Source organism: Rutidosis leptorrhynchoides, chromosome 3 (genome assembly GCF_046630445.1).
Source record: "Rutidosis leptorrhynchoides isolate AG116_Rl617_1_P2 chromosome 3, CSIRO_AGI_Rlap_v1, whole genome shotgun sequence".
Lineage (NCBI taxonomy): Eukaryota > Viridiplantae > Streptophyta > Magnoliopsida > Asterales > Asteraceae > Rutidosis > Rutidosis leptorrhynchoides.
Window position 1 is genome coordinate 404,911,362 of NC_092335.1, and position 72,089 is coordinate 404,983,450.

The 72,089-nt window shown below is 32.5% G+C and overlaps 1 protein-coding gene across 1 annotated transcript; it reads left to right on the forward strand.

Annotated features, from left to right (window-relative positions):
* The first annotated feature begins 24,144 nt into the window (after window positions 1-24,144).
* LOC139901375 (uncharacterized) lies at window positions 24,145-25,346 on the forward strand. Its single transcript, XM_071884095.1, has 2 exons — window positions 24,145-24,271; window positions 24,523-25,346. The coding sequence occupies exons 1-2, from the start codon at window positions 24,145-24,147 to the stop codon at window positions 25,344-25,346; spliced, it is 951 nt and encodes a 316-aa protein (XP_071740196.1).
* The last annotated feature ends 46,743 nt before the right edge of the window (window positions 25,347-72,089 follow it).

Sequence of the window (72,089 nt, forward strand, 5' to 3'; positions counted from 1 at the left end):
TATAATACTAAAATCCCATAAGTTACGGAGGAATCTACGGAAGCTGTCAGGCAAAGATAACAATAACATATATGCTAAGATATGAATTAGCAGATACGCTAAGATACGAATTTTGTCTATACACTATTCATGCAATCATTGCAGTAAGATGTGTCTAGACTAAGAATGATAAATAGGTAAATTCCTAAGGATGATAAACAGATGATTTCTGACTAGAAATGATAAGTAAAACTTTTGACATGCAGACACTGTCGAAGTCCAGACTCACTGATGCATCCTAACTACTTATCAGTTAGACACACTAATGCAGACCTGGTTCGCTATGACCTCTGCTCTGATACCAACTGAAAGGACCCGTCCTAATCCATCCGGACGAAGTCCATATCGATTATAAACGATTCACAACAGTTGATTACATCGCGAGGTACTTGACCTCTATATGATACATTTTACAAACATTGCATTCGTTTTTAAATGACAAACTTTCATTACAACGAATGTTGACAGGCATGCATACCATTTCATAATAAATCTAACTATAATTGACTTAATAATATTCTTGATGAACTCAACAACTCGAATGCAACGTCTTTTGAAATATGTCATGAATGACTCCAAGTAATATCCCTAAAATGAGCAAATGCACAGCGGAAGATTTCTTTCATACCTGAGAATAAACATGCTTTCAAGTGTCAACCAAAAGGTTGGTGAGTTCATTAGTTTAACATAAATTATCATTTCCATCATTTTAATAGACCACAAGATTTTCATATTTCAAATACACATCCCATACATAGAGATAAAAATCATTCATATGGATTGAACACCTGGTAACTGACATTCACAATATACATATAAGAATATCCCCATCATTCCGGGATCCTCCTTCGGACATGATATAAATTTCGAAGTACTAAAGCATCCGGTACTTTGGATGGGGCTTGTTAGGCCCGATAGATCTATCTTTAGAGTTCGCGTCAATTAGGGTGCCTGTTCCCTAATTCTTAGATTACCAGACTTAATAAAAAGGGGCATATTCGATTTCGATCATTCAACCATATAATATAGTTTTGATTACTTGTGTCTATTCCGTAAAACATTTATAAAAGCGCATGCATTCTCAGTCCCAAAAATGTAAAGAGTAAAAGGGATTCAAATGAAACTCACACTACTGCATTTTGTAGTAAAAATACATATGACGATATTGAACAACTGAACAATGCAGGGTTGGCCTCGGATTCACGAACCTATATCATTTGTGTATATATTAAAACATATTCTTGTAATCGAAAAAATATGTATATATTATTATTGATAATATAACTTTTATATTAATAACTTATATATATTTTATTATTATTATATATCCATTTTTATATATTAAATATAAATTTTGTTATGTTATGCGTGTTAAATATCTTATATATATATATATATATATATATATATATATATATATATATATATATATATATATATATATATATATATATATATATATATATATATATATATATATATATATATATATATATATATATATTTCTTTTATTTGTTAAAATAATAAATATAATAATACCAAATAATATGATTAGTGATTAAAATAACAATGATTGTAATACTAGTATTAATAATAATGATAATAATAGTAATTTTTAATAAAATGAAAAGTTTATTAGTAATGTTAATGAAAAAAATAACTTTTATATTAGTACATAATACTTAATAATAATGAATTTTAACAACAATTCTTATGTTAACCATAATCATAATCTTCATGTTTAATTTTTAAACTAATATCTAAAGCTATTATAATATCAATTCGTAATCCTAATCATATTTATAATGGTAATACTTATTTCAATAATAATCCTAATAATAACAATATTTAGTGATAATACTAGTACTAATAATAATAATGGTATTAATTATTAGTGATACTAACCATAATACTAAATAATAATACTTTGTAAGGGTGATAATATTAATAATATCAGTAATAATTATAATAATCCTACTTGTAATTATGATAATAATACTAAATGGGTAACTACGACTTTTATTAGTAAAAATATTAATACTAATACTTAACACTAACAATAATACTTAATGATATTTCTTAATAACAAAAATGCTAATAATATTAATCATAGTACTTGTGTTAACATTTTAATAATAATAATTAATGTTAATGATAACAATAATAATAATAATAATAATAATAATAATAATAATAATAATAATAATAACCATAATAATAATAATAATAATAATAATAATAATAATAATAATAATAATAATAATAATAATAATAATAATAATAATAATAATAATAATAATAATAGAAATTAAATTAAAAGTGTATACCCATTTAGATTCTTTTCTAAAAAGAATTGTCCTTGAGGAGAATCGAACCCGTGACCTCAAGGATACCCAACAACACACATAAACCAACAAGCCATGTCCGTTTTTCCTGCTTCTTATTACGTCCTAACATATATAATCCGACTTCCATATCTATCAGTTAAGGAACTGGGCTAAACGTAGCCTCATTGCTTCGGCCCAACAGTTAAACACTTGAAGCCCAAATTTAATCCATGAGTCCATCTTGCTAAATAAATAAAAAGAACGCAGCAGCTAGTTTCGAACCCAGGACCCTTCGTTTACACTCAGCATACCCAACCAATACGCTGTTGTTCCTTTTTCTATTATGATGACTAACTAAAATCTAATTAAGCTACTTAACTTTATGTAACCTTTATCTTCTTTTTCCCTAACATCGACAAAACTAACAACCAGTTTCCAATTTTTTTATTTTTATTTTTAACTTTGTAAATGACACAGGCATATTTCAGATAGTGTTTGGTTAAATAAAAAAAATAAAAAATAAAACCACTAGCTGCTGTTCGTGGCTATTAAGAAAAAAAAAATTTATTTTGATCTATAGAATATTTTGGACAAAGTTTATAACACGAATATGATTTGAAATCTATATTAGAAACTATAGGAATTGTTAATTGAAGTTGAAACATAAATACGAACCCGAATTTCTTCAAGAACAATTTCGTTGACTTTTTGAAAAATAATGTTGACTTCGAAATTCGATCTTGATAAAGAGATTTGGGATTTGAAACTTGGCAGAGAGTTTTCATATGGGATTTCTAACATAATTGCATTAGTAGATTTTTAAAATTCATACAAAATCGAGTTAAGAGTGATTTGAGCCAAGAACAGAGGTAATGGAGTAAACTTGATATTTCTGATTGATTTTTGAGTAGCATCCAATATTAACAGTTATAATAACGAATATAATGGGATTGAGCGAATAATTGATGCAGTAAAAATTTTGTTGTTATCCTCTGATAATGGTCGACAATTAAATCACGAGTACAACAGGAGATAGAAAAAAATAAATAAAAAATAAAACTGATTGAGATATATGACTAAATACGCGTAATTATTTGTCCTCCAGCATCTTTATTCAGTTAATATCAGTAATTAATAATCATATAAAAAAATAACGATAATACTATTATTATTAAAAGAAATACTAATTATAATAATAATAATTTGTAATGATAATGGTAAAAATAATAATACAAGTAATAATAACAATAATGTAACAATTTACATGCTTTAAATTTCATAACTATATATATATTATAAAAACAAAATAACAATCTTGATAATACTGATATTAATATACCTTTTAATATTACTATTAATATTAATAACAATAATAATGATATTAACTATAAAATGATGCAAATAATGTTATTAATGATAATAGACTGTATTTATTTTTATGATAACTAAAATAACCCTTTTTTTATTGATAATGTAATAACTTAACGAATCTTTAATCACATTTGGGAAAATAGAATGAAACTTTAAAAACAATAACATCCAATCAATTAGTGTCCAATCAGTTTGGCACAGTTTTAATATAATTCAATTAGCCACAGTTTATTATATCGCTAGATGTTTTAGGTTTAACGGTAGTATATTTTATAATGTTATATTAACATTACATTTTACAATCAAAATAAAATAGTAGACATCGAATGATAAACGAATGCTACAATCGTTTACTAAATGAATTCGAAACCATTTATTTTCGAATTACATTATATTTATTATGTTTTAATAGTAATTTAATCATTTCGTAGATCATAACTTAGTTTAAATTATTAGTTCATATAATACTTTATTTAATGTTTCTAATTATTACTTATATACTTATATACACATATACATATTTATTTGTAATTAATGTTCGTGAATCGTCGGCATAGTCAAAGGGTAATTGATTATATGAACACAGTTCAAAGTGTTTTTTTTTTTAGATTCAACATTACAGACTTTGCTTATCTTGTCGAAATCATATAAAGATTAAGTTTAAATTTGGTCGGAAATTCCCGGGTCATCACATTGATGATTTCTAACGCAATTGCATATTTAGATTTTGTTATTTGATTCGAATTTGCATTATGAAAAAAAAAAATGGAACGTACAGAGGAAAAACAGAAGAAGAAAAAAAATAAAAAAAAATTACGCTGTGTTCTTCAGCTGTTTGGGTTTTCTCCAATTTAAAATGCTGTGATCAATCATATACTCGATATCAATAATGGAAAACATTTGATTGATTGTTTTATTTTGATGATTGGGGTTTGATTCACTCACGGGCTAAATAGAAAAAAAAATATGACAGATAAGATAATGATATCTCTGATGGGTTTTATTTTATACATAATATAATAAGAAAACACATTAATTATAATTATATTAATAATAATAATACTAATTACTAATAAATATTTTAATAATACAGAATAATAATGATAAAAATAAAATAAAAGATGATATTAATAATAACAATGATGGTTTCATAAATTTAATAACAATCCATAATAATAATAAAAATGATAATAACAATAATACTATAACAATATAAATATATCAAATTTTATATCTATTTTTGACATAATAATATTAATAATATTTAATAATAGTAATGATATCATAATAACAAGGATTATAATTTATTTAATGATAATAATAACTAACAATTTATTTAAATCATAACTAATTTATAATTTCAATCTTTCTCATAATAATATTTATAATAAAAATCTTTATTATGATAACTCTAAAATTATTAGAATTTATTAATTACAAATAATATAATTAATACTAGTATTGATATTAGTATTAATAATAATAATGAAAATAATAATAATAATAATAATAATAATAATAATAATAATAATAATAATAATAATAATAATAATAATAATAATAATAATAATAATAATAATAATAATAATAATAATAATATGATACTATATCCTTAACTTGTAATTATGTCTCATAATCTAATTTTTCATATTATGTAATATTGAATAATTATATAATATTTATAACTTCTTTATATATCCTGATATACATCAAATAATTATGTATAGAATTCATATGTATCTATACATAGACTTATTTTAATAACAACTTTCTTATCTTGTATTTTATTTTACATATTGAGTTCAAATGATTATTTTATATTTTGTTAATCCAAGTTAATACATATACTTATATATATATATATATATATATATATATATATATATATATATATATATATATATATATATATATATATATATATATATATATATATATATATATATATATATATATATATATATTTTTAACAATTGTTCGTGAATCGTCGGAATTAGTCAAAGGTCAAATGTATATATGAAATAGTTTAAATTGTTTTGTGATTCAACATTACAGACTTTGCTTATCGTATCGAAATCATATAAAGATTAAGTTTAAATTTAGTCAGAAATTCCCGGGTCATCACACAACCCTCCCACTTTCGATGGAACCGGGGGACCGGTTGCTCTCACCCGATGGTTCGAACAAACGGAAGCTGTTTTTAGCATAAGCAGTTGTCGGGACCAAGATAAGGTCAAGTTTTCCACCCTCACTCTCACCGGTATTGCTCTCTCATGGTGGAACACGTATGTACAATCGGTGGGTATCGATGAAGCCCTTACACTCTCTTGGACCGAATTAAGAGAAAGAATGATCATCGAATACTTTCCGCGTGAAGAGACTCGAAGGCTTGAACAGGGGCCAAGAAATTTAAAAATAGCCCGAGATGACCTCAAAGCTTATAATCAACGGTTTGCCGAACTAACCTCAATTTGTCCAAACCTCCGGGCTCCCGGGCCCCAAGGAGTTGAGTTTTACATGGATGGCCTCCCTAAGAGTATTCCACACGAGGTAATGCCATCAAGACCCGCCGACCTACAAGAGGCTGTGATGATAGCCCGCCAATTTATAAAAACGGTGGACGAAATTGAAGCGCCGGCACCAACGGTCGAGGCCCAACCGGGCAACAACAAAAGAAAACGGGAAGCCTCTCCATCAAGAAACCACAACCACAATGACTCCACCAAGAAGCCTTTCACCCCCGGCGGCAGGAAAAGATATGCCGGAACTCAACCTTTTTGCAACAAGTTCCATAAACATCATTATGGTAAATGTGGCAAGCCATTTTGCATCAAGTGTCAAAGAAGTGGCCATGTAGCCCATGTTTGTGGAAGTACCGCCCCCGTCGCTCAAAAGGGGCCCAATGTACCGAAAACGGGTGTTTATTATAAATGTGGTCAACCGGGTCATTTTAGAAATGCATGCCCAAAGAATAAAGCTAAAACCAACGCACGCCGTTAAACTTTCAACATCAACACCTAGGATGCCCGGGATGACAACTAGCCACGGGTACGTTTCTTCTCAACAACTCTTATGTTTCATATTTATTCGATTCTGGTGTCGATAAACATTTCGTATCCAAGACTTTGGAGCCTACTCTTTGCACACCACCACTTTCCCTAGACCATACTTACGCCATTCAAGTGACCAAGGGAAAAGTATTGCGTACCGACAAATTTTATCGGAGGGTGTACGTTAAACTTTTGAGTAAGAAGTTAGAAACTGACTTGATGTCTATAGAATTAGGGAGCTCGAAATCTATTCGTTAGGAAGAAATGTTTCCCTACAATTTTGTATAGATTATTGTGAACTAAGTAATTTCCGGTCGAGAACCGATATCCTCTTCCCCATACCGATGACCTCTTGGTTAATTGCAAGGACCATGTGTATATTCCAAGTCAACCTCCATTCCGGTTATCATCAAATGAGGGTTAAGGGAGAAAATGTCTCCAAAACCACTTTCCGAACTCGTTGCGATAGTTATGAATTTCTTTTAGTAACCGTTCAGTTTATCTAAGGCTCCGTCCGTATTCATAGACCTCCTGAACCGCGTATGTAAACGTATCTAGACAAATCCGTTATCGTGTTTATAGATGATGTCTAAATCTATTCAATAATAAGAAAGAAAAGCGAACAACATCTCCGTCATACGCTCGAACTTTTGAGAAAGGAGCAACTTTATACCGAATTCTCCAAGTCAGAATTTTGGTTGAACGAAGTCCAATTTCTAGACCATGTTGTTAGTGGTCAAAGTATTACAATAAAATCTCGCAATCGAAGCCACACGTAATCGGGAAACCATCACAACTCTGACTTGTATTCGTAAAATCTTAGAACTCGCCAGTCATTACCATAGATTCATTTCCGACTTTTCTCGTGTTGCTCGTCCTTTAACCCCGTTAACTCACTGAGGAAAGAATTAAACCTCTCTGTGTCCGAACTTTGAACGTGATTTTTCACACCAACCTTGCTAAATTCGTGTAGCACTATATGGAAATCTTTCTACGCGGATGCCTGAAAGGCATACCCTCTTGAATCGAAATCAAGGAAACTAAAATTCGTTATTATGCCTGAAAAATTGAACACTTATGTATAGACCCCATCAATCTCCTCGTCATCACGTACCACGTTACATAACTCTGCTTTTTCACTATTACCGTTTGATATTACTGGGACCCAAGATAACACACGATCCAAGGATACCTCTTTCTTCCTTGACTTATCGTCCTTATGCTTCTGATAATTGGCCATCTACCACTCAACCCTGAACTATACGACTATGTGTGCTGTCTTGTCTCCCACCAAGTCTCAACATTTGGCTACTAGATGCGCGATATGGCTACCTTAAGGTATAAAACTCATCCTATTCTAAGTTCTCAATTCACTCCTATCTTTTCGCTCGTACTTCTGTACAAGGAAATCTTTTATATAATTTCTCAATTGAGAGAGACTCTTCACGTATTACTAGTGCTCGCCACGAGGGCGAATATCCCTGACGAACGTTTTCAGAAGACGATAAGAAACTTGTACCAACAAACACTTTTGAGCCCTAACTAATTTGTTCAAACATATCTTAAAGGATTCTATTCCAGCCCGGTGTACATTTATCAATTATCCTGGATCGAAATACTCGTTACACATCTAGGAACACATTTAGATGTGAGTATCGCGTATCATCCAGAACCCAACAGACCAACCCAACGCGCGATTCAAATCTTGGAAAGACATGTTACAAACTTGTATTATTGTCCTTAGTTGATTCCTCTTACAATGGTAGTTACCACTCGTATATTAACACCGCACTTTTCGAAACTTTTTATAACCACAAATGTCATTCTCCTATTCGATGGACCGAAGTAGGTGACAAGCAATTCACAGGATCCGAACTTATTCAAGAGATAACCATTGAGATAGTTCAAGTCCGAGAAGGACCCAAGACGGCCCGTAGTTGCCAAAAGGACTATGCCGATGTTAGGCGTAAACCTTCCGAAATTCAAAGTCAGTAATCGGGTAATATTGAAAACCCGCACCTTGGAGAGGTGTAATCCGTTTCGGGAAATTGAGAAAAGTTATATCCGCAATATTGATCCTTTTAAAATCTTGGGGTGTATTGGAACAACTTCCTACCGTTTAGAACTTCCGACTCAAATAAGTTTCCGTTTACCTTACGTTCCATGTAACAAACTTAGAGACGTGTCCTGCGGAATAGGAACGTGCTATCCTTCTAGATAAACTTACTATTGATGATAAACTCCTCTTCGTAGAAAGACCGGTTGAAATTGTGGATCGTAAAACCAAGCCTTAATACAATGTAAACCCCGACTATCCAGAATTGTGGAAATGCCCAAGGACGTATCTTCACTTATTCGTAGATTGGACAACACAAGGTCCCGAGTAAGAGACATCGACTATTACTTCCAACTAAATTTCGGGACGAAATTTATTTTAAGGTGTGGGTAATGTAACATCCCGCATTTTTTCGTTAAATTATTTTAACGCCCGTCTTTTTTTTAAATAATATCCTTCGTATCTAGATTCGTACCCTCCGTTAGCTAACATTCTTAATATTTTCATTATCAGATTATCACATCTCCCGTACTCTCGTGTAATTCAAAATAATTCGTTCGATTAATTCCCGCCCCCGACTACAAACTTGAGGGACCAATGTTGCCAAATGACCAAAATATTAACTAGGTCAAATGGTCAACATTCACCATTCATCACTCATCTCTCTCTTTCTCTCTTCCTCATATTTACACTTTTCTCTCAACTTTCAAATCCTTAATTCATCATCTAAATTCGATTTTGGAAGCTAACATCAAAACAAATTACATATTTGGAATCCTCACTTTATCCTCTACAACTTGATATCAATTTCATCTCATTTGGGTAACTTTCTAAAATCACTAGATTTCTTGTTCTTGGTGTTATTAACTTATAAAAGTGTTAATTAGTGTCTATGGCTCAAGTCTAACATAAATATATGATTTGTATGCTCGATCTTGTTATTTTGAAGTAACTAGCATGAACTTAAATTTTGGTGTGTTGTTTTTGAGATTTAGTTGCTTAAAAGTTGTTAGATGTTAAAAGTTCATGTTTTAATTGTGTTACTAGTATCACTAGCTTCATTTTGATGTGTAGGTTGCTTTAGAAAACTTCATAAACTTGATTATTGATTTCGTGAACTTTGGGTTAGGGTTTGATGAACTTAAAATGAACCTTTGATGCCTTAAATGACATGAGATGTTGTTAGTAAGTGTTTAGTTGTATTGCATGTTTAATTATCTTCGAAACGGCATATCATATGTGTAACTTGGATCACCGAAACATGAAATGAGATTTATGAACTTGAATGTGATAAATGATGAACATTAAATGCGGTTTTGGTTTTTGTAAGTGGTAGATTGATTAATGAAATATGCTTAGTTATTTTCCTCGTCAAAATACCTTCTCGATGATATAAGATACATGTTTTGGTTATTTGCGGGTCATAAATTGGGATTGTTTTAGTTTTGGTTCGTGCATTTGTTTGTTGCAGTAAAACAGGGTCTGCCTACAGATCTAGACGCCGTCCAGATTATTGGACGCCGTCCAGGCCTTTAATGCTGGACGCCTCCAGCAAATCTGGACGCCATCCAGATGCACTGCCAGTGACTGTTTTGGTTTTCCATTTTACGAAAAATGTTTGCTATGCTACGCACCTCCGATTCACATGTAACTTGTTCTAACATGCTCATATATGATTAAAAACCTCAGAAAAATAGTTCGAGACCCGACCAGAACATGTTGACTTTTTCGTTGACTTTGACCCGACCAAATTTGACTTTTAGCCAAACTTAACCGAATACTTATGCAATTTTTCTAACTTGCTTCTATACTTGTATCTTGCATGAAACTTGAGAATTTGATTCACATGCTACATAATCGAGTCGTAACGAGCCATAGGACTAATTGAACAACTTTGATCAACCGTGTTTACCGTTATTGATACAACTTACTTGTTTAGGTCAAGACTAGCATTTGTTCTTTGCACGTTACTTGTTGAAGTATCTTTTTACTCTTGCACTCGAGGTGAGATCATAGTCCCACCTTTTCAACAACTTTTATCTCTTTTAAATCGTGGGCTAAGAAACATATATCTTGTTACATCTTGTACTACTTACTTTTATGTTTTGAACACAAGTTCAATGAAACAAACATTCCACATCGAGTTTAGAATAAAATCCTCAATTCGATTATCATTAGTTACACTTGCCGGGTGTAAGCGAGAACTTATGTTGTATGGATCCATATGGGTTTGACAAACCCTCATTCAGACGGTTCGCTACCGTCTACGAATGAAATATATTTTTGAGAAACAGTGTATGTTCTAACACTATTGTGATGGGGTTCTATGGAAGGAATGTTAAGCATTGATAATTGGGTGCTCGTGAAACAAATTTTGGAATGGTTAACTATTATTTCGATGTTGCAAATCTTGTGGTTCAATTTACTTATTTACTCACTTACTTAAACCTTTGATTTCACCAACGTTTTCGTCGACAGATTTCTATGTTTTTCTCAGGTTTTTGAACGATATGTGATACATGCTTCCGCTCATTATTTTGATACTTGCATTGGATGTCAAGTATATGTGCATACATGGAGCATCTTTTGACTTTATTTAAAACTGTGTCGCATAGGTTTCATTTGTACTCATAACCTTGTAACGTAACTTTTAGTTGAACAATTCTTGTAAACTTGGAAACAATCTTTACTTTTGAAATGAAGGCGACATATTTTGGTCAAACATTATTTTAAAGACTTGTGACCACGTAACGGGACCTAAGTAGTCGGTGTCGTCAATGACGATTTTGTCGGGTCGCTACATATATACCAATAGTATAAACATCTAGAAGCTGTGTATTGTACGAGTACGAATACGGGTGCATACGAATAGAATTGTTGATGAAAATGAATGAGGATGTAATTGTAAGCATTTTTGTTAAGTAGAAGTACTTTGATATGTGTCTTGAAGTCTTTCAAAAGTGTACTAATACATCTAAATACACTACATGTATATACATTTTAACTGAGTCGTTAAGTCATAGTTAGTCGTAACATGTAAGTGTTGTTTTGAAACCTTTAAGTTAACGATCTTGTTAAATGTAATTAATTCATTGATATTATACTTAAATGAGATGTTAAATTGTTATGTTAACATGATAACATGGTGTATGAATATATCTTAACATCATATATATATGTTAAAATACTATTACAACGATAATCGTTACGTATATATATTGTTTCGAAATTCTTAAGTTAGTAGTCTTGATTTACATATGTAGTTCATTGTTAATAAACTTAATGATATATATAATTATCATTTTATCATTTTAAACATAGTGTAACAATATCTTAATATGATACATATGTATTTAGTAAGACGTTGTTATAACGATAATCGTTATATATATCATTTCGAGTTTCTTAACTTAGTAGTCTCATTTTTATGTATATAACTCATTGTTAATATACCTAGTGATATACTTACTTATCATAATATCATGTTAACTATATATATATATATATATATATATATATATATATATATATATATATATATATATATATATATATATATATATATATATATATATATATCATCATATAGTTTTTACAAGTTTTAACGTTCGTGAATCGCCCGTCAACTTGGGTGGTCAACTGTCTACATGACACTCATTTCAAATAATCAAGTCTTAACAAGTTTGATTGCTTAACATGTTGGAAACATTTAATCATGTAAATATCAATTTCATTTATTATACATAAACATGGAAAAGATCGGGTCACTATAGTACCTACCCGTTAAATAAATTTCGTCCCGAAATTTTAAGCTGTAGAAGGTGTTGATGAATCTTCTGGAAATAGGTGCGGGTATTTTTTCTTCATCTGATCTTCATGCTCCCAGGTGAACTCGGGTCCTCTACGAGCATTCCATCGAACCTTAACAATTGATATCTTATTTTGCTTAAGTCTTTTAACCTCACGATCCATTATTTCGACGGGTTCTTCAATAAATTGAAGTTTTTAGTTGATTTGGATTTCGTCTAATGGAATAGCGAGATATTCTTTAGCTAAACATTTCTTCAAATTCGAGACGTGGAAAGTGTTATGTACAGCCACGAGTTGTTGAGGTAACTCAAGTTGGTAAGCTACTGGTCTGACACGATCTATAATCTTGAATGGTCCAATGTACCTTGGATTTAGTTTCCCCCGTTTACCAAATCGAACAACGCCTTTCCAAGGTGAAACCTTAAGCATGACCATCTCTCCAATCTCAAATTCTATATCTTTTCTTTTACTGTCCGCGTAGCTCTTTTGTCGACTCTGGGCGGTTTTCAATCATTGTTGAATTTGGATGATTTTCTCGGTAGTTTCTTGTATTATCTCCGGACCCGTAATCTGTCTATCCCCCACTTCACTCCAACAAATTGGAGACCTGCACTTTCTACCATAAAGTACTTCAAATGGCGCCAACGGTAGGTGTCGATCCCAACTATTTTTGAAATCGATAACACATGCTCGTAGCATGTCTTCAAGGGTCTGTATCATCCTTTCACTTTGCACATCAGTTTGTGGATGATAAGCAGTACTCATGTCTAGACGGGTCCCCAATGCTTGTTGCAGTGTCTGCCAAAACCTTGAAACAAATATGCCATCCCTATCAGAGATAATAGAGATTGGTATTCCATGTCTGGAGACAACTTCCTTTAAATATAATCGCGCCAACTTCTCCATTTTATCATCTTCTCTCATTGGCAGAAAGTGTGCTGATTTGGTAAGACGATCGACTATTACCCAAATAGTATCATAACCACTTGCAGTTCTTGGCAATTTAGTAATGAAATCCATGGTAATATTTTCACATTTCCATTCTGGGATTTCAGGTTGTTGAAGTAGACCTGATGGTTTCTGATGTTCAGCTTTAACCTTAGAATACGTCACACATTCTCCTACATATCTCGCAATATCGGCTTTCATACTCGGCCACCAAAAAAGTTTCTTGAGGTCCTTGTACATCTTTCCCGCTCCGGGATGTATTGAGTATCTGGTTTTATTTGCTTCCCTAAGTACCATTTTTCTCACATCTCCAAACTTTGGTACCCAAATTCTTTCGGCTCTATACCGGGTTCCATCTTCTCGAATATTAAGGTGTTTCTCCGATCCTTTGGGTATTTCATTCTTCAAATTCCCTTCTTTTATGACACCCTGATGCGCCTCCTTTATTTGAGTAGTAAGGTTAGTACGAATAATTATATTCATAGCTTTTACCCACATAGGTTCTCTGTCCTTTCTACTCAAAGCGTCTGCTACCACATCCGCCTTCCCCGGATGGTAACGAATCTCGAAATCGTAATCATTCAATAACTCAATCCACCTACGCTGCCTCATGTTTAGTTGTTTCTGATTAAATATGTGTTGGAGACTTTTGTGATCGGTATATATAATACTTTTGACCCCATATAAGTAGTGAATCCAAGTCTTTAATGCAAAAACAACCGCGCCTAATTCCAAATCATGCGTCGTATAATTCTGCTCGTGAATCTTCAATTGTCTAGACGCATAAGAAATTACCTTTGGTCGTTGCATTAATACACAACCGAGACCTTGCTTTGAGGTGTCACAATACATCACAAAATCATCATTCCCTTCAGGCAATGACAATATAGGTGCCGTAGTTAACTTTTTCTTCAACAATTGAAGCGCTTTTTCTTGTTCATCCTTCCATTCAAATTTCTTCCCTTTATGCGTTAATGCAGTCAAGGGTTTTGCTATTTTGGAAAAATCTTGGATGAATCTTCTGTAGTAACCAGCTAATCCTAAAAATTGACGTATGTGTTTCAGAATTTTCGGGGTTTTCCATTTTTCAACGGTTTCAATCTTTGCCGGATCCACCTAAATACCTTCTTTGTTCACTATTTGACCGAGGAATTGAACTTTTTTCAACCAAAATGCACACTTTGAAAACTTAGCGTACAGTTTTTCTTTCCTCAACAACTCTAGCACTTTTCTCAAATGTTCATCGTGCTCTTGATCATTGTTTGAGTAGATAAGTATGTCATCGATGAAAACAATGACAAACTTGTCAAGATATGGTCCACACACTCGGTTCATAAGGTCCGTGAACACAGCTGTTGTGTTAGTCATACCAAATGGCATAACCATAAATTCGTAATGATCGTAACGCGTCCTAAAAGCTGTTTTCGGAATGTCATCATCCTTCACCCGCATTTGATGATATCCAGAACGTAAATCAATCTTCGAATAAACTGACGAACCTTGTAGTTGATCAAATAAGTCGTCGATTCTCGGTAGTGGGTAACGGTTCTTGATGGTAAGTTTGTTCAACTCTCGGTAGTCGATACACAACCTGAATGTACCATCTTTCTTCCTGATAAACAAAACAGGAGCTCCCCATGGTGATGTGCTTGGTCGAATGAAACCACACTCTAAGAGTTCTTGTAATTGGCTTTGGAGTTCCTTCATTTTGCTGGGTGCGAGTCTGTATGGAGCACGAGCTATTGGTGCAGCTCCTGGTACGATATCTATTTGAAATTCAACAGATCCGTGTGGAGGTAGTCCCGGTAATTCTTTCAGAAATACATCGGGAAATTCTTTTGCGACGGGAACATCATTGATGTTCTTTTCTTCGGGTTTGACTTCTTCGATGTGTGCTAGAACGGCATAGCAACCTTTTCTTATTAGTTTTTGCGCCTTCAAATTACTAATAAGATTTAGCTTCGTGTTGCTCTTTCCTCCGTCCACCATTAAGGGTTTTCCTTTTTCTCTTACAATGTGAATCGCATTTTTGTAACATACGATTTCTGCTCTCTCCTTTTTCAAAAAGTGCATGCCGATTATCACATCAAAACTCCCTAACTCTACTGGTATCAAATCAATCTTAAATGTTTCGCTAACCAGTTTAATTTCTCGATTCTGACATATCTTATCTGCTGTAATTAATTTACCGTTTGCTAATTCGAGTAAAAATTTATTATCCAAAGGCGTCAATGGACAACTTATTTTAGTACAAAAATCCTTACTCATATAGCTTCTATCCGCACCCGAATCAAATAAAACATAAGCAGATGTATTGTCAATAAGAAACGTACCCGTAACAAGCTTTGGGTCTTCATGCGCTTCAACCGCATTAATGTTGAAGACTGTTCCTCGGCCTTGCCCATTATTATCCCCCTTATTTGGACACGCATTTTTGTAACGGCCCTTCTTCCCGCATCCAAAATAGGTAATGTCAGCATAACTTGTTCCGGCATTATTTGTTCCCTTAGTCATTGATCCGTAGATTTCACACTTTGTTGCACCATGGCCCTTTCTTTTACACTTAGTACACACTACCGTACAGAGCCCAGTCGGATGGTATCCTTCACACCTCTGACATGGTTTTTGCCTCTTGTTGTTATTGTTGAGATTGTTGTTGTTGCGGTTGTTATTGTTGTTGAAGCGGTTGTTGTAGTTGTTGTTGGGGTGGTTGTTGTTGTTGCATTTGTTGTTGCGAAAATTGGTGCGATTGTAGTTGTGATTGTTGTGTTGATTGTTAAAATTGTGACCCTTGTCACTAGTTTCTTCCCACTTTCTCTTGATTTGTTTCGTGTTGGCTTCTTCGGCTGCCTTCTCTTTAATTCTTTCCTCAATTTGATTTATGAGTTTATGAGCCATTCGAATTGGCTTTTGTATGGAGGCGGGCTCGTGTGAACTTATATCTTCTTGGATCCTTTCTGGTAACCCTTTTACAAATGCGTCAATTTTCTCCTCTTCATCTTCGAACGCTCTTGGGCACAATAAACACAACTCCGTGAATCGTCGTTCGTATGTGGTAATGTCAAAACCTTGTGTTCGTAATCCTTTAAGTTCTACTTTGAGCTTATTGACCTCATTTCTAGGACGATACTGCTCATTCATCAGATGTTTGAATGCTGACCACGGTAGTGCGTACGCATCATCTTCTCCCACTTGCTCTAGGTAGGTATTCCACCATGTTAACGCAGTACCTATGAAGGTATGCGTAGAGTACTTTACTTTGTCTTCTTCAGTACACTTACTTATGGCAAACACCGATTCAACCTTTTCGGTCCACCGTTTCAATCCAATTGGACCCTCGGTTCCATCGAATTCCAAAGGTTTACAGGCAATGAATTCTTTGTGGGAGCATCCTACACGATTTCTTGTAGCGTTATTTGTATTGCTAGATTTAGAGTTATTGTTTTTGTTTTTGCATTGCAGCCTGTACCACGGCTATGTTTGCTGCAAGGAAAACACGAAAGTCTTCCTCGCTCATGTTCAAATTCTGACGAGTCGTCGGTGCCATTTCCTTCAAAAATAGCTCAAAAGAATTAAGTTAATCATATAGAATATTAAGAGTAGTCAATAGTATTTCGTAGCATAATATGAACTCATTTATAAAAGCTTTTTCTTCATATTAGCGTTTTATAGTTTTAATTCGGGTAGTACCTACCCGTTAAGTTCATACTTAGTAGCTAATATACAATTCAACTACTACAATTCTATATGAAAAACTGATTATAATAATATTTCGCGTTTAAACTTTTATACAATATTTTACAAACTTACAATACCGCTATTATACATATAGTATGAAATATAGCACACAATAACTTTGATACAAAACAGTTGTGACAACAATCCTAGTTAATATGCAAGTCGTTCAGTAAAGGCAATAAAAACACGTAATTCATAAGTCCAGAAACAAGTCATGCATTCTGGTTTTACTAAGACTACTTCCCATCCTTGGTCTTGTGGAACATAACCGTTGTGGCCGTTGACAAGACAGCATGTTGTAACGTCGTCAAATGGACGAGGGTTTCGTAATGTCCAACAACACCGTAATAATCTAAAAACCTTGTTTCTCACCCCAACTACTGAATCCGTCACTTGTGGGAAGGTTTTATTTAAAAGTTGTAATCCGATGTTCTTTTTCTCACTTTGGTGAGAAACGAACATCACTAACCCGTAAGCATAACATGCTTCTTTATGTTGCATGTTAGAAGCTCTTTCTAACTCACGAAGTCCTATGTTGGGATATGTTGAGTCAAAATAGGTTCTTAACCCGTAGCGTAAAATTGCATTTCGGTTCCCCGCATTTAACGCATTAAAGAAAATACGGCGTAACTTACGGTGTCCCCAATGTGATATACCCCATCTTTCAAATGAAAGCCTTTTATAAACTAAGGCATGCGTGGAACGTTCATCAAATGTTCTACACAATAATTTCACCATAAATAATTGTGTCGATGAATTCTGAACGACTTTAGACAAGATTTCATCAATCATGTCCCCGGGTAGGTCTTCTAAAATTTTTGGTTGTCTATCCTTAACATCCATTTTTGTTTTAATACTGTAAAAATAGACGAGGGTTAGATTCGTAAAAGATAATTATCAAATAATACAAGAAATTTTCACATACAACAAGAAAAGTACAAGCACACTTATTTTACATATTTTACACCTCATGATTACAACTCTTTATTCCGACTCACTAGTTTCTTCCTCTTTGGACCTGTTTCGTTTTTCTAATTTTCTAAGGATATATGATGTTCCTCTAATACGAGCCGTTGTTTTCACAAATGGTTTAGGAAAACCTGGTGGCTTAGAGGTTCCCGGGTTATTATTACAACTTAAGAAATACGGGTGTTGACAATACATATAAAGTTCATCGGGGTTGGAATCAGGTTTTTCTATTTTGATGCCCTTTCCCTTATTATTTTCTTTTGCATTTTCAAATTAGGTCGAGGTAATTTCTATAACATCATCGGAATCCTCATCGGGATCCGATTCATCGAAAAATTGGTAATCTTCCCTATATTTTTCTTCCTCGGCGGAAACACCATTGACCATTTTTACCTTTGGTCCATTGTTTGAGGATTTTCTTTTATTTATCTGTTTTTCTATGGTTCCTAATATTTCCTCCTCCGGAACCTCTTCTTTCGGTTCCTCTTCTTCCGGTTCCTCCTCTTCCGGTTCCTCCTCTTCCGGTTCCTCCTCGGGAATTTGTGAATCATCCCAAACTGTATTCGACTCTTCATTATTATTAGGTGAGTTGATGGCATTTGTACTAGAGGTAGACATCTAACACACAATATCAAACACGTTAAGAGATTAATATATCACATAATATTTACATGTTAACAATATATAGTTTCCAACAAAAATGTTAAGCAATCGTTTTTCAAGTAAACACGATCGAAGTCCAGACTCACTAATGCATCCTAACGAACTCGATAAGACACACTAATGCAAATTTCTGGTTCTCTAAGACCAACGCTCGGATACCAACTGAAATGTCCCGTTCATATTGATTATAAACTTTCCATATTAATTGATTTCGTCGCGAGGTTTTGACCTCTATATGAGACGTTTTTCAAAGACGACATTCATTTTTAAAACAACCATAACCTTAATTTTATCGATAAAGGCTTAAAAAGCATTACGTAGATTATCAAATAATGATAATCTAAAATATACCGTTTACACACGACCATTACATAATGGTTTACAATAAGAATATATTACATCAAAAATAAGTTTCTTGAATGTAGTTTTTACACAATATCATACAAGCATGGACTCCAAATCTTGTCCTTATTTTAGTATGCAACAGCGGAAGCTCTTAATAATCACCTAAGAATAAACATGCTTAAAATGTCAACAAAAATGCTGGTGAGTTATAGGTTTAACCTATATATTATCAAATCATAATAATAGACCACAAGATTTCATTTTTATAAACGCATCTCATATCAGGCATTTCGCAAACTTCATAGAAATAAAAATCATTCATATGTTGAACAACTGGTAACCGTTGTTAACTTAATGCATAGAATATCCCCAAAATAGAACCTCTCGTCTGTATAATAATCTCGAAGTACTAGACCATCCATAACCTGAATGGGGGTTGTTAAGCCCAATAGATCTATCTTTAGGATTCGCATCAATTAGGGGTCATTTGCCTAATTCTTAGGTTACTAGACTTGAAGGGCGATATTCGGTTTAATAATCCAACCATAGAATGTAGTTTCGCATACTTGTGTCTATTTTGTAAAACATTTATAAAACTGCATGTATTCTCATCCCAAAAATATTAGATTTTAAAAATGGGACTATAACTCACTTTCACGGATTTTTACTTTGCCGGAAGTAAGACTTGGCCACTGGTCGATTCACGAACTTATAACAAATGTGTACGTATATATCAAAGTATGATCGAAATATATTCACAACATTTTATATTACTTTTTTATGATTTAAGTTTGTTAAGTTAGCAGTCCTCGTTAGTAACCTACAACTAGTTGTTCACAGTTAAAAGTACAGAAATAAATCAATATATATTATCTTTAATCAATCCACGACCCAGTATATACACGTCTCAGGCTAGATTACAACTCAAAGTATATATATTTTTGGAATCAACATCAACCATGTATAGCTAACTCAAATATTACTGTATATAGAGTGTCTATGGTTGTTCCAAATAATATATATAGATGGGTCGATATAATATGTCAAAACATTGTATACATGTCTATGGTATCCCAAGATTACATAATATGTATAATACAATATAAATTAGTTATGATATGTTTAGTCTAGATTTGTTACAAAATTTTCGTAGCTAAAACTAGCAAGTTTATCCAATTTTGTTTTACCCGTCATTTCTTCGTTTCAAATCCGTTTTGAGTGATTCAAGTTGCTATGGTTTCATAATGAACTAAAATTTATGAAACTAAACAGAAAAAGTATAAGTTTATAGTCGGAAATATAGGTTACAAGTCATTTTTTAAAGAGGTAGTCATTTCCGTCGAAAAAACGACATCTTGATGACCATTTTGAAAAACATACTTCCACTTTGTGTTTAACCATGATTTTTGGATATAGTATCATGTTCATATGTAATGTCATTTTTCCAGAAAAAAAAACTTCCAATTCAAAGATTAAGATACTTTTTATTTTATTTTTTAACCCAAAACAGCCCCCGATTTCAGTACGACGGCGTATGTCCGGTTTTACGGTGTTCTTCGTGTTTCCAGATTTTAAATCATTAAGTTAGCATATCATATAGATATAGAACATGTGTTTAGTTGATTTTAAAAGTCAAGTTAGAATGATTAACTTTATTTGCGAACAAGTTTAGAATTAACTAAACTATGTTCTAGTGATTACAAGTTTAAATCTTCGAATAAGATAGTTTTATATGTATGAATCGAATGATGTTATGAACATCATTACTACCTTAAGTTTGGTAGGTAAACCTACTGGAAGTGACAAGAAATGATATACCTTCAAAAGATTCTTGGATAGCTTGAAAGTTCTTGAAGTAGAATCATGATACGAAAACAAGTTCAAGTAAGATTTCTGCTCGAATTAAGATTGTTATAGTTATAGAAATTGAATCAAAGTTTGAATATGAGTATTACCTTGAATTAGAGAGATAACCTACTGTAAGTAACAAAGGTTTCTTGATCTTAGATGATTACTTGGAATGGATTAGAAAGCTTGGAAGTAATCTTGCAAACTTGAAAGTGTTCTTTGGTTTTATGAAACTAGAACTTATAGAATATACGAAGAGCACTTAGAACTTGGAGATAGAACTTGAGAGAGATCAATTAGATGAAGAAAATTGAAGAATGAAAGTGTTTTTAGGTATTTTTGGTCGTTGGTATATGGATTAGATATAAAGGATGTGTAAGTTTGTTTTCATGTAAATAATTCATGAATGATTTATAATATTTTTTGTAATTTTGTGAGATATTTCATGATAGTTGCCAAATGATGGTTCCCACATGTTTAATGACTCACATGGGCTGCTAAGGAGCTAATCATTGAAGTTTATATACCAATAGTATATACATATAGAAGCTGTGTATTGTACGAGTACGAATACGGGTGCATACGAGTAGAATTGTTGATGAAAATGAATGAGGATGTAATTGTAAGCATATTTGTTAAGTAGAAGTACTTTGATATGTGTCTTAAAGTCTTTCAAAAGTGTACTAATACATCTAAATACACTACATGTATATACATTTTAACTGAGTCGTTAAGTCATAGTTAGTCGTTACATGTAAGTGTTGTTTTGAAACCTTTAAGTTAACGATCTTGTTAAATGTAATTAATTCATTGTTATTATACTTAAATGAGATGTTAAATTGTTATGTTAACATGATAACATGATAACATGGTGTATGAATATATCTTAACATCATATATATATGTTAAAATACAATTACAATGATAATCGTTACGTATATATATTGTTTCGAAATTCTTAAGTTAGTAGTCTTGTTTTACATATGTAGTTCATTGTTAATATACTTAATGATATATATAATTATCATTTTATCATGTTAAACATAGTGTAACAATATCTTAATATGATACATATGTATTTAGTAAGACGTTGTTATAACGATAATCGTTATATATATCATTTCGAGTTTCTTAAATTAGTAGTCTCATTTTTATGTATATAACTCATTGTTAATATACCTAGTGATATACTTACTTATCATAATATCATGTTAACTATATATATATATATATATATATATATATATATATATATATATATATATATATATACATATATATATCATCATATAGTTTTTACAAGTTTTAACATTCGTGAATCGCCGGTCAACTTGGGTGGTCAATTGTCTACATGACACTCATTTCAAATAATCAAGTCTTAACAAGTTTGATTGTTTAACATGTTGGAAACATTTAATCATGTATATATCAATTTCATTTAATATATATAAACATGAAAAAGTTCGGGTCACTACAACCGAAAGAGACGGTTTTATTCGTGCAGTGTCGTTAGGTCGCAAGGCGTCAGAATCAGCTGGTCAGAGTACGAACAATGGTTTATTATTATATTTTTGCGGAGCCTAAATTTACTTTTAACTTTCTAAGGTAGAAGGTGTAAGTTAACCTAGGGTCGTACTTTTGAATGGTTTAATGAATTGAAGATCAAGTGGATAATTTTCTTTGGTTAAATTACCTAGATAAAGGATAGTAGTTGGTTTTAAGCTAATAGTCCTAAGTACGGAAAAGTAAAGAAGGTGGAAGGATATCCGGAGTACGCAGATCAGGGAAATGTTGACCAAGTGTTGGTTTGGGCTAGGGAAAGGTAATTATGTTAATGTTAAAGCTAAGATTGGAATGGTGTAGATCTGGTTGGATGAGCCAATTACACATACCTACTTATCTCTAGACTCTCTGAGTTCTCGTTGAGTAGTGAAAAGCATGTCACTTAGTTGTATAATTGAAATGTAACTATACCTCGGAGGTTATCCTTAGTAAAGCACTAGGTTTATTAGTTAGTTGAGGTCTAATCCTAACCCTCGTTATCAGTTTAGTTAACTGAATAACAACATGTCATGTTGATTGAACACTAATCACAAACGGAAGGAGTCCGTCGGGTTAAGTTGACAAAACCTTAAATGAAAACTAGCAACCATTTCATCATACTAATGAGTCATACCAATCCAAACATTATACGACATTACAGTTGATATACTGAAAGTAAAGCAGATACAAACCTGATAGATACCTAAACATTTAATATGACTTAATCCTAGAGCAACAATCAAACAAGAACATGCAATAGGTGTGGGTCATACAGTTAAGGTACTAACTAGATCTTAACAGCTCCTAAGAGGTCTCTTCGGAACAGTCAATAGGCATACTAGGTCATTCATGTCTCAATTCCTAGGTTCCGTGTCCTAAAAGCACATTAGATGCCTCTCGGGAACTCCTGCCATACCGAGTTCATAGAATCTTCAGATATAGTATAACCATGGGTCTTAATCCTATGAAGTAGCTAATTTCATAAAGGTGGACAAGTCTTTATCACAACCTAGGTTGGTCAATCCTTAAGATGCTAGCATACAAATCTATCGGAATCACAAGTTCAGCATAACAACGAAAACCGTACTAATTTAACATAACTACACTAACCCAAACTTCTATCATGGAAACATAAAGTAATTAAGCTAACATGGTAATATCGGAACGCATTATTAAACATAAATGGTAACAATACATGTTTAATTAAGAAGACAAGCATTTTGGATAAAAACCTAAAAAGGCTGAAGAAATCTGCCCGAGATCGCAGGGACTCGCCGGGATATCCTCCTGAAAATAAAAGCTAAGCTAGATACTACTAAAAACTAACTAAAAAACTTGAAAATATAAAGTGAAGTACAAATTGAGTGTGTGTTGAAATGAATGGAATAGACCCTTTAAATAGACTTGGATTCAGCTGCCATACGGCTGGCAAGCCGTATGGCAGGCCGTTTTTGCTGCCCGTTTGCTTTGGTCAGCCGTTTTGCCAGGCCGTTTGACTTGGCCGTATGGCAGGCCATTTTTCACACTAGCAGGCCGTATGGTAGGCCATATGGCAGGCAGTATGGCAAGCCGTATGGCCTGCCCTGGTCAGCTTGTTTCCTGGATCGTAACTTGATTTCCTTGGTCGTAATGTCTTTCACCATTTTCGCTCAAGATTCTTCGTTTTAGCTCCATTTTACTTGATTCTTTTTGCATCGCCTTTGTAATTAATTTATCAACAAAATTAACCGAAAAAACAATTATTTTGGTGAAAAATTTTGGAACTTTATGGATTCAGGGCTCAATATCAGGGGTAAAAACTTGACTTTTTGGCAGATATCAGGGATGATACTTGGTTCATGGGCAAACCGCTAAAGGAGGATTTCAAAAGATTAGTGCGACTTGATCCGAACCCCAATGTAAAGGTGGCGGATCGAGTTTCATGGATTGATCTAAAGCCGATTTTGAAGTGGGATTGGTCACGAGTGGTTACGGGTCGAACAAAAGGCGAGTTAGACGATTTGGAGACATTATTAGCATCAATGTCAATGGATCCGGGAAAAGAAGACTCTTGTTTTTTGAAGTTAAGTGGATGCGGTAAATTCTCTACTCAAAAGTTAACCAAAAATATTATGGCGAAAAATTATCCTTCAAATGCGAATTGTTTGGCGACTATGAAAAATAATCTTGAACCAAAAAAAGTGGGCGTTTTCGTATGGAGGGCAAAGCGGGAAAGATTACCCGTTTTGGTCGAACTTGACAAATGGGGTATAGATCTTCACTCCGTTCGTTGTCCTCTTTGCGATGATGATGTTGAATCGGTCAAACATTCATTACTTGAATGCAAGTATGTTAGTGTCATTTGGGAAAAAATTCTAGTTTGGTGGGGTTTCGATTCTGTCAATCTATCTTTTGGGAACCTTCTACGCGGTTTTTGTCCTCTTCAATGTTCCGAATTGGGTAACAAAATATGGCAAGCGGTTGAATGGACGAGTTGCTATCTCATTTGGAAAAATAGAAACCAAAAGGTTTTCAAGAAGACAAATTGCTCACCTCCGATTGTGCTTAGTGAGATACAAGTCAAGAGTTATAAATCGGCATCTTTACGTTTTGTATACCGTACGAACACTATTGTATTGTTGAGATTTCTCGAGTTATAATATATTTAGCTTTTAAAAAAAAAAAACCATAGTTGGTTACCAGTTTTTAGGGGATGGTAGTGACAATAAAAAGTATTTAGAGAAGTTTAGTATATTTAAAAGTATTTATAATATCGACTTTTTCTTTTATGGGTTTTGCTAATAACAGCCCTTAGGGCTGTCGTTACCGTGCTTTAAGGAGTTGTAAATAGTGGTTAACGTTGACTTTTATGAGGCGGTTACAGAATTGTACAAGTATTTTATGTACGTTAACGAAACCCTTTAAGACTGTCATTAGCAAAATCCTTCTTTTATTTATATTTAAAAAGGTCTCAAATCATACGTAAACTGTTGGTCGAAACTAATTAAGATATACATATGTATCTTATGACAACAATTTAACAAAATATCGCAATCAATCACACCACCATCAATAATTATTAGGAATTCGTGAGGACCCTAACCAAGAAATACGATCTACCACGATCACATACGCATATAGACAAACAAATAATTAAAGCATAACTATAAATAAAGATAAACGATACGGAATTTAGGATGGTTATATCTCAACTCCAAATACAGAGAAGGGTTTACTAGGCACAACCTAGAAATATTCTACTCTAAATTTCGCGCACATGGTTACAGTTTACAAGGGATATATTTATCGAGATACGAACGAGGAATCCCAGTCGCGTACAAATTCTGACCGACACGGTCTCGCGATCCGCGAGAAATGTTTCGTTATCCACAAGCCATCTAAAATATGCCTCGCAACCTGAGATCCTTGCCTCGCTCTCAGCGAGAGCTCTCGGTCTGTTTCAGTACATCCTCGTGCCCTACGAGCTTATGCTCGCAATCCACGAGAATGCTAACGACCAGAACTTGATTTTTTGACATCATATCTTGATTAATCCTCACCCATAACAATCTCCCACTCAAAGATTGATAAACCCAATCTCGTCAACCCATCAACTATGTTTATTTAAACCCACAATAACTCTAGATTAGCTGATTAGTAACTCCTTTAGATACTGCCGGATAAGATACCCGAATCGCCACATTCCCATCACTATCCTACAATGGAATGAAGTCGGTCGACACCAATAACACAGTAGAGTGACAATCCAATCTTTTTGTTACTAACTTGGGCCGTCTCAGTTTCTTGTACCAATTGAAGTATGTGACTCTTCAATAATAGAATTCTTTCATGAGAAAAAATCATCTCACATATCGATTTAGACACGATAGTCCTGAACTCACATGTCAATGATCACTAGTACAAACTATCCCATCTATATATGATTTCCTAAGTTTAAAGAACTTAATTTAGGCGTATGAATCTAGTCAAGACATATGTCCACAATGTTCGGGGTGCACAAAAGTGACGATCCAACACTTAGAGTTGATAATATTTGGACAAAGCTTCTAAGCATATTTGGGGCTGGAATCCCACACTTGGTGATAAATTGGGGATATATCATAGTTTATTTATAACTTAGAAATAATGAAAAAAATAGGTTAGACAGATACTCCCTGATGATACGCATAATGATCCGTCTCAAAAGGGCACACTATTAGTAGTATCCCGGCTAGAGTATACCCGGCATGAACCATCTCGGGTAAGGAACGTCTTCCCTGCCTCACCTTAGTAACTTGATCAGAAGGTTACTTATGCGTGCATCCGGGAGAGAACATACCTAACAAACGCTTACCGGAATGCTACATAAAGTTCCAACCCGGACGAATGAACGTCGAGCATCTGACAACCTTTACAAAAGTTACTTATAAACCGACAACGGTCCTGCCTGGCCATAACAATACTGAGAAGAAATACTTGGAATAAACATTAGGCAAAACCTTCCTGCCTGAACATGGCATCCATCCGTAGCAACCTAGAAGGACCTATCACACTGTCGGAACTACCATGTCTTCCCGATTTAGGTGTCTTGTCCCAGAAAAAGCACACCATTCCGGAATAAGCACGCTGTCCCGGAACAAACACACTATCTCGGTACAAGTACACCATCCCGGAACAAGTACATGATCCCGGAGCAAGTACACAAACAAGCTGCATACCACGTCAGCCCACGAATCTAGGAAAGTTTGTTAGGATCTGCTTGTTATCCCCATGAAAGGGATAGGTGCCACGTCAACCCTCGGGATTAGAAAAGTTTGTTGTAACCATGAAAGGGACATGTGCCACGTCACCATTCCCTCATAGCACCTATAAATACACGAACAAAGTCATTCATTCACTGGATGCATTAATGTTACTCTGCCAAAATTAATTACAGTAACATCTCTCCAGCAGATAATACAATTCCGATAAAGATTCTGATTGATATCGGAGTTAATCTCTACCCTAAGATATTAAATTATTCTATCCCAATCGAATAAGGTTAATCACATCGATTGTTTTACGCCCTTGAAAACCAAATTCAAATCGGGGTTTGGATAATTATTGGAGTTAAAACATTCGTTCCGCTCTTTTTCACAAATCAAGCACTCAAATCCGAAATCTATTTAACTATAACGATTTTGGTTTGATCAAATGGCTCCACCTAAAGGTACGAACAATACAGTGAAACCAGGCAGAGAAACGGCAAGCAAGAAAGGAACGTCTGACGACGTTCCACTAACTTTGAACAAAGAAAGCTCGCCAACGGTGGAACCACCTCAACCTCAGAAGCAATCAATCGCTCACATTCACTCCGACAACACTTCAGATGACGAGATGAATGTTTTCGATGGCGACAAAGACACACGGGAGAAATCACCAACTGGCGGGAGAAGATTGAATCTCGGCATCTCTGGTCCCAAAACCGGGGGTTCGAGCGGAATCGGATCATCTCATGATGACACCGAAATGATCATCAAGATGATCTCAGCCGACGTCGAAGAACAAGTAATCGAAAAATTGAAGGCCATGTTGAGCGATGGTACCAATCTAGCAGGAAGGCAACAGCTGCAAAACTTCGACATCCTGAAGACCAGTCCTCTGCCAAACATTGGCACAGGAAGTGACGACGCTACCAAAGCTGCCGCCAATGCATGTCTAACTGAGCTCCTCGTGCAGGCTGCACCACCGGCGTACAAACATTCTCTGTTACAACCTGCTGTCCAGGGTACCGCACTTGAGAATCTATTTTCCCTAAACACTGGTAATAAATCAAAGCGGCCGGTTAAGATGTTGGCTACCATCCAGAAGCTTTGTGAACGAATTTCCAGCTGCATTCTTCCCGCTAACATCGTCATACCGGTCACTTTGGGGGGTGTACAATAGCACTGCTGACCCGGATGATTTCCTGCAAATCTTTGAGGGCGCCATGAAAACCTAACATTGGAGTGATGATGTGACATACCATCTCTTTCCAACTGTCCTGCAGTCTGCCGCCAGAGAATGGTCCGCTAAACTGCCACTAAACGGCATCACATGCTTCGCAGACCTACGAGAGAAGTTTCTCAAGCAATATCAAAATCTTCACCGGCACATGTTCACACACCTGTATGCCCACGAAATATCAATGTATCAAGGGGAGAAAATTGAAAGCTTCATTACAAGGTACATGTTGGAGTGCCAAAAAATCCCAGGGCTCCCGGAAACACAGCATATTTCCGGGTTCATAACTTGCCTAGACAAAGAAGCACACACGTCGCTTGTCGCTAAACTTCAGTGGAACATCCCGAGTACATTCAGGGACGTTGTGACTATAACAAGGCAATACCAGTATTCCGGGCGATAAAGGCAAGCCGGGTACCACCGAGATGAGAAGCAGCGAGACGATGAAAGAAGAAGTGATAGCAGGCACCGTCATGACGGTAGCCGATGCAGTGATAGCTATCATAGAAGCCATAAAAGCCACGACAAAAGCCATGACAGTCACAAACATGACAAAAGCAACCTAAGGCCATATGATAAGGGATCTTTAATCGACAGCCTGACTAAAACCCCAAGAGAGATACTGCTAACGGAGCCGGTGAAAGCCAAATTCACTCGCTCGACACCATTGGAAAAATGGGAAGGTCAGAAATCAGATAAATATTGTGAATTCCACGAAGATAACGGCCACGATACTGACGAATGTAAAGCGTTAATGCGTGAGATCATTGCAAAAATAAAGGCTGGCAAACTCAATCACTTGCTGCAAGGCCGGAAGTTCAAAAAAGCTGATCCAAACAAAACACTCAGCTGACAAAAGGAAGACGGCAAGAAGTGTGAGAAAGCAAATGACAAGGTCATCATCAATATGATTAGCATTGAAAAAGATGAGCTCGTTTCACGTAGCTCCTGGAAAGATGCCGCAATCACATTCCCAAAACTACCGGCACGATACTCTCGGGAGGCACCGGTAGTGATTGACGGTTTGATAGACGGTTTTTGAGTCAACGAAATGTACACTGACACGGGGAGTGAGGTTGATGTCTTGTATGCCCATTGCCTTTCCCAACTCCCAAAATGTGTTGGAAGAAAAATGAGGCATTCTAACGCTATCATCTCCGGGATCACGGGTTCTACAGAAGAACTCATGGGCAAACTCAAGGCAACGATCATGGTAGGCGCCCAACCCTACCTCCGTAGTGAGATCATTGACTTTTATGTCATTAAATTCGTGACTACCACAAATGTGATATTGGGAAGAAAGTTCTTCAGGAAGTTTGGTGCAATAGCTTCCACTGCTCACGGTTTGCTTAAATTTCCAACCCGGCAAGGCGTGGCAACGGTCGAATCTACCCGACACCCACTCCCGGGAGAAGAAAGCACTCAAGCTAGGCGAAACGCTGAAACGAAGAAGGCACTGCACATCCTAGAAGAAAAATGTGTGTCCGTTTTTAAAAGGCTAACTTACTTCTCTCCACCGACACACTCTACTAAAAAAGCTCGATTAATACCTACGAGATTGGGCAAGAGAGTGCCGGATGGCATCGTCAGCCAGAATGGGAGGAACAATTTAACGGTATGTATGAAGCAACTGAACCCTTCAATCCGGTACTTAAACATTCCAGACTAGAAAGCTGCGAGATCTCCAACCTAGATGGGACGCCAGTTAAAGAAAACAAAAGTGGCTAGATGCCACACTGAAGTTTAGATACATATCATGGTTGAAACTGATCACTTCAATCATAGTTATCTTAATATTTATGTTTTTCTTTTCCAATAAAAAATCTATGTATGCCTTTACTTTTTAGGATGAATAGAAATCTTACCGTTTACAATAACTTAGTCATTATGTTATTTACAACGTTGTTCACATAATAATAACCGGCTAGTGGCAGGTGGATTCTGGCATCCAGATAAGCCCCATGCGAGTTATTTGTACCCCCTTAAGAGGTGATTGTCTAGCCCTCGTCAATATAAGTTTATACTAATAAACGGCCAATGAGTAGATGGCATAAACACATGTGACTGCGCAGTGTACACGCCAAAACTAATATAAATGTAGTCTAGACCTACATACGAAGACACGAACTAGTTCGACTAAAAGAAAAATCATCAAACGACATCCTACATTAAACAAAAAACATCATTACATTTACATAAGTGTTCATTACAGAATTCATCAAAATATATGCAACAACGTGCAGTACAAGATACTTATTCTCAAAATCTAACAACTGCTGCACAGTTGTAACTTCGGCGGCACAGAGATCCTCAACACTACCAAACCGGATCTCTGCCAACGCTTGTTGAGCAGCCTGCAACTCCTGAACAGCACCCGGGGACACTTTCCCGGCAATATCCGGGTGCAAGGAGGGGGTTCCTCCAACATGATGCTTTTGCATCAACCGAACGACATGAATGAAGTTGGCTGCCCCAAAACTCTGCAAATATGCCTCAAAAGGCGCCTTCACGGCCCTGGAATTGATGGCCTTCTTCAGAACAGAAGGCAGGGCGGCCTGCAACTGATTACACTCCGCCACAGCTGTATCCTTCACAAGGATGGCAGAGGATACCTCCTTGTTCTTTTCCTCCTTCTCCGCCATCACCCGAGCAAGCTCATCCTTGGCAGCCTTCAGCTGACTCTCCAAGTCATCCATAGCTTCCCGGGCCTTAAATTCCTCCTCATCACGGGTAAAGTTGTCCAGCAAAAAAGTGTTCCGCGTCGTGATTTCTCAAGCATGGGCAACCTTCGCATCATCAACATGGAGGGCAGAAACCGCCTGACGAAGGGTTGAGGAGGACCCATTCTCTAGGGCACTCATGCAACCATGATTCTCAATATCCAGCTGAGAGAAAGCACGAATAATGTCATCACCGACATGGACATTCAAGTGAATGTTATCAAAGCTTTCCATTGTATAGTGGTCACCCTCCTTGTTTCCCTCCAACTGAAGCAGAAGATTCGGTGACACCTGCAAGAATTAAGAAAGATAAGCACAAAACGCGTATCATAATAAGAGTAAGACTGGCATGTCAGAATAGGTAAGTTACCTTTGGTCTTCTTCGACCGAAGTTAAGGAAGCTCCTTAATCTTCCTCTTCACAATTGACTGCTCTTCAGTGACAGTCGAAGCAGGGAGGATTAAATCAGCCCCATCTCCGGTGTTCTGCTCCAAGTTTTGTGGAGTAATATCCAGCTCACCAGCCGGATTCACACGCACATTCTCAAATTCGATCTCCTCGAGATCACCAAATGCCATGGCAGTGCTAAACTCCATCTCTGTTGCATAAAATAAAAACAAGGTTAGTGTGCAAAAACCTAACTAAAGGACATAACAGTTGGCTAGGATCAGTCTCCACCTACTCCATTGTAACGAATGACGGGTTTGGTGTTCGGGTCCGACCATTGGTGACTAACTCCCCCTAACACAAGTATGGCCTCCGAGTATGACCGTTGGGGAAACTTAAACTCCTGGATGGCTAATATACATGCCTTCTCGGCATCATTCAACTTTGGAACCTTATTGGCTCCCTTCTTTACTTTGTTCGCCCATTCACAAGAATAAAAAAGAACGATTCTTGCCATTCCTTTATAGAGGAATCCATGTCACCGGTAAAATTAAAAAATCCTCTCCGTTTGATGGAGAACCAACCAATCTCAGACCTCGAGACGGTAAAGCAATACTGGAACATGCGAACAGTCGGAAGAATGTAGTAGTAGTTCAGATGCATCTCTCACATTACCAACTTTTGGTACGCGTGAGGGTGTAACTGGGTAGGCGCTATCCAATAGTGCGTAAAGAATTGATACATAAATTCAGAGTAGGGCAACCACAAGTTACCCACCATGATGGTTGCACCATACATGGTAACCATGTCGGTTGGAGGCTTATGTGCTCGGTGGGTGGCATCAAGAACCCTCAAGATGTAATTGGTTAAAAATGGGTACTTATTTACTAACTCATCGAGGTATTCATCACACACTCGACTCATTATATCATCAATATTCACAAAAGCCCTAGATGAAGATTCAACGACGTCTACGTTGGTTGATGTAGAAGACTGATCCACCATATATATATATATATATATATATATATATATATATATATATATATATATATATATATATATATATATATATACACACACACACGTAAATACAAAATTACAAACTGACAGGAAAAAGTTAGTAGAAGAAAAAAGGGGTACCTTTCTCGTGAAAAAAACTGTTGGTTTTTTGAAGAAGAAGCAATTGAAGATATAAAGGTTGTAAAAAGTGAGAAGAATGGAAAAAGGTGGCTATTTATAGGTTTCAAAGAAATCGATCCAACGGTTTAGATTAAAAGATGGATCCCTAAAGGTAATGATTAAAATTGCAAAAAGATGTTCCTAGAACGTCGTTCCAAAAAGTTGAAAAATGGAAAAAACACAAAAGGGGGCGTGTTTTTAGAAACTGTCTTTTCAAACTGTGAGGCATTTAATGCACATCCAATCGGGAACATGGGTTCATTTTCAAGTTGTAGAGACCCGTCCTAATCCATCCGGACGAAGTCCATATCGATTATAAACGATTCACAACAGTTGATTACATCGCGAGGTACTTGACCTCTATATGATACATTTTACAAACATTGCATTCGTTTTTGAAAATATCATCTTTTATTACATCAAAAGTTGACGATATGTATACCATTTCATAATATATCTAATTATAATTGACTTAATAATGATCTTGATGAACTCGATGACTCGAATGCAACATCTTTTGAAATATGTCATGAATGACTCCAAATAATGTCTCTAATATGAGCAAATGCACAGCGGAAGATTTCTTTCGCACCTGAGAATAAACATGCTTTGAAGTGTCAACCAAAAGGTTGGTGAGTTCATTAGTTTAACATAAATAATCATTTCCATCATTTTAATAGACCACAAGATTTTCATTTCTCATAAATATAGGTCCCATGCATAGAGACAAAAATAATTATTCATATGGATTGAACACCTGGTAACCGACATTAACAAGATGCATATAAGAATATCCCCTATCATTCCGGGAAATCCTTCGGACATGATATAAACGAATTCGAAGTACTAAAGCATCCAGTACTTTGGATGGGGTTCGTTAGGCCCAATAGATCTATCTTTAGGATTCGCGTCAATTAGGGTGTCTGTTCCCTAATTCTTAGATTAACAGACTTAATAAAAAGGGGCATATTCGATTTCGATAATTCAACCATAGAATGTAGTTCCACGTTCTTGTGTCTATTTTGTAAAACATTTATAAATATTGCGCATGTATTCTCAGCCCAAAAATATATAAAGGGTAAAAAGGCAAATGAAACTCACCATACTGTATTTCGTAGTAAAAATACATATAACGACATTTGAACAATGCAGGGTTGGCTTCGGATTCACGAACCAATATCATTCGTATATATATTAAAACATATACTCGTATTCGAATAAATCTATTTATTGTTAGTGATATAATTTTTATATTATTAATTTATATATTACTATAAAAATATAACTTTCGTTATGTTATATGTATCAAATATTTCAAATGTATATATTTCATTTGTTTGTTAAAATAGTAATTATATTAATACTAAAATAATATTAGTAGTGTTTAAAATAATGATAATGATAATACTAATGTTAATAATAATGATAATAATATTAATGATTTTTATTAATAAAAAAATTAATGATAGTTTTAATAATAAATCTTATAATAATGATAATGAAAATAATAATTTTGATAATAATACATAATACATAATAATAATTATTATTATGAAAATCTTATTTTAATGATAGTCTTAATAATAATACTTTTGTTAATAATAATAATTCTTATTATTTGTAAAATGATAATAATACTAATAATGATAGTAATAGTAATAATAATGATAATAATAATAGTCAAAAATTGAAATCTTCAATTGTGTCAATAATAATAAATGGTAACTTATATTAGTAATAATATTAATAATAACAATAATTTTAATACTAATCATAATAACAATAATAATAATCATCCTAACTATAATAATACTTATATCAATATTAACATAGATTATATTAAAGATATTAGTAGTTATTTTAATAATATTAATATAATAATAATAATAATAATAATAATAATAATAATAATAATAATAATAATAATAATAATAATAATAATAATAATAATAGTAATACTTATATTAATTTTAGTAATAATTATAATGATACTAGCAATCAACTTGTAATTTTTAATCATAACAATAATAAATAATAATTAATATTAATATTAGTAATAATAAGTATAATATTAGTCACAATAACAATTTCTAACAATAATAATAATAATAATAATAATAATAATAATAATAATAATAATAATAATAATAATAATAATAATAATAATAATAATAATAATAATAATAATAATAATTAATTAATGATAGAATAAGACTACCTCAACAAAATAGGCACAAAAATAATGTCGCAACCCGGGCTCGAACCCGAGACCTCTCGTTCACCCACAACACTCTAAACCATTGAACCAATTTCATTTTGTCTGATTAAATCTCACATTAATAAAAATATAATCCGTCTGTCTAACTCTCCCATCTTCTTCAACCAATTTGATCAAGTGATTACCATTCTAACAAGGATTAAAAAAGGGTTGGTTTTAGGATAAATCACAAAACAGAAAATAATTAATTAACATTTAAATGAGTTGGAAAAAAGAAATAAAAAAAAGGAGAAAAAAGGCTGCTGTGCAGCGACTGTAAACCAAAAAAAAAAAAAATAGTTTTCGATTTTGATAACGTTATTGAAAAAGGTTATAACACGAAATAGTTTAGAAAACATTCATGGAAACATTAAAAATCATAAATTTAACTTGAATCGAAACAGATAACACGAATTTGATTGATAAACAAAGTTTGACTTTTTATTTCAAAAATTTTGACTCGAAAATTCAAGTTTGATATAACGAATTGAAACATGAAATTTTGCAGATAGTTTGAGTATGTGAATCCTAACAAAATTGCATTATTACTTTTTTAAAATTTATTCAATTTTGAGCTATTGATAATTCTTGTCAAGAACACTAAGAACTCAAAATCGATTTTGCAATTTAAGACTGTTTTAGATAATAATTACAACATGAAATATGCTCTAAATCATTCCTAAAAACTTTTTGAATCCTCAAATGATCCAGAAACAACAAACAAGATTCGAATTTTTAAGATGAACAAAACGGTTGACTTTTTCAATTTAAGGCTTGACTTCCAAATTCGAAATTAATAGAATTAATTAGGGCTTGAAAACTTACAGATATTTAAACATGATCATTCCTAAAAGAACTGCAATATTACTTTTTGGATTTGTAATCGAATTCATGGTTTTGGGAAATACACTCAAGAACAGAGGAAAGCACGAACACTCTTAAGTATTTTTGTTTTTTTTATTCAAACGAATTTTGCAGTATAATCAGTATATAGCCAAAGATTTCCTGTTTTAAATTGTGATTGAGAAAGACTTGTAACTAAAATCGACATTTCCAAAAATTAATAACAGTGTAGAAAGATATGCATATCATATTCGTACCTTTTTTTTTATAAGTTATATAATTAATATTGATAATTAATAAATATTTTAGTAATTATAATAATACTGATTAATAATAATTATATTAATAATAATAATATTGCTAAAGATACTAATAATAATAATTGATAAAGATAATAATACTAATAATAATAAAAGTATTAAGACTAATGATAATAATAATTTTAAATAAAAATGTTAACTTTTATTAATTATAATAATTAAAATCATACTTTTCCTACTAATTATAATAACAATAATATTAGTGATAAAACAAATTAAATGTATAAATTCTTTTTTATATATCTATAAATTATATATTTAAACTAATAATATAACTAATACAGATATTAATATTAATATTAATAATAATAATGAAGGTAATAAGAATATTATTATAACAACTATATTTTTAACTTGTAATTACATATATTAACATTATATACTATTAATTATGTAGTATTTAATAATCATATATTATATTATATAATAACTTTTATTGAATCTTTATAATTTATAAAATATATATATATACACAATATACATATAATAATAATTACCTATAGAAATCATATATTTAACTATGAATTCATTTTAGGTACAACTCAATTATTTTATGCCTTATTTTACATATTTAATTTAAATGTTTAAATTATATTTAAAATTTGAAATTATTATATATATATATACTTACATTTATATATGTACAAAATTAGTTAGAAATAATTGTTCGTGAATCGTCAGGAATAGTCGAAGTCAAATGCATTCATGGAAATAGTTCAAACATTATGAGACTCAGTTTAATAGACTTTGCTTATCGTGTCGAAATCATATAAGATTAAGTTTAAATTTGGTCGGAAATTTCCGGGTCATCACAGTACCTACCCGTTAAAAAAATTCCGTCCCGAAATTTGAGTGAGGTGGTCATGGCTAATAATAAAAATGTTTTCATGACGAATATGAGTTGATAAATTGAGTTTTATCATCATTGAGTAATATGGATAAAAATAATTCGATTATTCGAAGAGTACGAATGAAGCTATCACCAAAGAGTGAAATAGGAAAGTAAAGATTCATCTTAACTTTTGACAGAGTCAGGGTTGAATTTAGAAAATAAGGTGTGTCTTAACTTTTGACGTCGTCTTGGTTGAATTCCGGAATTCAAGGGATTTAAAAAAAATCTTTGAAATCTAAAAGATTTGATTCTTAGGCGAGTAAGGAAATTAGGATCTCTATAAATGAATATGGTGATCTGCCTTGATTACTCTGTATGATATTTCCATTATAAATTTAACTCTTCCGTTCCATTATTCTCACCATTCCTATATTTTCTTTCTTAGTTCATACCTCCAAAGATTGTGAAAATTCTTAATTCAGTTCTAATCCTTGATATTTTCCTAATTATCATTTCTGTCATCCTTCTTTTCAATCTTCCATCAGAAAGATCAGTTTACTTCTACTATTACCTTGGGGTGATACTATTCTTAATTCTACCGTGTCTTTATGTTGCTATTCTTATTAATATCCACGGTTTGTAACCTCCGTGTTGTTATTGGGCTTAATATTTTCTCTTATATTTTGGAGCTCCTTGCCTTTTTATTATCCTCTCGACCTCTAGTAAAGCGAGCAACGGTCCAGAATTCATAGATATGAATTTCGAAATGAACATAGTTAATGTTCTAAGAAAGAAATGGTAATAGCACGATCTTGATTCGTCAAATTACCAGAATATCCGGGAAAGATAGAACTATCAAGAAAATATGTTCTTGATATGTTTATATATAAGATAAAATGTAAGAGTCATGTAACATGGCACACGATGACGTTATAATATGTGAATCATCATGTCTCATTTAGAAAACTCAGTATGACTTACTGTAATATAATCACGTTGATCAAGTGTCATTATATTATACTAAATCATGCTTCAGCTCCCAACACCACTTCAAAAACATTCATATTTTAAATTTAAAGATTCGCAAAATATAGAAACTAAAATAGTTTCCTTTTATGATATAATATGGATAGCGCATAGAGATAATTAATGTCAAATGAGAATATTTATGAAGATATCTTCAGAAATATTAAGGTATTAATAAAGAAACGTACGATGATATCTTAGGATTTCAGAATCAAATTGTGATGAAGAAATTCATTCACGATTATTTAGAGTGGTTAAGGAGTAGGGTATTCACTAAAGATTTCATCAGAAACAGAATCATCAGGATTCTTAATGTACAAGTTTAGTCCTTGTGAGTTGTTCAGAGACTCTTTCGTAGTTTGCTCAATCAGTTTTTCAGTTTCAAACTTTTTCTGAGCTTTGCCAACATACAGTTCTTTATCATCAACTTTTGGCTGCCGAGGTCGTTTATAGTTTTTGTTGCTTCATTCAACATTTTCAAAATTCAATGTAATAATTCGTAGGTTGGGTGCTTTTCAAAATTTCAGAATTGAAGATCGTAATTCTAGGTTATAATTGTTATATGTATACATATAACTATTAATGTAGAAATGCAACTAGATTCAGAATACTGATTGCTGATTCTCGATAATTGGTATGGAAATTCTCGTTACATGATGTGGATGAGTATATGAATAGGGTTTCAATGAATATAATGATTTTTTGAAAAATCCAAATTCATTGAAGTTGCTGGTAAGTTTTACTGCTAATGTGGTGGAATATAAACGGTTCCCCGGTAATGATGATGACAGGCAAACTTATATATCGAGGTTATAATAAGGCTAATTCGAATGGAAGTCGGAGTTGATTTGTTGAAGCTGTGACAAAATTGGCTAATTTGAAAAAGAGTTGCAATGTTATTTTCGGTAATAACAATGCCAAAGGAGCTAGCACAGATATGTGTTAAACGTTTACTCAGGTTCTGAGTGTTTTTAAGTGCATTACTATATGCATTAATCTTTTCTTCCGTAGATGAAATGTGGTTGGTTCATCCTCTCGATTGAGATGTTTTCAAGAATTATGAAAGGTTTGAACGCGGATTGTAATTGTCAAGATACAAATGAGGTTTAAGATGAAATCAAGTGGAAAACTTGAAGAATTGTTTAGTTTCATATGTTATAATCAATATTTTAATTCATTTTAATTGTCCAATGTCATTAGTCCACGGTCGATAATCCACAGTTAACAGTTCAGTAATTCATATATAGTTTAATATATTATATTCGAATTAATTAATACGTATCGTGACCCGTGTACATGTCTCAGACTCGATCACAACTCAAAGTATATATATTATTATAGAATCAACCTCAACCCTGTATAGCGAACTCTATCATTACAGCATATAGAGTGTCTATGGTGATTCCAAATAATATATATATATATATATATGCGTCGATATGATATGTCAAAACCTTGTATACATCTCCCGATATTTAAAGTGCGTAAAAATAAATAACAGAAATTTAAATGACAATAAATAAAGTGCGTAAAGTAAATAACAGAAATTAAATGACGATAAATAAAATTGCGAGAATGTAATTTGCGATAATTAAATTGCGATAAATAAAATGTAATCAGTTAGCTAGGAACAATTAGCTAGGAACAGTTAGCGTAGATTCTTAACAAAATTTCTCATAGTTAATTTGTTTGTTTCTAACAAATTTTATTTTGTCAAATGTTTTCCTCATTATGCCACTTGTTGGATTCTGATAAATCAAAATCCCAATATGAAATTGGATGAATATAGTTATTCTGTGGTGAATGGATTTGTATATCGGTGGATATAAGTAGGATAGTAAACGACTGTTGAATCAGCTTCGAAGAATGTACAGTGTAACTTATTAACGTGAAATCTGAATATTTCTCAGGTATTACCTACCCGTTAAAGTATTTTCACTATTAACAGTTTGTACAAAAGAATTTTAATTACCATCTTTAGAATAAGAATATATAATCTCTAAAATATTAAAGATTATATAATCGCCATGTCGAACGAAGATAAATAATGTAGAAGGATTCGTAGAACGATGATTATGCTCGAGGTACAAAATGAGATGTTGAGGCGCGTGATGTGGAAACTTGGGTTGTTGGTGGTACTGGTGTTGCCGGTGCTGTTGTTGAAGCTGGCACATTTTGCACCATATTCTCCAAATTGATTACTCGAGCGCGAAGTTCGTTGACTTCTTGTATTACTCCGGGATGATTGTCGGTCAGAACGAGCAGATGATTAAGGTTTAGAATTGTGGATAGAATATAATCATGGCGAGGTACTCAGGAAATGAGGGTGAGAATGGTGTTTCGGACTGGTTCGCCGGTAAGTGCTTCAGGTTCTTCACCAAGAGTGCATGTTGGTGAGTGGAAAGGGACGCCTTCTTCTCGTCTCCATTGATTTAGTCGACTACGAAACCATCAGATGAATTGGGGATGGCTGATTGGTTGATTCATTCCGGTGACACTGCTTTCAGAGCTCGAGTGAAACTCTATGTCGGAATAGCTGTCGGAATAACTATCGGAATTGTTATCGGAATCTAAGGGACTCGAACTGGTTGAGGGACTCATCTCGTACGATCAGATTAAGGATTTTCGATAAGGAATAGAATAGGATGTAGATTAGTACGCTGCATGTGACACCGCTATTTTTTTTTACATACGTGGCGGAAGCATTTATTTATTAATTACAAAATAAACATTAACTATTGCTAAGACAACTAGTGTCACGTGTCATTACAAAATACATGTTTATACGGAGAGGATGTAGTTACAATCTTTTTCAAAAGTACACGGTTTAAACTATAAAAGATCACATCAGAGTTAATCCTGTCAATCATAACATCACTATGCCCGTCTTCTCCCAAAAATCACTATCTACAAAAGCTACCAACCTGCAGGGAGGAGATAGAGGGGAATTAGCACGAAGCTAAGTGAATACGAGTAGCTATAGGCCATAGCATACATAAGTGTTATACTAATCATGTCACAATAATCTAACACACAAACATCACCCAAGTGCCGTCTACAGAGACTCTGGCGGCTCGGCCAAACCATTAACCACCAGCTGATCGGACTGGGGCTTACCAGAAGTTCCTCCACCACCGTATGTATATACATAATCCACACGCGACCGACGCGTCATTCACATATATATACACCACGGCTGTCTAGGCTACCACAGAGGAACCCAACCCGCAGGTTGATCTCTCCTACCGAGGCTACCACACAATAGGGACGCACTGGGCTCCAGCAGACAAGCATCAACTTACATGCAGTCATCACAAGGAACTAACTAACCACAACAATAAGTATATCTAACAAGCATGGCAATCATAATATAACATGCTTCTATACACTATATTCTCCAGTTAGTCCCACTCACCAATTACCATCAAACGAGAAGGTATTCAGCTATCTAATCACTGAACCTTCTCTTTCTCCTTTTCTCCTGAGAAAAACATATACACAAGTTAGTTTCTATCCGATAGCACAAAACAGCACAATACTGAAATTTTGTCAGAAAAAGTATCCGCTAAAATTTTTTGCTTAACACTTGTGCACTTTCAAAATTTACATCATTTCAAAATTTACATCATAAACACCAAAATACAAACGGGCAGCATAACAGCTAGAAATCGACACTTGGTAAAATATTAACTGCCCAAGACACTCGGTCGACTGCCAGAGACAGTCGGCCGACTGTCTACACTCACTCGGCCGACTGTCTACACTCACTCGGCCGAGTGTCTAGTCACTCGGCCGATGGTCTCTTACAGACACACTCGGCCGTAGGTCTTACACACTCGGTCGATGGTCGAGTCTGTGATGACCCGGGAATTTTCGACCAAATTTAAACTTGAATCTTATATGGTTTCGACACGATAAGCAAAGTCTGTAATGTTGAAGTCTCAAAAATGTTGAACTATGTTTATATATATACATTTGACCTTTGACTATTCCTGACGATTCACGAACAAATGTGTAAATATATATATATATATATATATATATATATATATATATATATATATATATATATATATATATATATATATATATATATATATATATATATATATATATATATATATATGAGGGTATTGAAAATAATAAAATATAAATGAATCACTAGAATTAAAATGTAAAAGTAATAAATAGAATAATTAAGTTCTATTAGAATAAAAACATAAATATATATATGATATAAATCTATATATGAATTCTATTTATGACTATTATATTGTAAAATATATGATATATAAATATTAAATATTCAATAAATATAATTATATCATATATAATATGATTAATAAATTACAATGCAATTACAAGTTGAATATAGTTGTTAGACTAAAATAATTAACAATACTTTCATTAAATGATAATATTAATATTTGTATTATAAATATTAATATTTTAAAATATAAAATATATATAAATATGTAAAAATTTGATATATACAAGTATTATTAATATTATTATCATTATTACTGCTATTGTTATTATTATTAGCTTCATTATTATTAATAAAATCAATATTAAAAACTAATGTTTATATAATTAATATTACTTTATTTCTCTATATAAGTAATATATATATATATATATATATATATATATATATATATATATATATATATATATATATATATATATATATATATATATATATATAGCGATATATATAAAGATGCAAATACTGATATAGTTATATATAATTATATATACATACATATAATATAGAATTATATAAACAGATACTGATATATAAAAAAAATACGGATACAATATATGTATATAATATGGTTTACACATAATAGAATATAAGAAGATTTCATATTCTGTTTCCCATCGATTTTCACACTGTGGTAGATTGCTAATCCTGTCTACAAATGGTACTGAACGAATCTTAAGCCCTAACACAAACAAAATCTGTTTAGAGTCATTTTCACTTTTTAATTTTTATATTATTTTCATTGTACCTGATTTATGCAAACTGACGACATATATTGCTATAGAACAAATGAATTAATTAGAGTCATTGTCTCACCTAATTAATTACACATTCTAAATATCAATTTTCACTTGAATCTGTTTTAATTGATTGTATTTTAAACAGAAAAAAAGCAAGAACACGCCATGTACCCCTGTTCTTGACTCCCTCAATCAAAACCCGGTTTTTAAATCAATTCTTAAAATGTATAAATGCAGTTCCATTTGAAAACTTCTAATCAATCTATCTGGAAAGTTTCTAATTCCAATTTTGAGTATCGAGTGAGAATTTTTGAAGTCAAACTTAGATTTTAAAAAGTCAAACGAGTTATTTATAAAGGAATTCGAATTCGTTATGAGGTTTATGATTCAATTGATAATTTCTAAAGATTCCATAAACGATTCCAAACACAATTCATGTTGAAAGTTTTAATTAAAAACGTTTAAAAACCAAAAACTCAATTTTTGTTCATCTTCTTTGTTCCGTCGAGCAGGTACTGACTTTTTTTATTTTATTTTTTTTCTCAAACAATATAATTACTTAATAGTTATTAATCGTTATTATTTTGGAGTGTAAAAAAATCATTTTTATGATGATTTGAATTTGGCCGAGGGAATCATCAAACAAGGAAGATGAAGTTGAAATAAAATAGATACGGGTTAAATTCTTTTCACTTGGAGTTATAATCAGAAAAATGGTATCGGATCAGCTGGTTAGTGGGGTGTATGGGTATTCAAAGGGTCGCGGGTTCGAGTCTCGTCTCGGGCAGTTTAATTCTTTTTAATGCTACAAAGGTATAACTTAATATTATTATTATTCCTATTATTATTATTGTTATTATTATTATCATTATTATTATTATTATTATTATTATTATTATTATTATTATTATTATTATTATTATTATTATTATTATTATTATTATCATTATTATTATTATTATTATTATTATTATTATTATTATTATTATTATTATTATTATTATTATTATTATTGTTATTGTTATGATTATTGTCATTGTTATTGTTATTGTTATAGTTATTGTTATGATTATTGTTATTATTATGTATTATAATTATTATTACTACTAATATCATAAGTATATGTATAAACTTTAGGGACCATATTATCATTAATATTAATAAGTATCATTAATATTATTATTATCAATATAGTATTAATATCATTATTAGAATTATGATTATTATTATTATCATTAATATTTCTATCATTAAAAATTAATAATTGTATCATTTTATGAACGATAACATTATTATTAGTATTTTTACGAGTATTGTAATTATTATTAGTAATACAATTTTCATTATAAGTATCATGACCAGTATTATTATTATTACCATTAGAAGTATGATTATTTATATTATAATAAGTGTTATTAATATGTAATTACTTAAATCATTATGATAAGCATTAATAACCGAAAAATTTATATTTTACAATTATTATTATAAATATCATTATTAATATCATTAATATAATTATTAACAATAATACCTTATTTAGTAATATTAAGTCTTATGATTATTATCATTTTTATCGTAGTATTACTAAAATTACTATTTCTAACAAACAAATGATATATACATATATAAAAATACATTTAATAAATATAACATAATGAAAAGTAATATTTTATATAACAAAATAAATATATGAAACATATATATTATTAATATAAAAAGTATATGACTAATAAATGTATATATATATATATTATTTGATTACAACTATGTAAACTAATAAATATACAAATGATATAGGTTCGTGAATCCGAGGTCAACCCGGAATTGTTCAATATCGTCATATGTATTTTTACTACAAAATACATTAGGTGAGTTTCATTTGCCTTTTTACCTTTTATATTTTTGGGCTGAGAATTCATGCGCAATTTTTATAAATGTTTTACGAAATAGACACAAGTAATTGAAACTACATTATATGGGTTGAATGATCGAAGCCGAATATGCCCCTTTTGCTTGGTAACCTATGAATTAGTAAACCGATCTACTAATTGACGCGAATCCTAAAGATAGATCTATTGGGCCTAACGAACCCCATCCAAAGTACCGGATGCTTTAGTACTTCAAATTCGTTTTTATCATGTCCGAAGGATTTCCCGGAATGATAGGGGATATTCTTATATGCATCTTGTTAATGTCGGTTACCAGGTGTTCAATCCATATGAATGATTATTTTGTCTCTATGCATGGGACGTATATTTATGAAAACTGAAAATGAAATCTTGTGGTCTATTAAAAATTATGAAATGATTATTTATGATAAACTAATGAACTCACCAACCTTTTGGTTGATACTTTAAAGCATGTTTATTCTCAGGTATGAAAGAAATCTTCCGCTGTGCATTTGCTCATATTAGAGATATTACTTGGAGTCATTCATGACATATTTTAAAAAACGTTGCATTCGAGTCATCGAGTTCATCAAGATTATTATTAAGTCGATTATAGTCGGATATATTATGAAAGAGTATGCATGCCGTCAACTTTCGATGTAAATGAAAGTTTGTCTTTTAAAAACGAAAGCAATGTTTGTAAAATGTATCATATAGAGGTCAAGTACCTCGCGATGTAACCAACTATTGTGAATCGTTTGTAATCGATATGGACTTCGTCCCCTATGGATTAGGAAGGGTCGCTTCAGTTGGTATCAGAGTGGAGGTCTTAGCGAACCAGGTCTTGCATTAGTGAGTCTAACTGATAGTTGTTAGGATGCATTAGTGAGTCTGGACTTCGACCGTGTCTGCATGTCAAAAGTTTTGCTTATCATTTCTAGTCGAAAATCATTTGCTTATCCTCCTTAGGAAATTACCTGCTTATCATCTTAGTCTAGACACATCTTACTACATTGATTGCATAAATAGTGTATAGACAAAACTCATATCTTAGCCCTAATTCATATCTTAGCATATCTATTACTGTAAACTCTGCCTCACATACTCCGTATATTCCTCCGTAACTTATGGGATTTTAGTATTATATATGCATATGTAACTTATGTATTGCAGGGTACTAATTTACATCCTATAATCTGTTTCTTATTGAAAATCCTTCAGCTGATCGTACGAGATGAATCCCTCAACCAGTTCGAGTCCCTCAGATTCCGATGGATATTCCGATAGTTATTCCGACAGTTATTCCGATATGGATTTCCCCTCGAACTCCGAAAGCAGTATAACCAGAATGAATCAACCAATCAGTCATCCTTAATTCATCTGATGGGTTCATAGTCGACTTAATCCATGAAGACGCGAAGAAGGCGATCCTTTCCATCAACCAAATTCACCTCTTGGTGAAGAACCTGAAGCACTTACCGGCGAACCTGTCCAAACACCATTTTCACACTCATTTCCAGGATACCACGCAATGATATTATGATATCAAAAAATTCTAAAACTTTATTCATTCGCTCGTTCCTACCGACAATCATTCTGGAGTAATAAGTCAACGAGCTTCGAGCCCGAGTTATAGCCTAGGAAAATATGGTGCATTACATTCCAGCTTCAGCAACTATCGGCACCAGTAGTACCATCAATAACAGCATCAGTACCATCAACAATCCATGCCTCAATATCACCGTCTGTACTCCGAGTATGATCTTCGTTCTACGTATCGTTCTACCTCATTTATCTTCGTTCGACATGGCGAATATGTAATCTCTAAAGTTTTAGAGATTATTTATTCTAGTTCCAACCGAAAACTAAATGAGTTTAATATTATGTTAACTCATTAAATCCATGATTACATCTGAATAAAATATATATGTATATATGTTTTCATAAAGATTGTAATTAAAAATTCTTTTGTACAAACTGTTAATGGTGAAAATATTTTTAATGGGTAGGTAATACCCGAGGAATATTTAGATATTACATTAATAAGTTACATTGTACGTTCTTCAAATCTAATTCAACATTCATTTACTATCATACTTACATCCACAGATATACGAATCCGTTTACCGCAGAATAACCATTTTCATTCAATTTCATATTTGGATTTTAACCTATCAGAATCCGACAAGTGGCATAATGAAGAAAACATTGGACAAAATAAAATGTGTTAGAAACAAACAAATTAACTATGAAAAATTTTGTTAAGAATCCACGCTAATAAAATCCTAGCTAACTGTTCCTAGCTAACTGTTAATTCCTTATTGTACATTTAATTATCGCAATTTATTTTATCGCAATTTAATTCTCGCAATTTTATTTATTGTCATTTACATTCTGTTATTTACTTTACGCACTTTATTTATCTTCATTTAATTTCTATTATTTATTTTACGCACTGTAAATATCGGGACACGTATACAAGGTTTTGACATATCATATCGACGCATATATATATATATATATATATATATATATATATATATATATATATATATATATATTATTTGGAATAACCATAGACAATCTATATGCAGTAATGATCGAGTTCTATATACAGGGTTGAGGTTGATTCTATAATAATATATATACTTTGAGTTGTGATCGAGTCTGAGACATGTACACGGGTCACGATACGTATTAATTAATTCGAATATTATATATTAAATTATATATGAATTATTGAACTGTTAATTGTGGATTACCGACTGTGGACTAATGACATTGGATAATTAAAATGAATTAAAATATTGATTATAACATATGAAACTAAATAATTCTTCAAGTTTGTCACTTGATTTCGTCTTAAACATCATTTGTATCTTCACGATTACATTCTGCGTTCAAACCTTTCATGATTCTTGAAAACACCTCAATCGAGAGGATGAACCAATCGCACTTCATTTACGGGAGAAAAGATTGATGCATATAGTTATGCACCTGAAAACACTCGGAACCTGAGTAAACATTTAACACGTAGCTGTACTAATTCCTTTAGCGTTATTATTACCGAAAATAACTTTGCATCTGCTGTTCGAGATAGCCAGTTTTGTCACAGCTCCAGCAAGTCAACTTCGACTTTTCAATCGTATTAGCTTGTTATAACCCTGATATATAAGTTGTCTTTTCGCCTTCGTTACCGGGGAACAGTTTAAATCCCACCACATTAACAGTAAACGTACCAGCAACTTCACTACTCTTTGGCGAAAGTCACTTCGACAAATCACTATATTTACTCATTAATACCCTATCATATACTCATCCGCGTTCTGTAACGATAATTGCCATACCAAATACCGAGAATCAGCAATCAGTATTTTGAAATCTCGCAGCATATCTACATCAACAGTTATATGTAAACATATAACATTTATCTTTTAGAATTATGATCTTCCATTCTGAAATTCTGAAAAGCACCCAGTCTACCAATCAATACCACCAATTCTGAAAAAGCTGAATACAGCAACAGAAACTATACACGACCTTAACCGTCAAAAGTTTAATGATAAAGCATGGAGTATTAGAAACACCCAATAGAAAATTTAGTACCGAAAAGCGGATTATGCGAAACTATGAAGGAAACCGTGGACAAATCACAAAGAATAAGTTTGACTTCAAAGAATCTAAATGAATCAATGACTGCTGAAGTCTTTAGCGAATATCTTGCTCCTTACTCTAAACCCTTGCGGACAATAGTCTTCACCATCCTCTGATCTTAGATATTTAAAAATATTATCGTATCTTTCATTATAAATATCCTTCATATTTCTGAAGATATTTTTATAACTATTCTTATCTGAAATCATTAATCTCTTCGTGATATCAGTGTTACATCATACAGAAACTGTTAGTTTCTATATTCTGTAAACTTTCGAGTTTAAGATATGAATGTTATTGAAGTAATGTTAGGAATTGATGCATGAGTTAGTATAATATAATGACACTTGATCAACGTAATTATATTACAGTAAGTCATGCTGAGTTCCTAATGGGACGTGATAATTTACAGATCATAACATCATCATGTGCCATGTTACATAACTCTTTTATTCTGCTTAACTTCTGAACATATCAAGAAAATATATATTCTTGATAGTTCTATTCTTAGTGATTCTGGTAATTTGACAAATCAAATCGTGCTATTAAGTTCTTTCTCGTTTAGAACATTAAGTTCATTCAAAACTCCATACTTACGAATTCTGGACCGTTGCTCGATTTACTAAAGGTCGAGAGGATAATAAAAACGCAAAGAGATCCAAAATATAAGAGAAAATATAAAGCCCAATAACAACACAGAAGTTACGAACCATTGATATTAATACGGATAGCAATATAAAGACACAGTATAATTAAGAATAGTATCACCCTAAGGTAATAGTAGAAGTAAACAATTTCTTCTGATGGAATATTGAAAAGAAGAATGACAGAAATGATAATTAGAAAAATATCAAGGATTAGAACTGGATTAAGCATTTTCACAATCTTTTGGATGTATGAACTAAGAAAGTATAGGAATGGAGAGAATAATGGAACGGAAGAGCTTAATTTATAGTGGAAATATCAGACAGAGTAATCAAGGCAGATCACTGTATTTAATTATAGAGATCTTAATTTCCTTACTCGCCGAAGAATCAAATCTTTTAGATTTCGAATATTTTCTTTAAATCCCTTGAATTCCGGAATTCAACCCTGACTCTGTCAAAAGTTAAGATGAATCTTTACTTTCCTATTTCACTCTTTGGAGATAGCTTCATTCGTACTCTTCGAATAATCGAATTATTTTTATCCATATTACTCAATGATGATAAAACTCAATTTATCAACTCATATTCGTTATGAAAAGATTATTATTGTTAGCCATGACCACCTCACTCAAATTTCGGGACGAAATTTCTTTAACGGGTAGGTACTGTGATGACCCGGGAATTTCCGACCAAATTTAAACTTGAATCTTATATGGTTTCGACACGATAAGCAAAGTCTGTAATGTTGAAGTCTCAAAAACTTTGAACTATGTATATATATATATACATTTAACCTTTGACTATTCCCGACGATTCACGAACAAATGTGTGTGTATATATATATATATATATATATATATATATATATATATATATATATATATAAATGAGGGTATTGAAAATAATAAAATATAAATGAATCACTAGAATTAAAATGTAAAAGTAATAAATAGAATAATTAAGTTCTATTAGAATAAAAACATAAATATATATATGATATAAATCTATATATGAATTCTATTTATGACTATTATATTGTAAAAATATATGATATATAAATATTAAATATTCAATAAATATAATTATATCATATATAATATGATTAATAAATTACAATGCAATTACAAGTTGAATATAGTTGTTAGACTAAAATAATTAACAATACTTTCATTAAATGATAATATTAATATTTGTATTATAAATATTAATAATTAATAATTTAAAATATAAAATATATATAAATATGTAAAAATTTGATATATACAAGTATTATTAATATTATTATCATTTTTACTGCTATTGTTATTATTATTAGCTTCATTATTATTAATAAAATCAATATTAAAAACTAATGCTTATATAATTAATATTACTTTGTTTCTCTATATAAGTAATATATATATATATATATATATATATATATATATATATATATATATATATATAGCGATATATATAATGATGCAAATACTGATATAGTTATATATAATTACATATACATACATATAATACAGAATTATATAAACAGAACTGATATAAAAAAAATACGGATACAATATATGTATATAATATGGTTTACACATAATAGAATATAGGAAGATTTCATATTCTGTTTCCCATCGATTTTCACACTGTGGTAGATTGCTAATCCTGTCTACAAATGGTACTGAATGAATCTTAAGCCCTAACACAAACAAAATCTGTTTAGAGTCATTTTCACTTTTTAATTTTTATATTATTTTCGTTGTACCTGATTTATGCAAACTGACGACATATATTGCTATAGAACAAATGAATTAATCAGAGTCATTGTCTCACCTAATTAACTACACATTCTAAATATCAATTTTCACTTGAATCTGTTTTAATTGATTGTATTTTAAACAGAAAAAAGCAAGAACACGCCATGTACCTCTGTTCTTGACTCCCTCAATCAAAACCCGGTTTTTAAATCAATTCTTAAAATGTATAAATGTAGTTCCATTTGAAAACTTCTAATCAATCTATCTGGAAAGTTTCCAATTCCAATTTTGAGTATCGAGTGAGAATTTTTGAAGTCAAACTTAGATTTTAAAAAGTCAAACGAGTTATTTATAAAGGAATTCGAATTCGTTGTGAGGTTTATGATTCAATTGATAATTTCTAAAGATTCCATAAACGATTCCAAACACAATTCATGTTGAAAGTTTTAATTAAAAACATTTAAAAACCAAAAACTCAATTTTGTTCATCTTCTTTGTTCCGTCGAGCAGGTACTGACTTTTTTTATTTTTTTTTTCTCAAACAATATAATTACTTAATAGTTATTAATCGTTATTATTTTAGAGTGTAAAAAAAATCATTTTTATGATGATTTGAATTTGGCCGAGGGAATTATCAAACAAGGAAGATGAAGTTATTATTCCTATTATTATTATTGTTATTATTATTATTATTATCATTATTATTATTATTATTATTATTATTATTATTATTATTATTATTATTATTATTATTATTATTATTATTATTATTATTATTATTATTATTATTATTGTCATTGTTATTGTTATTGTTATAGTTATTGTTATGATTATTGTTATTATTATGTATTATAATTATTATTACTACTAATATCATAAGTATATGTATAAACTTTAGGGACCATATTATCATTAATATTAATAAGTATCATTAATATTATTATTATCAATATAGTATTAATATCATTATTAGGATTATGATTATTATTATTATCATTAATATTTCTATCATTAAAAATTAATATTTGTATCATTTTATGAACGATAACATTATTATTAGTATTTTTACGAGTATTGTAATTATTATTAGTAATACAATTATCATTATAAGTATCATGATCAGTATTATTATTATTACCATTAGAAGTATGATTATTTATATTATAATAAGTGTTATTAATATGTAATTACTAAAATCATTATGATAAGCATTAATAACCGAAAAATTTATATTTTACAATTATTATTATAAATATCATTATTAATATCATTAATATAATTATTAACAATAATACCTTATTTAGTAATATTAAGTCTTATGATTATTATCATTTTTATCGTAGTATTACTAAAATTACTATTTCTAACAAACAAATGATATATACATATATGAAAATACATTTAATAAATATAACATAATGAAAAGTAATATTTTATATAACAAAATAAATATATGAAACATATATATTATTAATATAAAAAGTATATGACTAATAAATGTATATATATATATTATTTGATTACAACTATGTAAACTAATAAATATACAAATGATATAGGTTCGTGAATCCGAGGTCAACCCGGAATTGTTCAATATCGTCATATGTATTTTTACTACAAAATACATTAGGTGAGTTTCATTTGCCTTTTTACCTTTTATATATTTGGGCTGAGAATTCATGCGCAATTTTTATAAATGTTTTACAAAATAGACACAAGTAATTGAAACTACATTATATGGGTTGAATGATCGAAGCCGAATATGCCCCTTTTGCTTGGTAACCTATGAATTAGTAAACCGATCTACTAATTGACGCGAATCCTAAAGATAGATCTATTGGGCCTAACGAACCCCATCCAAAGTACCGGATGCTTTAGTACTTCGAATTCGTTTTTATCATGTCCGAAGGATTTCCCGAAATGATAGGGGATATTCTTATATGCATCTTGTTAATGTCGGTTACCAGGTGTTCAATCCATATGAATGATTATTTTGTCTCTATGCATGGGACGTATATTTATGAGAACTGAAAATGAAATCTTATGGTCTATTAAAAATTATGAAATGATTATTTATGATAAACTAATGAACTCACCAACCTTTTGGTTGACACTTTAAAGCATGTTTATTCTCAGGTATGAAAGAAATCTTCCGCTGTGCATTTGCTCATATTAGAGATATTACTTGGAGTCATTCATGACATATTTCAAAAAACGTTACATTCGAGTCATCGAGTTCATCAAGATTATTATTAAGTCGATTATAGTCGGATATATTATGAAAGAGTATGCATGCCGTCAACTTTCGATGTAAACGAAAGTTTGTCTTTTAAAAACGAATGCAATGTTTGTAAAATGTATCATATAGAGGTCAAGTACCTCGCGATGTAACCAACTATTGTGAATCGTTTGTAATCGATATGGACTTCGTCCGGATGGATTAGGAAGGGTCGCTTCAGAGTCAGTCGGTCGAGTGTCAAGAGACACTCGGCCGACCGTGTTCATCTGCAGATGCTGAAGACAAAGTGACGGGTTTCACACAAAATCGACCAATTCTTGCTCTAGATCTCGATTACGACCTCAAAACTGACCAAATCAAAGATACTAAGCATGTAGAAACATAAACCCACAAGATTTAGACTCAAACAACATCAAATCTAACTCTTTTGACCCAAAATACACACTTTGTAAAAACTAACACAAAAACTCAATTTTCTCAATGATTAAAGCATGAAATGCTACAAATCTTACCTTGATAGACTCAGTAAATCTAAAGGAACAAGATAATGTAAAAGATTTGAGCTCAAGAACAAGGATTAGAATTTAGGGTTTTGGTAGTTGAAGAAGATGAAGTACGGGTGTGTTTGTGTGTGAGAAATTTCTGGAAACCAAAAGAAGAAAATGGGAGCACTAGTCACTTAAAGTGGGTTAAATCCTACACTGTGCAACACACGGGTATTTATCAGTTATCTGATATCTTTCGTACATCATTTGGCAACCCAAACGAGGTCCAAATTAAATAAACAAACCTGTTCTGTGACCCTTGTCACAAACTGGTCCTAACCACATCATTAAATAATAATAAATATTAAATAAAAATATAAGCATATAATAACACAAAACAAACTAAAGGGCAATCTAGCAATCTTACATCTAGGCCCGATTGAGGATGTTACAAATCTACCCCCTTAAGTGAAATGTCCCGTTCTTATTGATTAAAAACGTTCCATATTAATTGATTTCGTTGCGAGGTTTTGACCTCTATATGTGACGTTTTTCAAAGACTGCATTCATTTTTAAAACAAACCATAACCTTTATTTCATAAATAAAGGTTTAAAAAGCTTTACGTAGATTATCAAATAATGATAATCTAAAATATTCTGTTTACACACGACCATTACATAATGGTTTACAATACAAATATGTTACATCGAAATCAGTTTCTTGAATGCAGTTTTTACACAATATCATACAAACATGGACTCCAAATCTTGTCCTTATTTTAGTATGCAACAGCGGAAGCTCTTAGTATTCACCTGAGAATAAACATGCTTTAAACGTCAACAAAAATATTGGTGAGTTATAGGTTTAACCTATATATATCAAATCGTAACAATAGACCACAAGATTTCATATTTCAATACACATCCCATACATAGAGATAAAAATCATTCATATGGTGAACACCTGGTAACCGACATTAACAAGATTCATATATAAGAATATCCCCATCATTCCGGGACACCCTTTCGGATATGATATAAATTTCGAAGTACTAAAGCATCCGGTACTTTGGATGGGGTTTGTTAGGCCCAATAGATCTATCTTTAGGATTCGCGTCAATTAGGGTGTCTGTTCCCTAATTCTTAGATTACCAGACTTAATAAAAAGGGGCATATTCGATTTTGATAATTCAACCATAGAATGTAGTTTCACGTACTTGTGTCTATTTTGTAAATCATTTATAAAACCTGCATGTATTCTCATCCCAAAAATATTAGATTTAAAAAGTGGGACTATAACTCACTTTCACAGATTTTTTACTTCGTCGGGAAGTAAGACTTGGCCACTGGTTGATTCACGAACCTATAACAATATATACATATATATCAAAGTATGTTCAAAATATATTTACAACACTTTTAATATATTTTGATGTTTTAAGTTTATTAAGTCAGCTGTCCTCGTTAGTAACCTACAACTAGTTGTCCACAGTTAGATGTACAGAAATAAATCGACAAATATTATCTTGAATCAATCTACGACCCAGTGTATACGTATCTCAGTATTGATCACAACTCAAACTATATATATTTTGGAATCAACCTCAACCCTGTATAGCTAACTCCAACATTCACATATAGAGTGTCTATGGTTGTTCCGAAATATATATAGATGTGTCGACATGATAGGTCAAAACATTGTATACGTGTCTATGGTATCTCAAGATTACATAATATATAATACAAGTTGATTAAGTTATAGTTGGAATAGATTTGTTACCAATTTTCACGTAGCTAAAATGAGAAAAATTATCCAATCTTGTTTTACCCATAACTTCTTCATTTTAAATCCGTTTTGAGTGAATCAAATTGCTATGGTTTTATATTGAACTCTATTTTATGAATCTAAACAAAAAAAGTATAGGTTTATTGTCGGAAAAATAAGTTACAAGTCGTTTTTGTAAAGGTAGTCATTTCAGTCGAAAGAACGATGTCTAGATGACCATTTTAGAAAACATACTTCCACTTTGAGTTTAACCATAATTTTTTGGATATAGTTTCATGTTCATAATAAAAATCATTTTCCCAGAATAACAACTTTTAAATCAAAGTTTATCATAGTTTTTAATTAACTAACCCAAAACAGCCCGCGGTGTTACTACGACGGCGTAAATCCGATTTTACGGTGTTTTTCGTGTTTCCAGGTTTTAAATCATTAAGTTAGCATATCATATAGATATAGAACATGTGTTTAGTTGATTTTAAAAGTCAAGTTAGAAGGATTAACTTTTATTTGCGAACAAGTTTAGAATTAACTAAACTATGTTCTAGTGATTACAAGTTTAAACCTTCGAATAAGATAGCTTTATATGTATGAATCGAATGATGTTATGAACAACATTGCTACCTCAAGTTCCTTGGATAAACCTACTGAAAATAAGAAAAATGGATCTAGCTTCAAAGGATCCTTGGATGGCTTGAAAGTTCTTGAAGCAGAATCATGACACGAAAACAATTTCAAGTAACATTTCCACTCGAAATAAGATTGTTATAGTTATAGAAATTGAATTAAAGTTTGAATATGATTATTACCTTGTATTAGAAAGATAACCTACTGTAAGTAACAAAGGTTTCTTGATCTTGGATGATTACTTGGAATGGATTTAGAAAACTTGGAAGTAAACTTGCAATCTTGGAAGTATTCTTGATTTTATGAAACTAGAACTTTTGGAATTTATGAAAAAACTTAGAACTTGAAGATAGAACTTGAGATAGATCAATTAGATGAAGAAAATTGAAGAATGAAAGTGTTTGTAGGTGTTTTTGGTCGTTGGTGTATGGATTAGATATAAAGGATATGTAATTTTGTTTTCATGTAAATAAGTCATGAATGATTACTCATATTTTTGTAATTTTATGAGATATTTCATGCTAGTTGCCAAATGATGGTTCTCACATGTGTTAGGTGACTCACATGGGCTGGTAAGAGCTGATCATTGGAGTGTATATACCAATAGTACGTACATCTAACAGCTGTGTATTGTACGAGTACGAATACGGGTGCATACGAGTAGAATTATTGATGAAACTGAACGAGGATGTAATTGTAAGCATTTTTGTTAAGTAGAAGTATTTTGATAAGTTCCTTGAAGTCTTTCAAAAGTGTATGAATACATTTTAAAACACTACATGTATATACATTTTAACTGAGTCGTTAAGTCATCGTTAGTCGTTACATGTAAATGTTGTTTTGAAACCTTTAGGTTAACGATCTTGTTGAATGTTGTTAACCCATTGTTTATTATAACAAATGAGATGTTAAATTGTTATATTATCATGATATTATGATATATAATATATCTTAGTATGATATATATACAGTTAAATGTCGTTACAACGATAATCGTTACATATATGTCTCGTTTCGAAATCATTAAGTTAGTAGTCTTATTTTTACATATGTATTTCATTGTTAATACACTTAATAATATATTTACTTATCATTTAACATAATTAACCAAGTGTATCAATATCTTAATATGATTCATATGTACCTAGTAAGACGTTGTTATAACGATAATCGTTATATATATCGCTTTCGAGTTTCTTAAATTAATAGTCTCATTTTTATGTATATAACTCATTGTTAAAATACCTAATGAGATACATACTTATAATAAAATCATGTTAACTATATATATAACCATATATATGTCATCTTATAGTTTTTACAAGTTTTAACATTCGTGAATCACCGGTAAACTTGGGTGGTCAATTGTCTATATGAAACCTATTTCAATTAATCAAGTCTTAACAAGTTTGATTGCTTAACATGTTGGAAACACTTAATCATGTAAATAACAATTTCATTTAATATATATATAAACATGGAAAAGTTCGGGTCACTACAGTACCTACCCGTTAAATAAATTTCGTCCCGAAATTTTAAGTAGTTGGAGGTGTTGACGTATCTTCTGGAAATAAATGCGGGTATTTCTTCTTCATCTGATCTTCATACTCCCAGGTGAACTCGGGTCCTCTACGAGCATTCCATCGAACCTTAACAATCGGTATCTTGTTTTGTTTAAGTCTCTTAACCTCACGATCCATTATTTCGACGGGTTCTTCAATGAATTGAAGTTTTTCATTGATTTGGATTTCGTCCAACGGAATAGTGAGATCTTCTTTAGCAAAACATTTTTTTAAATTTGAGACGTGGAAAGTGTTATGTACAGCCGCGAGTTGTTGAGGTAGCTCCAGTTGGTAAGCTACTGGTCCGACACTATCTATAATCTTGAATGGTCCAATGTACCTTGGATTTAGTTTCCCCCGTTTACCAAATCGAACAACGCATTTCCAAGGTGAAACCTTAAGCATGACCATTTCTCCAATTTCAAACTCTATATCGTTTCTTTTACTGTCCGCGTAGCTCTTTTATCGACTCTGGACGGTTTTCAATCTTTGTTGAATTTGGATGATTTTCTCGGTAGTTTCTTGTATTATCTCCGGACCCGTCATCTGTCTATCCCCCACTTCACTCCAACAAATCGGAGACCTGCACTTTCTACCATAAAGTGCTTCAAACGGCGCCATCTCAATGCTTGAATGGTAGATGTTGTTGTAGGAAAATTCTGCTAACGGTAGATGTCGATCCCAACTGTTTCCGAAATCAATAACACATGCTCGTAGCATGTCTTCAAGCGTTTGTATCGTCCTTTTGCTCTGCCCATCAGTTTGTGGATGATAGGCAGTACTCATGTCTAGACGAGTTCCTAATGCTTGCTGTAATGTCTTCCAGAATCTTGAAATAAATCTGCCATCCCTATCAGAGATAATAGAGATTGGTATTGCATGTCTAGAGACGACTTCCTTCAAATACAGTCGTGCTAACTTATCCATCTTGTCATCTTCTCTTATTGACAGGAAGTGTGCTGATTTGGTAAGACGATCAACTATTACCCAAATAGTATCAAAACCACTTGCAGTCCTTGGCAATTTAGTGATGAAATCCATGGTAATGTTTTCCCATTTCCATTCCGGGATTTCGGGTTGTTGAAGTAGTGATGTCAAAGCTAAGGGGTATAAAATACTATTAAATTTTACAAGGAAATACTATTAAATACGATACAATTTTACACAAGATATTTATTTATTTAGAGAATGGATATACTTAAGCCTTGCTACAACACTTATAGGCAGTGTACCTAATCGTGCAGTAGTGTAGTTTTTAGTAAGTCCGGTTCGTTCCACAGGGAAAATCTTTTAATCAAAGCTTAACGCTATATTAGCTTAATTTATAAAAATACAAATATATATATAAGTAATATTATTATTATAGAGGGGGATTTTTACCGTTTAATGACCGGTTTGTCGATTTTAAAACTTTAGTCGCAGTTAAAACAAAATGTAAAATATTAAATAAATAAAAGACTTAATTTAAAGCGTAAAGTAAATAACGATAATGAAATTGCGATAAATAAAAGTGCGATAAAATAAACTTGCGATAATTAAAAAGTACGATAATTAAAAGTGCAATTAAATACAATAACAATAAATAAAAATGCGATAATTAGAAGTGCAATTAAATATAAAATAAAGGAAATTAAATATGAAATAAAAGAATTATGCTTATTTAAACTTCCGTAATCATGATGTTTGACGTGTTGATTTTAGTTTTATGCCCAGGGTTAATTGTCCTTTGTCCTGGATTATTTAATATGTCCGTCTGGTTTTTGTCCATAACAGTCCATCAGTCATAAATATAAAGTGCGAGTGTCCTCGTCAAATTATCCTTATACCCGAAGTCAAATATTCCAACTAATTGGGGACTTAAACTGTAACAAGATTTTAATACTTTGTTTAATAATTACACCAGGATGTCGACTGAGTGTAACCCAAGGTTTTAATACTTTGTTAACAATTATGCCAAGTGTCCTTGTACATAATTTCACCCCTGTTTTAATAACTCTAGTGGCTATTAATCCATTCCCGTGTCCGGTTAAATGAACGATTATTCGTACATATAAATACCCCGCCCATCGTGTCCGATTGAGTGTATATGGTTATTTATAGGGACGTCCAATTGTAAATCTTTATATTAAAATTAACAAACTATCATTTAGTTAAAAAAATATAAAGCCCATTAATAGCCCATAGTCTAATTTCCACAAGAGTCGTTCTTTTGTTCAAACCCCAATTATGGTACAAAGCCCAATTACCCAATTTTAATATTTTTAGCCAAACATCATGATTACTTCGGATTAAATAAGCATAATAATAACTTAGCTACGAGACATTAATGTAAAAAGGTTGAACATAACTTACAATGATTAAAAATAGCGTAGCGTTACACGGACAGAATTTTGACTTACACCCTTACAACATTCGCTAACATACCCTTATTATTAGAATTAAAATTAAAATTAAAATTAAAATTAAAATATAAATATATATATATTATATTACGTATATATTGAGAGAGAGATAGATTATATGATATTTTTGCGATCAAACTGCGTTTGCTTTTATAGGGAATTGAGTCCAGGGGAACTCCGCGAGTCGCGTAATTTTTTGCCTTCAAACTCCGCAACTCGCGGAGTTTGAAATTACAGCTCACCCAGCTTTGGCTCTTTGTTTGCCGACGATTTATAAATATATTATAATATATATATTAATTTTAAGAATTAATTATATATTATATTATATTTATATACATAGTTAACTTGTAATTTTTAGGCCGTTGCGTCGAGTGTTGAGAGTTGACTCTGATCCCGGTTCCGGATTTTCGAACGTCCTTGCGTACAATTTAATATCTTGTACTTTGCGTTTTGAATCTTGTACTCTTGCAATTTTGAGACGTTTCTTATCAATAATTGGAACCTCTTTGATTGTATTTTGTACTTTTGAGCTTTTTGGTCGTTTGCGTCTTCAATTCGTCGAATCTGTCTTTTGTCTTCACCTTTTATTATTTAAACAAATATCACTTTTAAATAGAACAATTGCAACTAAAAGTTTGTCTTTCTTGAGGAATAATGCTATGAAATATATGTTCGTTTTTAGCATTATCAAATATTCCCACACTTGAGCGTTGCTTGTCCTCAAGCAATATAGTCTTGAAATACTAGAATCACTTCTTTATTCTTCACACTTTGTACATCAGTGATTTCTATACGGCGGTATAAACAATGGTAGTAGCGATATGGTTTACAGCCCCACATGACTATAAAATTTAGATCCTTTAAGGAAATTGGATCTTTATGAAAACATTTGATCTTTTTGAAAATTCAATCTAGCTTTTATCCTAGATAAGTTTTCTGGAATAACCCTTCACCGGTGTTTACAAATTCTTTTTGTGGGTTTGGTGGGTTTCAGATTTGAAAATTTTAGCTCAAAACTTGCGGTTTTGTGTTACCCACTTGCTAACCTTGTATTAGGAAAGCAACACGTCCAGTTCACTTGTCCCGTATATTACCTTTCGATAAACTACCGTCCGGTTGTAAAGGAAAGCGTTGAACAAGCAACTGTTAAGGCAATGTCCCCTGACATACTTTTAATTATGGTCTATAACGTGTCGGACGCAATTACTATCCTTGGTAGGAGCAATAGTAAAGCTCACCCTTATGATTTTTCGGTCAAGCACAAGGTCCTGTCTTTGACCATGCTATGCAACCACCGTTCTTACGGTTGACACCCGATTTGGTTCAGGTGACCTAATGAATTCCAGGTGAATTCCTAGGATTTTACATTCAATGGTAATGAACGCATTGAAAATCGGTTTTCAGAAAACAAATCGGTTTGTAATTTTGATCAAAATATTTTCTCGTTTAAGCTCGAGTTTAGATATCATTGAATTCCATGAGTTTGTAATTCTCAATCTTTAAGGTCAATCTCTAGGATTGAGTAATATCAGTCTTAAAAGCTGATTTTTAATCTTTAAGGAGATTATCCTTTCTGGGGATCTGATTCATTAGTCTTATCAAGCTAATTTGCACGGTGCCCCCCCATTGTACGAGATAAATCCTTCTCATGGTTAGGATAAATCTGACCACTTGGCGACCCTGTTTTATGCTGAGGTCCGTGGATTTCCTGCGGATTTTAGTGATGACTTTTCTAGGTTTTTCGTCAACCTATAGCTGGTCTGGACGACAACTTCATGACCTAAATCAAGATGCGCGTTTCTTTTTCGAAAGACTTTACTTCCTTTTAATGATGGAATTGATTCATCGTGTAGATCCATCTTTCTTACAGTAAATCGGGTAAAACAGTTAATTATCGTCCAAAACAAAAGTATTTTCAATTATTTGTACAAAAATATGCGACATATGTTTAAGATAACTTGGTGAATTTTCCCACACTTGGCTTTTATTTTCCTTTTTGTTCTCCTCTATTCCATTCTTCAATGAATTCTAACATTTTGGTTTGTTTCGCAATTTATGTCCTTTCCAAGGTAACAATAATTTCGGTGTTAACACCTAGTTTTATCGTTCATAAATATGTATAAACATGATTTTGAGTTCATTTAATTGAAAATTTTGAAAAATTTTACTAGAATTGGGTAGTCAGTATATAAGACTAGGGCTGTTCTTTATTATCAGAGAGCACTAGATTCTAATACAACTACTACTTTACTAGTATTTCTAATGGTAACTAAGTGTATAAAGTAAAAATTTTAAAATCCGAAAGAATTTAACCCCTTCCCACACTTAAGATCTTGCAATGCCCTCATTTGCAAGAAATCAGTAACAATTTAAATTATTGAGGGTGATTTGTGTGAAAATGATTAAATTTTACCAAAGTTTCCAAACATATTGGCGTTTGTTTGCTGAATGATAAATGGTGCATATCATTTGTTCATTCCGTCTTGTTGTTATATCACATTTATTTTGCATCTTGTCGTCAAAATTAGTTGCTTTTGCTAAACTTAATGCCAGTCTTTGAAAATGCGTTGGTTTACCCTGTTGTGTACATAAGATAAACTGCAAACATATATACATATTTTTGAAGTTTGGTATATTACCCCACATTCAAACATTATTAAAATCTAAAAATAAAAATTTGTAAATTATAAAAACTAATACAATTCCAACATAAGTATTAAATGTATCAACATTACAAATTATAAAATAAATAAAACTAAGTAAACTAGGGATGATATTGATACCAGTAGGGGTTCCATGCATAACCATATGTGTTATAAAATACTTCGGCTGGGTTATACGTAGGATACTGTGGTTGGATCTCTATAGACCAGGGAGGAAATACGGGCGATGGAGTAGGAATATAGTTTCTACCTACATGTTGGCAATGAGCTATGATTTGGTTTTGATGAACTTGCCAATCTTCAAATGCTCGATGTCTAGCATTTTCATACTCTTGTGACGCTATAAACCTTTGCATTTCTGTCATTTCATTTCCTCCTCCCACATTACCTGGCTGTTGGTTTCTCTCAACCTGTGGATGTCTACCATGGTATTGTACTGCGGCGTTATTTCGCCTCTTCAAAACCTTCGCACCATGGTATACATTTAAACCTATTGTATCGCGGGGTTCTGGTTCTTCGACTAATAATCCCCCCTGACTTATATCCACACCGAGATATTTAGCAATCAAAGTAATAAATATACCACCTCCTATTATGCTACGCGGTCTCATCCCCCTAACCATAGCTGATAAATAATAACCCACACAATAAGGTATACTTACAGCGCTTTGTGGGTCTCGAATACACATGTGGTAAAACAAATCCTGTTCATTTACCTTTTCCTTATTCTTACCTCGTTGTGTAATCGAATTGGTAAAAACCTATGAATTACTCTTAACTCTGCTCTATCTATATCCAAATAAGAGTAATTTCCCCCTTTAAATCGGTGATGGCTAGTCATTTGACTCCATACACCATGCGTATCAAAATTTTCATCTATCTTTCTACCATTTAGTATCAACCCTCTACAATCGGCAGACGCTAACTCCTCAGGCGTATATATACGTAAAGCCTGAGCCATGTCTAGTAAAGACATGTGGCGCATCGAACCTCCTAACAAAAATCTAATAAAAGATCGATCGGTTAAACTAACTATCCGATCATTTATTTCTATACTACACAATAATTCTTCACACCATACTTTATATACAGGTCTACACATGTTGAATAAACGTACCCAATCGTTAAAAGTAGAATTATCATACCTCTGTGTAAGTAATTCCCTAATTGGCCCGGCCAATTCTACAGCTTCTAACGGTGCCCATTCTATTACCCTAGGTACTTCAACAGCTTTAGAATAAAGAGTATGCAAGCCCCTTTGGTATTTTGGATAATCTATCCAAAGTCTGTCAAATCTCAAGTTCGGGTGCAACTCTTCCAAGTGCATATCTGAAAATGTCATGACTGGATGAGGTATATCTTGTTTGTAGTAGTTATCAACCTCCTGTTGTTCCGCATTCTCAGCAGGAGCATTGCGAGCTTGGGATGAAGATTCACCCCTTTCAGTCTGCAAAACACATCAAACACAATTTTTGTGCATCCAAATATGCATTAGTGTCAACAAAATCATCAATCAAAATAATTACAATGACATGTCCAATTTATATCAAACTTATGCTCATTTTCATATTTTTATCAAATCTACACTTTTTCAAATAAGCATATACGAAAATGATCACCAAGTTCATAAGCATTCAACTCAAATAACATGTCAAAATAATCATTACTAGCAATTAAATAAGTTTCAAATAGCATTATCTCTCAAAAATTAAGTTCATGAATTTTAGACTGAAAGTCCACTTTAATTCTCAAAATCATGTTTAGGCTCAAAGTTTGGATTATTTAACTACCTAAACATGTTACACTACTTAATTTAGCAATAATTCATGACAAAAATCGGCCATAACCTGTTTATATCAAAAAGCCCCAAATTTGCTCAAGAACACAAAACCTAGATTACTCAAAATTTGAAGTTTAAGGCTTCTAATCATGTTAAATAGCATCAATCTAGGTTATACAAGCATAATACACAATCAATTTAAACATAATTACACTAAAAAGCATTAAAATCGAATTGGGGAAAAAATTGCTCAAGAACACTAATTTTCGGATTAAATGGTGTTTAGGTGTAGAAATTTACCGTTTTTCTTGAGTAATTCCTTGATAGCATCCTTCTCAACATGATTTTAGTAAAAGATTTGATGATTTTTGGTGAAAAATTCGATTTTTGTGTAATTTTTCGGGTGTTTTTCGCAGTTATTTGTGGGTGTGGTGTGTGGAGACTGACCTGTTCGGCCCCTTTTATTTTTTTCTGTATTTTACATCCTCCGCGAGTCGCGGCATTTGGCCATTGCAAACTCCGCGAGTCGCGGTGCTTTTTTTTTTTTTTAAATCTTAACTTATAAAACAAATATAAAATAAATTTAAAATTTTGTTTTCCTTTGTTTTAGGACGAGGTCGTTTCGGATCGATGTCCTAGTCCGTCCTTTGACAAAATTTTAGAATTTGTCTTTTTGTAGCGATTGTTTTAAAAGCTAAGATTTTTGGTTTTTTTTTTTTAATGTTTTTGGCATACTTTAATTCAATAAGTTTAAAAATAATGATAATAAAAGTTCTCGTCCCTCCCTCGGGTAAAGCAATTTCGGTTCAAAGACCTAGTCTTAAACTCACGACGAATTTTAAAAATCATATTTTTAACTTAGCGAAATAAAGTAAATTTTTGTTTTTAAATTCACACCAAACTTAAATTTAAAATGCATAAAATTAAGAATTTATATAATAAAAATTAAAAATTCACACCAAACTTATATTATATTTTTGTTTTTAAACATACAAACTTATATTAAAAAGATTAATTTTTCAAATATTTACAATTTTAAATATATTAATTTTAAAAAGTTTACAATATTATTTTAATTTTTATATATTAATTTTTTAAAACATGGTAAAATTAAAAATCTTTTTGGCTTTTATCCCACTTTAATCAATCAAATATTATCAAAAATATACGCCCCTCTTTTCGGTAAAGTAATTTCGGTTCCATGACCTAATTTAACTCATGACGAATTTTTGAAATATTTTGGGTTGATTGATGAAAGATATTTATACCTTAAGAATAAACGTTAAATTTCGAAGTGATGTAATAAATTTTTGAATGATATCAATAATTTCGGTCGCCAAACCTAATTTTATTCAATACCAATTTAATACTTTATAGCGAACAAATTAGCGTTTATTATCAAAAGGTTAAAAATAAAAATAAAAAAAATAAAAACTGTACAGACTTACCTGTGAGATAGTATTCTTAGTTATATGATCTATCCCATTCATAAGATAGTCGGTTTAATTGATTTTCCATGGCTACATAGGCGTAACCTCGAACATTCAGTGTTTTTTTCTTCTAAACATATGAACGGTCCGTCTCTGCATAAAGTAACAAATTCGGTGTTTGAATAGGTTTGATTATTTGAACATTTACCTCCATGTGACCATTTTCCGCATTTGTGACATCTTTCTAGGTGTCGTGCTCTTCTTTTCGCTGCGGATTTTGATTTTCCTTTACCAAATTGTAACTTATTATCTTCGCATCTGGATTCTTTTCTTACTCCGTCCAATCTTTCTCTGATTACTGATACTATTTCACTCGGAAGTGTGTCATTATTACGTTTAGTGATCAAAGCGTGTAGCATTAGACCATGGTTTAGTTTACAGGAAGTCTTCATTTCGTAAAAACCTAAAAAAAATAAAAATTCAGAATGGGGAGAGAAGACTAGTTCTTTAGGGTCTGCTAGGGAAAGACCATTCGGGTTCCATTATCGAGAACTACACGAAAGCAGACAATCTAACTCTAACATAAATACATAAAATCCTTAAAAGACTTGATTCTCCTCACACTTAGTTAGCTGTGGTATCGAAATTGTGATTAACTTCGTTGTCGACTTCCATCGGACTATCTATGTAATGTTTAACTCTGTGACCATTAACTTTAAATTCAATTCCATTTGAATTTATTAATTCTATCGTTCTGTATAGGAAAACTCTTTTGACTATGAATGGTCCAGACCATCTTGATTTCAATTTTCCAGGAAATAGCTTGAATCGTGAATTGAAAAGAAGAACTCTGTCTCCTTCTTTAAATTCTTTTAAACTTCTGATTCTTTTATCATGCCATTTCTTCATTCTTTCCTTATAGATTAACGAATTTTCGTATGCTTCTTGTCTTAATTCTTCTAATTCGTTTAGTTGACTTAATCGTAGACGTCCGGCTTCATGTAAATCAAGATTACATGTCTTCAAAGCCCAAAATGCTTTGTGTTTAATTTCTACTGGAAGATGACATGCTTTTCCGTAGACGAGTCTGAAAGGTGTGGTTCCAATTGGAGTTTTGTAGGCTGTTCTAAAAGCCCAGAGTGCATCCTCCAATTTAATGGACCATTCCTTCGGATTTGATCCTACAGTTTTTTCTAGAATACGTATTAAAGCTCGGTTGGTATTTTCAACTTGTCCACTTGTTTGTGGATGATATGCGGTGGAGATTTTATGAGTTACTCCATATCTTTTGAGAACTTTTTCAAGTTGATTATTACAAAAATGAGTTCCCCGATCACTTATTAAAGCTTTCGGTGTTCCAAACCTTGCAAAAAGACGTTTTAAAAAGTTGACTACAACTCGTGCATCGTTAGTTGGGAGAGCTTGTGCTTCCGCCCATTTAGATACATAATCAATGGCTACGAGAATATAGAGATTATTATGAGATTTTGGAAATGGACCCATAAAGTCAATACCCCAAATGTCAAATACTTCGCATACTTGAATGACATTTTGTGGCATTTCATCACGTTGACTTATTTTTCCGGCCCTTTGACAAGCATCACAGGATTTGCAAAGAAGGTGTGCGTCTTTGTAAATTGTAGGCCAATAGAATCCAGCATCATAAACTTTTCTTGCTGTTAGTTGAGGCCCATAGTGTCCTCCTGTTGGTCCTGTGTGACAATGGTTTAAAATTTTACTAGCTTCATCTTCGAATACACATCGGCGTATTATTCCATCTGGACAACTTTTAAATAAATGTGGATCTTTCCAGAAATAGTGTTTTATATCACTGAAGAATTTCTTTCGTTTTTGGTACGACAATCCTTTTTTAAGGTATCCACATACTAAGTAGTTTGCATAATCTGCAAACCATGGAATTTCATTATAATCTATCTTCAATAGATATTCATCAGGAAAGTTGTCTTGTATGGCCGATTCATTTAGAACTTCTAATTCGGGATTTTCAAGACGAGAAAGATGATCAGCGGCGAGATTTTCTGCTCCTCTTTTATCTCGGATTTCAATATCGAACTCTTGTAAGAGTAAGATCCAACGGATTAATCTTGGGTTGGCATCTTGTTTTGAAAATAGGTATCTAAGAGCAGAATGGTCGGTATAGACCACCGTTTTTGCTAGAACGAGATATGAACGAAATTTGTCAAAAGCAAAGACAATAGCAAGGTGTTCTTTTTCAGTAGTTGTGTAATTTGTTTGTGCTCCTTGTAACGTCTTACTAGCATAATATATAGGTTGAAATCGTTTTTCAATCCTTTGTCCTAAAACGACTCCCATTGCAAAATCACTTGCATCGCACATTAATTCAAACGGTAGATTCCAATTTGGTGTTATCATGATCAGCGTATTAGTAAGTTTCTCTTTAAGAATATTAAAAGATTTGATACATTCATCTGAAAAGATGAATGGAGCATCCTTTTCTAGGAGTTTATTCATAGGAGTGGCAATTTTAGAAAAATCTTTTATGAAACGTCGGTAAAAACCGGCATGCCCTAGAAAACTCCGAACTCCTCTAACATTGGTTGGATGTGGAAGTTTAGCAATTACATCTACTTTAGCTCTATCCACTTCAATTCCTTCTTTTGAAATTTTATGTCCAAGAACGATGCCTTCTTTAACCATGAAATGGCATTTTTCCCAATTAAGAACTAGATTTGATTGTTCGCATCTAATACGCATTCGTTCAAGATTAGCTAGACATGATTCAAATGTATCTCCGAAGACTGAAAAGTCATCCATGAAAACTTCCATGCATTCTTCTATCATGTCGTGAAAAATCGCCATCATGCACCTTTGAAAGGTTGCAGGGGCGTTGCAAAGTCCAAATGGCATGCGTTTGTAAGCAAAAGTACCATAAGGGCACGTGAACATGGTTTTCTCTTGGTCTTCGGGTGCTATTGGAATTTGAAAATATTCGGAAAATCCATCAAGAAAACAATAGTAACTATTTCCGGCTAGCCTTTCCAACATTTGATCAATGAAAGGTAAGGGAAAGTGATCTTTTCTGGTGGCGTCATTTAATTTTCTATAATCAATACATACACGCCATCCTGTTACAGTCCTAGTAGGAATAAGCTCATTTTTTTCATTTGTAATGACAGTCATGCCACCCTTCTTAGGCACGCATTGAACTGGGCTTACCCATGGACTATCAGAAATTGGATAAATTAAACCTGCATCTAGCAGTTTAATTATTTCTTTTTTAACAACATCTTGCATATTAGGATTTAGTCTTCGTTGGCATTGCACATACGTTTTATGACCTTCTTCCATAAGGATTTTATGTGTGCAATACGAAGGACTTATTCCTTTAATATTATGAATCTTCCATGCAATGGCTGGTTTATGAGCTTTCAACACAGAAATGAGTTGTGATTTCTCATTTTCAGTAAGAGAAGACGATATTATTACAGGTAATTCAGATTTACCATGTAAATAAGCGTATTCCAAATGGTTTGGAAGTGGTTTTAACTCTAATTTCGGAGGTTCTTCTATCGATGATTTGTATCGATATCTGTCTTCTTCTTTTAACATTTTAATTTCTTCTGTTGTTGGTTTATATCCATTAGCTATAAGTATAGCTAACATTTCAGCTTCATCAATTGGTTCATTACCTTCTCCTAAAGAACATTCTCCTGTTCCTTGTAATTCTGGAAATTCTTCCAACAATTCTGCATGTGAATCTATAGTTTGAATATAATAACATGTATCATCTGCAGATTGCGGTTGTTGCATTGCTCTATCAACTGAAAAGGTAACACTCTCGTCCTCTATACTTATGGTCAGTTTCTTACCAAACACGTCTATCATTGCTTTAGCCGTGTTTAAGAATGGTCTTCCTAATATGAGAGGAACTTGAGAATCTTCTTCCATGTCCAGAACAACAAAATCTACTGGAAATACTAAAGTACCAACTTTAACTAGCATGTTCTCCATTATCCCTCTAGGATATTTTATTGATCGATCGGCTAGTTGTATGCTTATTCTTGTTAGTTTCAATTCTCCAAGGTCTAGTTTAGCGTATAGTGAATACGGCATTAAATTTATACTAGCACCTAAGTTTGCCAATGCTTCTATTGAACTAAGACTACCCAGAAAACATGGAATTGTGAAACTTCCTGGATCAGATAATTTTTCTGGTATCTTATTCAACAGCACTGCTGAACAATTAGCGTTCATAGTAACAGCCGAGAGTTCTTCTATTTTCTTTCTATTCATGATCAGATCTTTCAAGAATTTAGCATATCTAGGCATTCCTGAAATCACATCAATGAAAGGAAGATTTACATTTATCTGTTTAAACATATCCAAGAATTTGGATTGCTCGGCTTCAAGTTTCTCTTTCTTCATTTTACTCAGGTAATGAAGTGGTGGTTGGTATGGTTTAACATAAGGTTTATCCTTAGCTGTGTTATCTTCATTAACCTTTTCAACTACCGGTTCTTTTTCCTTATCTTGATCAGGTTGTGGTTCTTGTGGAGTAGGAATAGCTTCATCAGAAGTTACAGGTATTTCAGGTGGTTTAAGTGTTGTACCACTTCTTGTGGTAATGGCTTTAGCTGTTTCATTCCGGGGGTTTGCATTTGTATCACTAGGTAAACTTCCCAGTTTTCTTTCACCTATTAACCTTGCTAGGTTACTTACTTCTTGTTCCAAGTTTTGAATAGAAGCTTGTTGATTTCTAAATGCTTGAGCATTTTGTTCATTAGTTTGTTTTTGAGATGTGAAAAACTGCGTTTGAGTTTCAACTAGCTTCGTCATCATATCTTCTAAATTCAGCTTTTTATCATCGGTTTGTGGTGGTTTGTTTTGAAAATTAGGTCTTTGCTGGTTGTAAGTATTGTTAGATACTTGTTGATTACTAGGACCTTGTTGGTTGTTGTATGGAATAATTCGGTTATAATTCTGGTTTTGATTGTAAATCGGTCTTGGCAGTTGATAATTATTCTGATAATTATTTCCAGGCCTTTGGTTTATGTATGAAATATTCTCTCTTTGTTCCATTGTTAATTCAATACTGAGACAATCTTTTGTCAAATGTGGTCCTCCACACTGCTCACAACTAATTCGTATTGAGTGAATATCCTTAGTCATCTTTTCCATTCGTCTCTCGACAGCATCTATCTTTGCGGAAATGGAATCTAAGTCATGGCTAGAATCGGCTCTAGCTGCTTTAGATGATCTAACGATATCTTTTTCTTGGTTCCACTCATGTGAGTGGGAAGCAGTGTTATCAATAATTTTATAAGCATCAGTTTCGGTTTTCTTCATAATGGAACCACCAGCTGCTATATATATGTCTTTTCTTGTAGTGATGTCGCATCCTTGGTAGAATATTTGTACTATTTGACAGGTGTCTAAACCATGTTGCGGACATCCTCTTAATAACTTTCCAAATCTTGTCCACGCCTCATATAGAGTTTCATTTGGTTTCTGTGTGAACGTAACAATTTCTCCTTGAAGTCTTTCGGCTTTAGATGCTGGAAAGAATTGTTTAAGAAATTTTTCAACTAAAACGTCCCATGTATCAATCGCCCCTTCAGGTAACGATTCCAACCAATCTTTGGCTTCTCCCTTTAAAGTCCAGGGAAATAACATGAGATATATCTGTTCATCCTCCACTTCTCGGATTTTAAATAGAGTGCAGATCCTATTAAAGGTACGAAGATGTTCATTTGGATCTTCCTTCGGCGCACCAGTAAATTGGCATTGATTAGTCACCATGTGTAGAATTTGTCCTTTGATTTCATAATCTGGCGCATTAATGTCAGGATGAGTAATTGCGTGACCTTGGCCAGTGCGTTTAGCTCTCATTCGGTCTTCCATACTTAAAGGTTCTAGATTCTCCATAATTGAATTTGTTGAATCGGAATCACTAGAG

What these genes read in the sequence shown, in the direction of transcription:
- LOC139901375 (XM_071884095.1), top strand. Translation starts at nt 24,145, where the DNA reads ATGGCAGGCCGTTTTTGCTGCCCGTTTGCTTTGGTCAGCCGTTTTGCC. An exon ending in GCCATATGGCAGGCAGTATG is followed by an intron (nt 24,272 to 24,522) that starts GCAAGCCGTATG and finishes ACTTTTTGGCAG; the next exon opens with ATATCAGGGATGATACTTGG.